The sequence below is a fragment of the Nelumbo nucifera genome, chromosome 6 (genome assembly GCF_055504915.1).
Source record: "Nelumbo nucifera cultivar China Antique chromosome 6, China Antique-T2T, whole genome shotgun sequence".
Classification (NCBI taxonomy): Eukaryota; Viridiplantae; Streptophyta; class Magnoliopsida; order Proteales; family Nelumbonaceae; genus Nelumbo; species Nelumbo nucifera.
The window spans coordinates 22,590,299-22,651,246 of NC_142654.1; the positions used below are offsets into that span (position 1 = coordinate 22,590,299).

Consider the following 60,948-nt stretch of genomic DNA (forward strand, 5'->3'; position numbering starts at 1 on the left):
AGTTGGAGTCATCAGAATGCCAATTCAAACGTGACCCCAACTTTCTTAAATGGAAAAGGCAAGGATCTGGGACTATTAATTTTTTGCCGATGTTTAGATGGTTAATAAAGAAAATTAAACAAGTCTTGAAGAGTATTTGTGTCTTTTTCAAATGCCACTTAACGACTAGTCAACGGTAACGATAGGTATTGGATTGTCACGTTTTAAAAATTTTGGATACTAAATTATCACATTTTGAAGTTCGGAAACTAAAGTAGCACTAGACCCAAAGTACAAATTACTAATTGGGAATTTTCCCTTTTATTTATCCCAATGAATATGTTTAGTCGAGAAAGTGTTTTTAGGTAAAACTTATTTAGATAAGTGAGATTCTAGTGTTTTTGTATATTGTAAGTTATTCGGATAAGTGAGATTCTAGTGTTTTTGTATATTGTAAGTTATTCGGATAAAAAGAGTGGTGGGAGAGAAATTATTTATCGGTAGTGAATAAATTGTTTAATCACCTTGTAGATCAGTTACCGGATAACCTATTCTCTTCGGTATATTTACCCTGTTAAATACCAATAAATGAATGGAGCCTAAGTAGCATTGGCTTTAAGAAAGGATCACGTCAGTCTTCCCCCTACAGAAATCCATTACTAATTACGAAACGTTTGAAGTGTTTGTTTGCCCTTTGGATGAAATGTCTGGTCTGTAATTCTGCAATTTATGTGGAGTTCAACATAAGATTCGGAGAAAAACAATCTCACTGAAAATGTAATTTTTATGTGTTTCTCTGAAAACAAATCCAACTCCCTGAAAAAATGGCAACATTCAACGTAGCTAACAAGTCAAATTCGGAGGAGATCAACTCATTAGAAATAACCAGAGATATGTAAGGAGAAACTGGTTATTAATAGGTTCACCAAACACCCACACATGCAGTTATTGATCATCCCACCCCAACTGCCAACTGAAACATTTGCTTTTTAACAAGGTTTTCAAACCGTTGTTGACCTGGATGTCTGGACTGTTTGGCCCAAAAGTCATTCAGGCAATCAGTTTCGTTTCACTTCTGAATTGCTCTTTTGCCAGAAAACTGTAAACTTGGTTAGCAATCCATTAACTCAAGTGGTCGAATTGTCAAGTTGTTTGACCCAAACAACAGTTTTGGCTATTTTTTGTTTTAATTTTTTTAAAGGGAAAATTCCCGATTAGTATCCTATACTTTGGGCCTAGTGCCACTTTAGTTTTCGAACTTTAAAATGCGATAATTCAGTACCCAAACTTTTAAAACGTGACAATCTAGTACCTGCCGTTAACTAGTTGTTAACCAGCCGTTAAGTGGCATTTGAAAAAAACACAAATACCCTTCAAGTGTTATTTAATTTTCTTTATCAACCATCTAAATGTTGGCAAAAAATTAACAATCCCAAACCTTTGCCTTTTCCATTCGAGAAAGTTGGGGTCACCTTTGAGTGGGCATTCTAGTGACCCCAACTTTCTTGAATGGAAAAAGCAAAGATTTGGGACTGCTAATTTTTTTGTCAATGTTTAGGTGGTTGATAAAGAAAATTAGATGACATTCGAAAGGGAATTTATGTCTTTTTTAAATGTCACTTAACGGCTGGTTAACAACTAATTAATAGCACATATTGGATTGCCATGTTTTAAAAGTTCAGATACTGAATTATCATATTTTAAAGTTCAAGGACCAAAATTGCACTAGACCCAAAGTACAGGATATTAATTGAGAATTTTCCCATTTTTAAATTACAATGGACTATGTGTTCAGACAGGACAGTGTATTGGTCATAGTGGTTTGAGTTCCGGATAAGATTTTAAAACATTGGATTTTAACGTAATTTGAGTTGGAATTTGGAAATAGATTTTTCATTTGTTGAATTTATGCCTTCTTTAATCTCAACATCTTTATTTAGGCCTTCTTCTATTATTTTGGTTTGTTTTCAAGTCTGATGTCTTAAAATCAAATTTTTTCGACTTCAGACCGTTCTTTTAATATCTAGGCCGTGTTTGGTTGCATTGTAAATCTATTTGAACTGATGCAAAATTATGGTAGTACAAATGATTTGAGTTTAAATTCTGATTTATTCTTGTTTCAAAATTTACCTTATTTTATTTAATTGCAGTACAAATGAAGCTAAATAAAGTAAAATCCAAAATCAAATAAACCAAAATTTATATTCTTTTCAATTACATTTCCATACATTTATACTAGTACAAATAAAACTACACTGTAACCAAACACCACCTTATTTTCAAACTTAGTCATCCAAGTAGTATATGCCCATATTCTTTCATTTTCTTCAAGGATTGATCTACTGTTGCTGTTTTCTTTTTCTTCAATTGGGCAATTCTATAATTGTAAGTTCACTGTTTCTATTTTGGAAGCCAGCCATTTGATTATTGGGTAGGTGAAAGCCATAAAAGTCATTGGTCTATTTATTTATAATTAACAACTGTACTTGCTTCTTATTATGACTATGATTAATGAAATTAACAAATTTATTTAGGGTGTGAAAAGTGACTAGTTTATAATAGAATTCTGACCTTATAAAGCACGTTTGGCAAAAGTGTAAATAAAATACACAAGGTCATGACAATAATAACATTTGTACTTATACTGAATGTATTTGTGTTTTTTTAAAATAGAACTAATATTCAATTTAGAAAGAATATAAATATAAATATGTATAATATAAAAATATACAAAATATAAAATTTTGTACTCTTCAGTTTGAAAGTAATACAAATACATATATGTAAAATGCAAAACCTTATAATTTCTATTATTTTATATGTATTTGTACTGTACATATACTCTTTCCAAACTGAGCCTATAAAATTCAATCTGAAAAGAGTGCAAATGCAAATATATACGGTGCAAATACAAGAGTTAGAAATATGTATACAAGATTTTGCATCCAAATTATTTGTATAACCCTAAATTTGCATTAATGCAAATAAATAATTTGCCACTGCAATCAAACAAAGCCGGGTGTATGCAACTGGCCCCTCCCAAATAAAGCGCCAATCAGCGAATGACCTTTTGTCCTCATCCTTTCTTGATCATGACTGAGTCTGAGTGCGTTGCTGACGGTCCCAGTTGGGCCACTGAATTGATGTCCAGAAGAATAATTGGGTGTCAATAAAAGAATGTCACGTCTGGCAGGACTACGTGGGCCTTGTGGGCTTCTAGTTGGCTGACATATTTCAGCCCCAGAGCCCTCACAACGTGGCCGAACCGAACTGAGTCCTTTTCTGGGCCATTTTCAATGGTGGAAGGTTGATCAAGAAGCTTTTAATAGCAGCTAAGGTATGTGGATATCAGAAGTTCGATACCAGTTTGACTGAAATGCAGAAGCAGAAGACTGTTATTTGTTAGTTCCATCGTCCACGGTCTGCTCTGCTGGGCTCTCTGGACTGGGTCGACTGGCCGCTTCATCGTGTCTTAACGCGGCAGAGATAGGAGGCTATTACCTACTAGCCTACTAGGCTAAATATCCGGCAATGGACTGTTGCATTAGTCGGGGGCGAGCAGACACATCATGCCCAACCCCAGGGCCCAGGGACCAGGCCCTACTGAAAAGGATAGCTGATGCTCCTGACCTGATGGCATTTGGACGGTCCCTAGGACGATGTCCACCGTTGGATGCTGAGATGTTTACAGTTTAGTTTACAGAGTCCAACGAGGAGGACCACTTGGCACTTTGACATAATGTAGGCAGCGACGTTGCCACATGGCTATCCAACACATGGTGGCCCACTGGTTTGTTGATGATTGGAATCATTCGGAAATTCGGAATTCCATTAGTTGATGCATGTTGCGTACATACACAAGAGGACTAACTGCAATAAATCCTCATTATGTAGTGAGGTGGGTCCCATGGGAGGTATGGGACATTGTGGAAAGGTCCTAGCGACGTGGGTCCCTCCCTCCCAGCTTCTTTATTTTATTATTTATTCTTGATTCGATGTGGGGTACATGAAAAAGGGCTCATACAAAGGGAAGCAAATCCGACGACGGGGATTCTAGAATTCCCAGAATGGCAGAATCTGAGCGCACCGACAACCGGGGCGGCCGTCGGGATTAAATTCATTAGAGTTTGAAAGCTTTTGCAGTTCTGCTCCGGCTTCCTGAGTCCTGAGTCCTGACCTGAGTCTGACTGACTCGTAACTCGTTTGGTATACCAGGTTGGAGTTGGAGGAAGGGGAGGCCCGGCGGGGGGGGGGGCCTGAAAGCGACAACACCGAGTTTTAGCGAAAGTGTGGGGACCACGCCCACCTGTCTAATACGACAAACGTACAGCTGACAAAGTGTCCCCACCACTCCCGATGCAACCCTCCCCCTTCTCTTTTCTTTTCTTCGATACATCATCGTCCCCACACGATCCGGCTGTCCCGCTAGGCTCAGTACGGCTTAGCTGGGTTAGCTTGGCTCGTACCATCACCGCTCTACGGAAGAAACACGTGGCCTGTCTGGATCCGAACTCAGAGCCGAGCGGGTGGGACTGTCTGAATGTAATCCACTCGGTAAGAAGATTTTTTTGACTAAAATAATGATAGGACGGAGTTTCAGAGATCAAATCAGTCCCCACAAGATTGCCCTCGACAACGTCTCACAGCACATCCCTCTCGTATATTGGGAACATCACCCGATGATGATTTTATCATTTTTAATATTATCATCGGGGAGATGTTCTCTATACACGGCGAGAATGTGCTGTGGAACATTGTTGAGGCAATCTTATGAGGAGCTGATTTGAACTCGAAGTTTTATGGGAGGAACAGATCACCTGTATCAGATTTAGAGAAAAAACAATAAAAATAAAAAAGTTACTGAAGTTTGGTGTGCAACTTGGGCAGCCCAACCCAAAGCCCATCGACCCGGGCAGCAATTTTATACGGGTTGGAATGGGATTTTAGGGCTCGGGTTAGGCCTGGGTTAAAAAAATTAGGTTTTATTATTATTTTTTAGATAAGGCCCAACCTGGGTTCAAGTTCAACCTGAATGTATCAAATTTCAGTTCGGATTGGGCTTGGGCTGGACAGTTTGGGCTTGATATCGGGATCAGGCCAGGGCTTGGCCTTATGCCCAATTCCTAGGGTTAGACATAAATCCGGCCTAATCTGTTTGACTACACCCGTAATGTAACATAGGTGGAGGTTTGGAACAATATATCTAAAAAGCTGATAAAAATTTGTGAGGGAGAGTAAATTATAAATTAATCAATAAAAAACATTTAGCATATATTTGATTTGAAAAAAAAAGTAAAAAAAAAACGAAAGAAAAAAGTAGAGAAACCTGTACAAGATTAGTTTCACAATGAAAAATGTAAAAAACCCTAAGTTTGACTATAATATAAGGAAAACTTGTAACAAATCAACTGGTATCATGAAAGTGATAACCAATCAGTTGGTATTTAGCTTCAATTGGATTGGTCAGAGATATTCCATTATCATACATTTTTTGGCATTATAAGTTTACTCTAAGTAGATAAGGTAAATTTGACCAAGTCAACATTTACAAAGACCAAGGAAAAAAAAAGACTGTTTAGTCTATTATTTCTTGATTCTGATGGTACTATTGTTTGATGTGGTGGAAGTCTTATAGTCTTAACAACATTGGCTGAATAAGATTTGATGAGGACGGATTTGGCCCTCCAATGGCATTGTGACATATGGCATATCAGAACAACTAGGTGACATCCGGAATCATTTAGGCAACAACTTGCCTTAGCCAAGATGATGGTGTCCCAACTGGCGAGTTGGCACAGGCGCTGAATTGGCGGCCTGGCACAGGCTCCGAATTGGCGGCCTGGCATAGGCGCTGACCTGGCAGCCTGGCACAGGCTCCGAATTGGTGGCCTGGCATAGGCGCCGACCTGGTAGCCTGGCACAGGCTCCGAACTGGCGGCCTGGCATAGGTGCCTAACTGGCAGCCTGGCATAGGCGCCGACCTGGCGACCTGGCATAGGCGCCGAACTGGCGACTTGTGAGACGTGCTCGCCGACAAATTCGGCATGCATATCCCAACACTCCAACGATCCTTGAAAGTTGGCCCACGTATCGAACGATCCAGAGGGTGGTCAATGTGCATGGCGGTTGCCTCAGGGAATCTCGGACCACTTAGACGACTTCTCAGAAATCTTGAATAAGGTGCGTGAAGCCCACACCAAACTATGCCAATATAAAGGCACCAACCCAATGGCATGGAGGGGGGCAAGTAAGCATATTCTAGCTCTCATACTTTGTGATTTTTAGCTCGCAATCTACTATGAGAGTACTAACTTAAGCATCAGAGCGACCTTGCCGGGTTATCCACCCCGGGTCCTCTGACATTGATTCCTTGCAGGTCTCTAAATAATTACGAAACTCAACAGTCAATCCAACTCGACAGTCTGGTCAGCTCGGCACCTAATAGGCAGCTCGGCCCTCTGGTCAGCTCGGCACCTAATAGGCAGTTGAACACCTAATAGGCAGCTCGACACCTAATAGGCAACTTGGCCCTCTGGTCAGCTCGGCACCTAATAGGCAGCTCGACACTTTGGTTAGTTCGGCCTCCAGGTCCTCATCCAGCAAATGTTCTCCACTTCGGCCTTTGAGTCATCGACGACTTGGAAGCAGACCAAATGACGAGGTACTTAGCCAAAAATTGATTCATCAATTGGCGCCGTCTGTGGGAAATGCTACAAAAAGCTAAGTTCTCATCTTCTGAAAGGCTAAGTTCTCTTCTTCCAGAAATCAAAGTTCTCTCACCTTTTAGAAACTAAAGCTCTCACTTTCTATTTTCCATTTTTTATGAACTCAAAGACTAAGCAGGAAGTTGATGGCCAATAGACTAAGCAGCTCTACCGACTTTATTTCAACTCGGATAAAGCCTCATCAGTCCTCTTCGCGTGGTACCCTCTACAAGATGAGCTCTTCGTGGCTTCCGTGGGAGTTGATAGCTAATGGACTGCATGGATGCCCTTGCCAGTCGAGCCTTCAAGGGCTCCCGCGCGAGATGGTGACCTAAAGTCAGTAGTGTTGCCCCCGTAGGTGTCGAGCCCCAGTAGCTTTTTGTAGGAGTGGGTGACTGACATCATTAACGAGGCTGATGCAGCGCAACCGTAACTCTAATGTGCCGAGCTGGTAAAAGACCTCGGCACCACATAAGACCCAGTCGCCTCTTTGGCATGGGCAAAATCAAGTGTAAGGAGAGTGGACTGTGAGTCGCTCCCATAGCCCAAGGGCTAAAGTACCGAGCTGATAAAAGATTTCGGCACCACATAAAAGCCAGTCGCCTCTTCGGCATGGGCAAAATCAAGGGTAAGGAGAGTGGAGTGCGAGTCGCTCCCATAGCCCAAGGCTGCAAACACTTGGACTCTTCCGACCTGAGAAGCAAATTGGATCGACGCTTACAAGCTCATCGAATTAGTCAATCCAGGCCAAAAGGAGCAATCTACTCCCTTCGCCGAGTTACTTTCAGCTCGGGAGTGGGGGGCAAATGATGAGGGCGGATTTGGCCCTCAAATGGCATTGCGACACATGGCATCCGAAACCACTTATGCACAACTTGCCTTAGCCAAGATGATGGTGTCCCAGCTGGCGGCCTGGCATAGGCGCCGAACTTGCAGCCTGGCACAGGCATGGAACTGGCGGCCTGGCAGAGGCACGGAACTGGCGGCCTAGCATAGGCGCCGAACTGGCAGCCTGGCACAGGCACCGACCTGGCGACCTGCGAGACATGCTCGCCGACAAATTTGGCATGCATATCCCAACACTCCCACGATCCTTGGGAGTTGGCCCACGTACCGAACGATCTAGAGGGTGGTCAACGTGCATGGCGGTTGCCTCAGGGAATCTCAGACCACTTAGACGACTTCTCGAAAATCTCGGATGCGGTGCATGAAGCCCACGCCAAACTATGCCTATATAAAGGCACCAATCCAATGGCATGGAGGGGGGCAAGTAAGCATATTCTAGCTCTCATACTTTGTGATTTTTAGCTCGCAATCTACTATGAGAGTATTGACTTAAGCATCGGAGCGACTTCGTTGGGTTAGCCACCCCGTTTGACATTGCTTCCTTGCAGGTCTCTAAAGAATTACGAAGCTCAACAATCAATCTAGCTCGGCACCTAACCTGCCCAGCTCGGCCTAGTCAGTTCGGCACCTAACCTGCCCAGCTCGGCCCAGTCAGTTCGGCACCTAACCTGCCTAGCTCGGCACTCTAGTCAGTTCGGCCTCCAGGTCCTCATCCAACAAAAGTTCTCCACTTCGACCTCTGAGTCATCGGCCACTTGGAATCAGATCAAATGACAAGGTACTTAGCCAAAAATTGATTCATCAAGATTCCTTTAGATTATTGAATTGGCTATATACAGTGAAGGATATTGATATTTGGTGTGTGTTGAAGTTAAATTTCATAGAAGCATCTCTTATCATTTACGCTATGTTTGGTTTGAAGGAAAGAGTAGGGAAAGGAAGGGAAATGCTGGGAAACCTATACAAGATTTGTAAAGGTTTTCCTTCCTTTTCATTCCTTTCCCTACTTTTTCCTTTAAACCAAACATAACCTTAGTGACAAGGATTTTTCTGTTATTATACACTTTTGTCTGTATTTTAAAGGAGATTCTCTATGGAAAACGTTTAAACCTATTTCTGGAAAGCAGAGGATGCTTCAGCCCATTTCAAAAAGTAATTTTTTACTGAGAAGCAATGTCAAAAATCTAATGACTACTATACATTGCTGCCATGTTCATCCAGCCGTACATTAAGAATATCAATACCACAACATAATCGAAGTTCCATATATTCGGCTGGGTGAACATGGCCAGATATGTGTTATGATCAGCAGATCCGAATTCGATTATTGTGGGGTTTCAAGAGAATGCTGCAACCACAGTCACAGCAGATGTGATTTCGCCAAACACCCTAGTACAAGGTTATTTAAAAATAGATTTATGGTTCTTACTGTGATATGTAATGCATTTTTATTTTATCAATTCTGTAAGTGAAAAAGTTGTCAAATATTCCACTCTACCACTTTAAATCCTTGAAAGTCGGCCTTTTCTGCCCGCACATAAGAAAGATACCACCACAAGTTAGCCATATCAAAAGGAACACCAACATAATTCCATCCTCTTTCATTGAACTTCACACAATAACAATGACATTACAGATCCATAATTATGATAACAGGATGATCGTGACAATACTTGTGGAGAAGATAATTAAAAATAAAGTAAATTCACTCCTCAACTTATTTAATTTTCCTTTTTTTTTTTCCTTTAAGCTCAGTTTGAAAAGCACTATAAGAAAAATGGCCTGGTTTAGAACCGGCAAAGACTGCCGCCTAGGGGTATCTATTGGACTGGATTTGGTCCAATCCGATCAAGTCCAATGTGAGTCTATTATAGATGGATCAGGTCCAATCCAATCCAATGAATGTTTTGATCAATTTGGACTGATCTAATTCAATGTTTGGACCATCCAATCTATTCAATCTCATTTTAATTTAGATTGATTTCAACCCAAACCCGGTCCATTGACATGTATATTCTTAATTTATATCAATGGATCAGATATTGGCTTAACCCAACCCAATCCAATATAAATTTGTTACGGATGAACCAGGTCCAATCCAAATATGTCTTGTTGGTCCATGCAATCCGTCCAAATTGATTTTGGATTGGACCCATCCAATCCAAAACCGGCCCATTGACACCCTTAACTGCTGGCATATAGAGTATTAAGGTGGTGGTTTCAAAGACACCACCGCCTAGGAAACCAAAACATTTATGGACCCGTATTGGGCGGCAGTCTTTCCATTGTTTGTAACTTTGAACCAGATTTGAACCGATCCATCCCTATTTAATTCAAATGGACATAGCAGCAAAATGCCAAAGAGAGGGAATTCCACATTATTCTGCTCCTTCGAGCCTTGCGTTCAAATACAAAGAGAGGGAATCTAACTTTGATTCCGAAAATCTTTCTTCTCAGTCGCTCTTCACGAAGGAAGGCATTGATTCCGAACAATCATTCTTCTTTGTCGCTCTTTGAGTCACTGGTGGAGAAATGTTTCATCTATGTTGGGCTTACACAAGAGAAGACAGTTGTCCCTTTCAAATCCCATTTCAAGTTGCTTACTGAATTTGTATTTATACTTGTAGGCTCAGGCTCAGTTTGTAAAGAATACAAATACAAAATAATACAAATATATACAAAATAATCCAAAATACAAGATTTTGCATTCTATATATTTATATTTGTACTCTCTTTCCAAACTAAGCATTAAGTATGAGTGATAGCCATCGTCATCATCATCATACAATACTATAGCCAATAATAAAAGCTCAGCTACCTACTTTCCTCTAAAGTCTAAATATATTACTGTTGAAAAAAGTGATTTTGCTTTCATGTTGTATAGCCTGAATATAGTGCCAGCTCAAGCCCTCTCAACATGGCAAGTTAAAGCCAAGGGGAATTATGTCATGTGGCATGAGGAGATGGCTAGATACATTAGCTATTGTAACTTGTTAACCTATTTGATCAGTTTCAATTGACCATTGTTGATAGGGACAAAAGCCAAAAGGCAAAAAGTGCATATACCAGGATATATAGGTAGCTGATGCTAATGTTGTAAATGCTCCACATAGTTAATTTGGAGATATTATTAAACCACCTGTTCCAACAGATGAATATCAGAAAAATTCTTCTTGCCTCCAACAGGCATCCAGAATCACCATATTAGATAGTACAATGCCTCCTTGAGTCTTTTTGGTATAGAAAGAGAATGGTTATAGGACTAATGATGGCACCCCATGCCTATCATAAAGTCCACAATCACCAATATCTCATTTCGCATTTATATTTGATATAGATGATAATAATTGGTCTATGGTAATAACTTATTCAAATTCCAATATTACTTAAATAGTTTAGATTGATTTAGAATAGTTCAGACTATCAGGACAATATATGTGAATTGTAGGGAAAGTATGTAGCCTTCAAGGTTTTGCTATATATGGCTTGAAGCAAGAACCCGGGAACCCGGGTAATGTACGGTGGGATTCCCATGCTTTCATGCTGCGTGTAGAGTTTTTACTTGCAAAGAATCCCGTCTTTTTTTTTAGTTAGGCCTGAGGTATATTTTTGCCCCTTCTGTGGTGTAAAACATCTTCTATGTCATTGAGGCTCAGCTTGGAAGGAGTACAAATACTAATATATAGAGCGTAAAACCTTATATTTTGTATATATTTATATTTGTCCCATTTCAAACTGTCTTAGGCTCTATTTGGAAGGGTTACAAATACAAAAATGTTGAGTGCAAAACCTTATATTTTGCACTCTCGCTCTCTCTGGATTATAAACCAAGTCACAAACACACATGGGGTCCAAGTACAGTCCAAATCACAAACATACACATGGGTTCTAGGTACAGATCAAGTATTGCATCTATCTCTCTCATAGGATGCCTTAGATCTGCTGAGTCATGAGTGAGAGTATAAGAAGGTTGAGGTGAATATCAATGAGTTACTATTGTAAAATTAAATGAGTTGCATATGAAATGAGAAGACAGACCTTGCACAACCAAAACTTGAGATTATTTGTGCTTTGCAACATGTAAAAATAAAACGTAGTCATCAGTAGTGTGGATAATTTTGAGAAACAAAATATGTTTAGATAATTGCATAAGCAAACGCATCTCCCCATTAACAAATGCCTTTCACAAATTCTAATATGAGAAAAATGTTAATGATTCAGATATATATATATATATATATATATATATATATATATATAAATATAACCTCTTTATTAAATGGGAGAATCTATGTTGCCGCAAAGACATGGTATTAAATAGTTAACTCAAGTAAAATAAACTCAACAAAGCCATACCAATTATTTGTGGACTTATAGAAATTTATTTTTTTGCAATAACACTCAATCAAGGGATATATCATTTGCTAGGTTGTGAGTTTTTTCCCCTTTTTACTACTTCAATTAATCCATGCCCTTTCTGGCCTTCTAGCTCAATTTAGACATGGCTTTAAACAAGAAACCTTAATTGTTTATGTTAGACTTATCACTAACAAAAAACCCATATTAATTAATTAACTACATCAAACATTTGTTTTTCCATTTCTCACATATGAATTGCTCATTTAACACCAAGTGGTTATGCACAGAAGAAAAACAACTGAAGGTAAAGTAATTTGTGAGGAAGCAGCTCTGACCAATGGACATGATCCCAAGGCAAGTTAAAATTTAATTCAGATTGGTAGGGATAAGCCAGTTTCTGGAGGAAGGTTTGGGACTAGTTTTGCTCACATAATGGACATAAGGTGGTGAAACCACTGTATATAGACCAAATCTTGGATTCTCTTTTATACAATGAGATTGAAAAAGTTGGTTATGAGGCCTGTAATAGGGGCGGCAATCTTGACCCTGACCCTTCTTACCCACCCAAATCACCCACTTCAAAACCCACCCATACAGTAGTGGGTTATATGGGTCAAATGATCCATTAGGGTTAAGGAAAAGAGGGTTAGGGTGGGTTGGGTCAAGGGTATTCATTGGGTCAAAACGGTTAGGGTCACTTGGGTCAAGGAGAGGGTCGAGAGAGGGTTGAGAGAGAGTAAGAGCAGAGGGTCAAGAGAGAGAGAGAGAGAGAGAGAGAGAGAGAGAGGGTAAGGGGAGAGGGTCGAGAGAGGAGTTGCAGAGTCGGTTGTCGAACAAACATCTTAGGTTTTTCTCAGTTCTCAGTCGAACGAACTTCCACCATCAAAGATCCATTTAAGGTTTTCTTTGTTCTAGTCATCAGATCAAGTGCAAGGTCGAAAGTTGTTAGGGTTTCAAGCCACTCTGTTAGACAGTTTTGTATGCCCTTAGCTCCAATCAGTTTGATGTACTTATGACATTTATTGTAAATGAATAAAGTACATATTTGATTCATGTTCCTGTGGTGTGTTTCTGTGTAATACCCTTAAACTGGACACTTATGAGACTCGTGTTAGTTTAGAACGTTCACAGCCAGTGGGTCGGTCTAGGGAGACCTATCCTGACCAGGCTGACACTGATGTGCCGCCAAGTCGGTTGGGGTGGTCTGTCTCTGCCACCAGGGTGAGACCCGAGGTACATGCAGTGTAGGATTAATTGAATGTTTGAACCGAACTAGATTTCCAGTATTGCCTTGGACCTTGGAGATTGATGGGCAAAACTGGAAAGTTACACCTGACCCCTAGACTCGATTATGATACTGCACTAGGTGTTGGATTGGGCTGTCTTTGATATGCCAATCAGTGAGATCCTTAGCGGGGTCAAAGCCTGGGTATGTTGGGACAGTCTGAGAATTCATCTGAGTGGGTGATCATAGTGACAGGATCAGCCCCTTTGTCGGACAAAGGTAATGATCGGGGATGCACTCTCTCTGATGGAAACCAAGACTATCGGCAGCCGATTTCAATCGTTGAGATTTGTTTTGCAAAATATATTTTATATGAGATATAAAAGTATATATATATTATGGTTTCCAAAAGGTTTTAATTCTCGGGATCCATGTAAGTGGAGAGTACAACACTGTTCCTTGCAGCTGAGGGAGATGTCCTCTCTTGTCGGGCAGTGTTTGATCATTATGGGCTGAGAGGTTAAGTGTAAGACCATTGAGGGTAATACCTAATGGGCTAATCTTGCATTTGCCCACAGTCCTGGGTGTTACAAGGTGGCTTGGCCCAGGGACCACTTATAGTAAGTGTTGGGCCCAAAGAGCCCATGTGATGGGTTTCAGGGGGTGCACTGTCCATAACTAGACCTGTTCATGGGCCGGGCCGGGCTCGGGCCGAGCTTTTACTGTGTATTAACAAATTTTTTTAAGGCCTGAGCCTAAACCTGGCCCGACCATCGGGCCTACAATTTGGGCCTGAGCCCGACCCTCATAAAAAGCCCGAAGCCCGAGCCTGGGCCCAGGCCCAAAATTTAGCCTATATTATTATTGTTATTAATGTTGAAGCAGCTGAATAAAGAGAGAGATAGATTGAAATTATAAAGAAAAGAATAAAAAAAAATATATATATATATATATTAAATTATAAATATATATTTTAATAAATATTATATTATTTATATATTTTATCTAATATATAAAATACATATTATATATTTTATAAAATATATAATACTGAGTCGGGCCGGGCCGGGCTCGGGCCGGGCTTTTTTGACAAATCCCGAGCCCGACTCGAAACACAGTCGGGCTTACTGTGTTAAGCCCGAGGTCAGGCCCGCGGGCCTAATTATATGACCAAGCCCGGCCGGGGTGCGGGCCGGGCCGTGGGGCTACTCGGCCCATGAACAGGTCTATCCATAACAGTGTATTCGGCCAGGCCTTGTAACAAAGGCTGGGCTGAACTCTTGTGGCTGATGTGTAGATCAATGTTTGGGTCCCACACCATACAAGGAAGCCCAACTGTGCAGCAGTTTGGAAGGCTAAGTGAGCACATAACCTTATTGGGCCTAAAGCCCATTTCGAACTGGGCTGATTTGATCAGTTAAATAAGGGGCGAATTCTGAGATTGGATCAGCAGATAGGATTGGGTCTTAACCCTATCCACTTAGAGAGTTCATATCTAAATGTGATTCAGATTTGGAAACCTCCTAATAAGATTAGGAGGAGGCTGATCTAATCTACAGAAAAGATAAGGGTTTACCCATATCACTTAGAGGGAATTCTGATCCAAATATGATTTGCATCAGCAACTCCTAATGGGATTAGGAGTTGATCCCTTTAAGGTTATAAAAGGAGGAGGGGGCAACAACCTTTAGTAGAGACACATTCACATCCTCTTCAGAGCTGAAATCACAAAAGAAAGAATCTAGCAACCCTGCGAAATTCTTTCTTTTCGACTCCTTCCTGCCGCCGCCTCACCTGTTAGTTCAATCTCCAGTTAAGTGGGAGAAATCAAGATTGGATCTTGATATCAGTTTCTTGTGAAGGAACTGATAGGAAGCTGTGCTCACGTGCCGTCCTGCTGATTCTTGTGAAGGATCAGGTTCTTGGGAAGAACACTGTTGATTCTGCTCCATCCTGCACTGCGCCATCTTCTGTGGGAGCAGTCTTTGGTTCCTTCCTTAGGCGTGAACACCCCCATTGGGAGATACTATTTATTCGTATTAGGTATATTCCTCTCCTACTGCTTTTGTTCAGATCTGGTTCGGTTCTTGGTTCAAGATTGATCATTGAAAAATACGATTTTTCTAAAATAAGAGAATACGATTCCCAGTAGGATTGAGATAAATTTTTGAAATTCGCCCATTCTATTCCGCAAGATTCGGGCGTCCATACGATGGATATCTCATCCCTTCACACCTGCCATCCAAATCTTTCGCAATTCTAAGGGGAGCACAAGTCTCAATTAGATCCGCCATTGAAGCAGCCAAGAGATCTTGGATAGGTAAATCTCTGTTAGTTCCGCCATCAATTTTTTCGCAGTTCTAAGGAGAGCACAAGTCTCTACTAGTTCTGCCATTGAAGCAACCAAGAGATTTTGGATAGGTAAATCTCAGTTAGTTCCACCATCAGTTTTTTCGCAGTTCTTTAAAGCTTTGCTAGTCTTGACATTGAAGCATGTTAGTTCCGCCATTGAAGCAAGACATGTGAACTCATATGCTTCCACTAGTGAAGCTTAAAAAAAGCTAAGACAAAGAATATATCATTGTCTTATATGCTCTAGAAAAACAAGACATGTGAAATGTGTATGCAAATAGGAAATCTTTTTCTCCCCCTTTTCCATTTTATTCCTTTCCCCTGAAAATAAGAATATCTTCGTTTTAGTCAAAATACTCCATATTTTAGTCAAAATTAAGAAGATCAGCTTCATGGACAAGTACAACCAAAACATACACCCTCACCAACTTCACAATAAAAACATCATTGTTGATAGGAGTTTATGCTTCGATAAAATAAGTAGATGGATGTATTGCCAATATGTACACCAATGCAGAGCACAACTGTTTGATCCTGACCACACTATATTTCTGCATTTTCCTTGGACCTAACTTACAAGTACAAAAAGAATATGGTCTTGCCATGGGCATTGAAATCCATTTGTAGGGGCTACCTAAATATGCATTATTTTAACCATTATCGAGGAGAAGTTCAATTGAGTGTTATCAAGTGAGAAGAAAAAGGGTTTTTTTTTTTTTGATATTGTGAGAAGAAAAACGGTTTAGCATTTAGAAAAGGCACTTTCAGCATTCTAGATTTTCTCTGAAGTGCTTTACCTATTAGACAGTAGTTCTCTTACTGGTTTGTACAACAGCACTTAATATATAACCTTGCAATCATAGTTCACAGTTTTTTTCTGAAATACAGTGAAATTTATCTCTGACAAGCATGAGAACACTGGGACCAACATTGAATAATCGAAAATTTTCTATTTCTGCAAGGGGTGGAACAAAAGTATATTGTCTGCAAGGGGACCAACATTGGAATATCTTCGTTTGTGAAACAGGCTTTCCCCTTTCAATCTCATTTAAAGTATATTGTCTGAAAAGAGCTAGTGTAGTACTTCAACATTGAAGACTGTTTAGTGAGGTGCATTTTTCTTTCTTGGTAAATGGATTTAAACAGTTCAAAGCATCTGGGTGTTGTTCTTCCTGATCCACTTGTATCTTCCAACTTAGAAAAATTTGAAGTTTCTTTTCTGGTATTCCTGAACTGCTTGATACTATTTGCCTACCAAAATTCCGACTGATACCAACAAGAGTTTGAAGTGACAGGCTGAACTTTAGGAGAAGACTAGAAGCCAAATAACTAAATGCCGTGTTTAGGCATATCTTAGTCAGTGAACAACTTTTTTGGTTAAATATATGTTTCTCTCTTATTTGTATCAAATTAAGCACGGCATTAAATATATGTTTCTGCTAGCTGAAATTGAAATTGATGTTCATTTTTGTTTTTGTAAATTTGTTTTCGAGGTTAATGTTTCTATGTTGAGCTAAGAAATCAGCGAAATCCATTTATCAGAACAAAGTATATTGCGAATAGAACCCTAGAAGATAATGTGTAACAACCGTTAAGTATACAATTTTCTGATATTTTCTGCAATTTTCTGTAATTTTCTGCATTTTTTTTGCAATTTTCTGGTATTTTTCTGCATTTTTGATATTTTTTGCTACTTTTTGATATTTTTTGTAATTTTCTGCTATTTCTGAAAATTTGCGCATTTTCTGGTATTTTCTGCAACTTCCTAGTATTTTCTTCTATTTTCTGCAATTTCTTGTATTTCCTGCATTTTTGCAATTTACTAGTATTTTCTGAAATTTCTGCTATTTTTTTTGCAAATTTCTTATAGTTTTTGCATTTTCTTCATTTTCTGTAATTTTTACAATTTTATGTTATTTGTGGAAATTTTCTGCTTTTTTTTTCTGAAATTTTTGCAATGTTTTGATATTTTCTGCAATTTTCTGTTATTTCCTGATATTTTCTATAATTTTCTGTTGTTTTTCTACAAATTTCTGCTATTTTCCTGCATTTTTTACAATTTTTTTTTGTAATTTTCTATTATTTTTTGCTATTGTTTTGCAATTTTCTGGTATTTTTCTGCATTTTCTTGTTTTTTTTGCAATTTCTGCATTTTTGTGGATTTTCTGCAATTTTCTGATTAATTTCTGTATATTCTAGTATTTTATGTTATTTTGGGTATATGGGTCAACCTGACCCATTTATACCACACGGCAATCTCGGGAGAGTTGTTTCTCTCAAAAAGTTGTTATTTTTTGGGTATATGGGCTGACACGACCCATTTTTGCCATGTGGCATCATTGAGAGGTGTTTCATAAAAAATGTTATTTTTGGGTACATGGGTCGATCCATCCCGTGTATACCACTTGACAGTCTCGGGAGAGTTGAATCTCTCAAAAATTGTTGTTTAGGGTAAACAGGTCGGGTCAACCCGTTTATGTATTTATATATGATGGTAGGTGGGTTAGTATGGGTGAGGGTGGGCAAGGGTCATATGAATGTGTCAAGTGGGTCAATATGGGTGGGTCAGAGTTAGGGTGGGTTGTGACTCTTCGACAAGCATTGATGATGGATCATGGTGGGTTGGTGGGTCAAAATGGGTGGGTTGGTATTCGACCCTTACCCAACCCAACCCAATCCACCCATTTGCCACCCCTACCTGTAAACAAGCAACATTCTCATTATTACTATGCTTTTGTAAAAGGAGTTGAGTGGGAGCAGATAAGTTCTAGATAAGACCAATGGTATTATAGTACTCCCATGGGAAGGAGAAAAGAGGAGAAAGAAGAAAGAATAAAAGAAAAGTTTAACTCTACTAATGCTAGTCAAAGCCAAGTGCCTCATTTCTTGTTCTTTTCTCTTTGTGGGCTTTTAACATTTCTTGGATTTAACAAATTATAAATTTCCCAAGTGTAAAAAGATGTATGGCTCTCTAGAACTTACACCAATGGTTCTCTCATCTGATGCGGCTTTGGCCCCCATATACATGGGGTGCTATATGCCAGACCTAGCTAGTTAGTAGGACTAGTGGAGCCTAGATCTGTTTGTAGGAAAAGCGTATTAACACGGTTTTAACACGCCCATTAAAAAGAAAGAAAGAAAGAAAATAACATAAATTAAAAACATCTCTACATGAATGATAAGGAAGATGTTTTTCGATGTGTGGATGGTGTGTTAGCACAATTTTGTTAGCAGCAAATCCCGACTCGGATTAGTGGGTTAATGATAGTAGGGATGCACACATAAGCCCACTGACATTTACATCACAGAGAACCTTCCTTTTTGTGGGTTTAACCCCATGCCTCTTCAAATGGAGGGATACTTAGTGACCAATTGAACTACTGGGTTGAGTTTTTATTTTATTTTTTTGGTCCATTTGAATTTTAGAATAAATAGATAATGTAGGAAGTAGCTAGATTCCCCCTTTTCTTATCCATAGCCTTCTAAAGTGAAAGGCATTGTCATTGTTCCAAAACTATCTATAAATTGTTGCCATGGAGGGAATCTAATCAAATTTGTTGAAAGCTAGAGTTCCGTTCTGTTGTTACCAGCTTTATTTGTGGGCATCTTCCCTTAAGACTTATAAAAATTCATCACATATACATAGGCACATGGGAGGTATCAACAAAGGAATTCTTCTCCCAAGTAAGCTAAGTCCCATGTGAAGAGCCTCAATAAGAGGATTTGTACTTTGAAGAGATTCCTCAAATAAAAGGTCATTTTCTTTAGCAAAATCCTTTCACCTAAGACTATTGTAAAGCATTTTATTTTATTCTTTTCCTTTGATATGTGGGGATGTGGGTCTACCAACACTGTGGCAAAGATCAGCTCATCAAAGTGTGGGCTCAGGAAAGGATCGATGAGAGAAAAAGTTTATATGGTCATAACCCCCTCTAACAATATTAATTACTGTATTTAACTTCATATATAGAGGTGAAAAAAAACTTCTCTTACATTTGAAATCTGATTTTTCCTGTTCTACTGTTAAAAAGAGGTGGCTAAAAAAAAAACTCATTTAGGTTGCATTTGGCATTCCTTATTTTAAGGACTTATCACCTTTTTACAGTTAAAAAATTCAGTGTTATGAGCATTTTAACAGCAAAAAGGAGGTAAGTCCTTAAAATAAGGAATACAGATGGTTTTTGGACATTGTGAATGGTTTTCTTTTCTAAAACACTAACAGCTGCTACAACAGCAAATATATATTGTTTTTGTTGACATGGCAGGTTTTTTATTTAAAAAATAAAATCATTCATATTGTGGAAAATTGTGGAAAACCCCCTTGATTATTAAAGCCATTGTTTTAGGGACTATTCCACAATATTATTTTTAATGATGTGGCAGTTGTTTTTGTTTTCAAAAAATAAAATCAATCATGTTGTCAAACACCCCCTTATTTGGAATAATGCAATGCAATTAATGGAGGCCTCAGTCTTGATTCTTGATACAATATGTAGAGGTGGCAAGTTATGAGGGCTCTACATCTTTAATGGGGTCATGTGTCCCCAGATTCGAGATGCTGCCATATGAAAATACAAATACTTTTGAATTTAACATTTATTTTATTAGTTTATTATATATTACATTTCTTGCTAAAAGAATGTATAACACATGGAATTTAATTTGAGTATTGATGGATGAAATACATTTGATCGACCTGGCTTTTATCTGATCAAAATGCATATCTATCTATATTTGATCGATCCAATTATAATCATTTGGCAAAACTAATCTGATCAATATTTGAAATTTATATGTTTGACTGAAACCAATCCATTGACAACCCTATCAGTGATGAACGGATAAGAAGCTTTTCCCCATGACAGAGCCCAAGGGCCTATCACAAAAATTCAAAATTTTCAGTGGAAAAGAAAAAAAGTATAAACCTTATGAACCCATGAGTGGTAAACATGAGAGGGGCTCTCATTCTGACAACATCTCCATGAATCTTCACTCAATTTATAGTCACCATGTCGATGAGGCACCATTAGACATTAGACCTATTCATGTGTCGGGTCGGGTTTAAGTTTGTATATGTATCAATAAAATACATTCAGGTCTGAGTTCGAACCCGAGCTTGAGCCCGACCCTCGTATAAAACCCAAAGACTGGGCCTGAGCCCAACCAAAAATTTGAAAATAGATTTTTTTTATTCAATAAAAAAATGTTTTATTTATATTAAAAATCTCTAAAACTCAAAAATAATAAACATCTTACTATTACTTGGAAAGAAAAGAGAAGAAGAATAAAGAAAATATTGTATATATATTTTTTATTAAATAAAATATATTATTATTATTTAATATATAGTATCAAGTTGGGCTAGGGCTTAGACCGGGCTGTTTTATAAGGCCCAAGCCCGGCCCAAAAAATTGTTGAGCCCGGTGCTTTAAGCCTGAGCCCGATCCCATGGACCTAAAATTATGACCAAGCCCGATTTAATAATGGGCCAGTCCATCGGGCTACCCGGACCATGATCAGGTCTAAGCACCATAACTTGTCTTATATCTAGCTTGAATACAAACCATTAATTAACATTTGATACAAGCCATCAATTCCGAGTCCAGATTTACTCCTCACGTCATGTATCAGTTGCACATCAAGAACATTTCCTGCACTTTTATATTTTTATTTATGAAAGATGTTCCCAATACACAATAGGACGTGCCTATAAAATCGTTGTGAGGAACACGAATAGATCCCAATTCATCAATTCCTTACTAAAAACATCCTCTACCAAACAATATCATTTGATTGTTTAATTTCTAATTATTGATTTTTAGAAGGTTTTTGTAGTTATAACAGGTTTTGGGTTAGGGGCGAGGTGGGCTACATCTTTCTTTTGATACTGGTTAATAGAATTTCAAATTGTCTATCCTTACACCTACACTTGGAGTAAAGTTTAATTGGGTTAAAAATAAAATAAATTCTATCTATTTTGAAGGATCGGTCTTGATCCTCTATTGAATTTATTAATATTTTTTTTGATAATCAAATTTATTACTTTTTTAACTCGATCATTGCCTCATTCCATTCAATGAATGATGCAAGCTTCCTGCTGAGCACTTACGAACACATAATCAAAGTTGTACGTTAGCCCAAAAAATCCCAACTTTAGTACAACGTTCGGTACGTGTCGTCCATCAATAGATCAGTGCTAAGAGGGATGCAAGTTTCCTTCATTGAAAGAGTGAAAGTTTTTTCTACGGTACTCATTTTACCTTGAATTTCTTTTTGCAATATTACTAAAAAAGTAGCATTCATTACCTGATACACCTAAAAAATGTAAAAACAAGGAAAACTTGCCACATGGCTATATTTAGCGAATCTAGTCCCACTTTTAGTAGGTCTCAAATTCTGATCAGGTAATTAATTGAGTGGAAAGTCGGCTTTAATCAAGTGGAGCTTTTTCCTATTAATTAATTTCGAGCAAAGATAGAAAAACTCTATTAGAACCAAAACTAATAAAATAAGATTTAATTTGGGAAGAATACAAGCAAATACAAGGTTTAAAAATACTTGTACAAATATGTATATTGCGAATGGGGATGGTTAACAGCAATGAAAAGTTTGATCGTAAAGTAGGCCACAAGTGTTGGTTAGGAGTGGATTCGAGTAAAGTCGAGTTGAATAGTACGAGGTTCGAGAGCTCAGTTCACCAATGTATTATAAGGCTTGAGTTTGAGTTCAAACTCGATTTGAAAAAAAAAATTATAAAAATAAAAAATATATATATATATAAATATTTTTATTTAATACTTTAAAAAATAAGAATTATAAAAATTAAAATTATAATATTTTTATTATATATTTTATTTTCTATATTTATATATATATTGAAAATATATAAAAAATAAATTGAATGAACTAAAATTAAGCAGCTCGAAACTCAGTTAAAACCAAACCAAGCCGAACTTTTCACGAGATGAACTCAAATAAATTGTGAAAGACTCGACTTGTGGCCACCCCTAGTGTTAGTCCTGGACTCCTGATTTTCTAAAGGGTTGCTGTGGTGTTATTTGCATTGCATGAACTATAATTAAGCTCTGTCATGCAAAATAATAAAAAAAAAAGGTTTCCTGAAAATTGCTGTCATATGTAAATGGTCACAGGAAACATATGTTTCAAGAAGGTGAGTGGAGATATAAAAGATGCCATGGATAAGTATAATGAATGTGGGGTATAATAAATAGATTCCAATTTGATGTCAGAAACATACCACTTTCAATGGAGTAGCTAAGGCTAAATTTCTTAAGGGGTTGATGGTTAAGAAATTTTACAATTATGGGAGGGTTATGATCCAATGATACGGTGGATCAGCGTCTTCAGTACACAACCTTCTTATCTATTTGGTGAGATTCTGGATTGAACCCTTTTATGTTGGGGTTTCATGTGTCACCCGCACAAAAATATTTATTTGTAAATATTCCCTTGCTTTCAACGCAACATTTCCACGTTTATACCACAGGAATTGAAAAAAAAAAATCATTAATTTGCAATAAGAAATTGTGACATTGGTAGACCCCAAGGATGGTGTACCAAATTATGTATCAGAGTGAGCGCACGCAGGTCTGAAGTACGGGTGCAAATCGGGTTGAGCCCATTTAACATATTTAACACTGTTAAATTTTTGATGGTAAGTACAACTTGTGAATATGAATGAATGAAAAATAAGTAGACCATATGATATCTTTAATATGATTAATTGAAATATTGATTTACCTAGCAACAAAAAATCATAAATACATTGTAGTTGGACTCCTCAATAACCATTTTAAGGCGCATAAATCATTCTCAAAGCGCTGATGAACTAATTCTTAAAGTGTTCTCAAGATAAATTTTGTTTAAAGAAAAGGGAGAGAAACATGTGAGAATATGAGGCCATTTGATAACAACACAAATAGTTAAAATGAAAAGCTCATTTCTTTCTCTTTTAGTGAATAAGATTTTAAGGAGATTGTTGGATCCTTAATGACTGAGGCTAGGGGTGGATACAAACTGAGATGAGCTGAATATTAGACTATTCAAAGCTTGGCTCGACAAAAAAGCGCAAGGCTTAAACTCGATTCGAACTAGAAATATTACCTCGAATTCGACTCTATTGAAAAGCTCATATGTTCAACTTGGGCGTAGCTTGAGTTCAATAGTGAGTGAAGCCTAGTTGTGCTCGAATTTAGTATTTGTCTTGCTTGTTTAGCATTTAAATACTACTAGAAAAAACACATCAAAATTGCCTACTCTCATCAAGTTAGATCTTAAATTTTTAGCCAATAAGAGAAATTAAACCTTAAATTTTTATTGTTTTATTTTTTTTCTTATATATACATATAAACGAATAAATAATATACAAACTTGATTAGACTTACAAGCTATATGAACAAAACTTCATACTATATATTTGAGCTTGGATCGATTAAAGAGCCTATATATTGGATTTGAGCTCAACTAAAAGTTCAATTTAGACTGAATTGAATTGAGTTTTCGTAAGCCGAACCCAAATGACTTTCAAATAAGATGTTTTTGACCCACACATTGTTAAGTCTAAAGTTGGATAGAATACTATACTCCTGAATATTTTATTATTGAATTATTTTATCCACTAAAATACAAAACAGCAAATCATTTCCATTTAACAATCTCAGCTTTTATGAAACAACCCCTAAGAATTTTAGAAGAATTAACCAAACAAGGACAGAATGGTCTCATACATAGAATAACGTAAGAATGATTTGGAGTTTTAGAAATGTTTAGGGGAATATTCCATGAAATCACCTGAAAAAAAAAAAAAAAAAATCTCGGGGGCAAATCGTTGGAATCCAAAAAGTCAGGGGGCTAAATGTCACTACCCCTGAGGTGAAAATGATTTACCTTTCTTTTTTAATATGAAAATGAAGGATCAAACGGTTAGGATCATCCATGTATGATGACGACTCACGAGTGGGACCAAATCCCAACCAACTGATACAGGCAGGGTATATAGGAGTTGGTGGTTAGTCATTTAATTGGGTTATTATAGCAGCGAGCGCCAGCTATTCAGCCAAGGAGAGGTTGCAGCTCACTTCAGCCGACTCTCATTCTCACAGTTAATAGGGAAAAAATCAACCAAAGGCAGAGAGAGAGAGGAAACCCACCTCCTGGATAGACTTACGAAGCCTAATCGAATGCGCATATATAGAGCTTAGGTGGGGTTATGGTTAAAGAAAGGCAGCAACAGATCAGATCCTCCTAAAAAAAGAAAAACTGAAAAAGAAAGAAAGAGAAATAGGAAAAGCAATGGAAATGTCAGGGCTGGGCACTGGGGACAGCCTTGTCTGCTATTTCTTCGCTTGACTTATCTTCTCTCTTCCTTCCCAGTAATAATGATGATTCAACTTTGATTAGTTTTTCTCTGTACATCTCTCTGGATTCTCTTCTCAATTCTCAGCATATATTGTCCTTCCTGAGCTGAGCTCCTCCTTTGATCCTGTCTCTCTCTCCTTGACCCTGTCAGTCAGGGGGGTTGATCATCTCTGTGCTTACAGTCAAAACAAAAACAATCAAAAGTTTTGAGAACCCATTAAAGCTCTCTCGCTCCACTGCGTATGTGCCCAGACTACAGAGGTTGTACAGAAAGTCTCGTGTCTCGGATCCCAATATACGGTCTCTGGTGAACGCCAATAACGAGAAAACTGCCTGCCTGCTTTTTCTCCACTCACGCTCAAGTATAAAGGGTTGTGGTCCTCCAAACCCCACCTTTCCTTTTAGCTTTCGCAATTCGCAATAATATTTTCTCGCTCTCTCTCTCTATTCCCCTTTTTCCTTCCTTCCTCTCTTTTTGTTTATTTTTTTTTTTCAGCTGTTGCATTCCCCGCCTCTTTACAGCTTCCATTCACCTTTCGTACAGAAGAGATTGCTTTGAGGCTTTGAGCTTGAGCTCCTGCTAATGCAAGAACCGGGTTTAGGAATGTTGGGTCATGGTATTGGCGGTGGAGGCATTGGTGGACTACACAACGACGTTTCCCTGTCGGTATCGGTAGCTGTTTCGGCCGAGCAACAACGGCAGCTCAAGGCCGAGATCGCTACTCATCCTCTCTATGAGCAGCTATTGACAGCTCATGTTGGGTGCCTCCGCGTTGCTACACCAATTGATCAGTTACCTCTCATCGACGCTCAGCTCGCGCAGTCTCACCATATCTTTCGATCCTATGCTTCCCTACATCAAAACCGACACCAAGTGCTCTCTCCCCATGAGAGACAGGACCTTGACAACTTCTTGGTACATATATTCTCGACGACCTTTTTTCCTTTTCTTCTCTCTTCATCTGTTATTTCTTTCTCCCCTTAATATGTTCTCGTGATCTGGTGTTATTTACAGGCTCAATATTTGTTAGTCTTGTGTTCCTTCAAAGAGCAGCTTCAAAACCATGTTCGGGTCCATGCCGTCGAGGCTGTTATGGCTTGCCGTGAAATTGAGCAGTCCTTCCAAGCTCTTACCGGTTTGCTCTCTCTCTCTCTCTCTCTCTCTCTCTCTCTGATATCACTATACGTTTGATTTTGGAGATGATAAAAGATGCGTGATGGGCTTTTGTTTTAGATGTTCATTTTTTTAATTAATCTGTTTGTTTTTATTGTTGGATGCATTTGGTGGGTGGAAAGCTATACGGGTTCCTTGTAAATCTGTGCTTTCCGTAAGAGAGGTGGGTGGAGCGGGACCACAAGGAAATAGTTTATAGTTAGCAAAGGTTCTGTTAGTTGGGTGATGGAGGGAACAAAGAACTATAAAGGGCTGATGTTTCATTCAGATGTTTAGCTTTACGGGGAGTACTTGTATTCTGATTGTTTTTCTTTCATAATCCATGAACCTTCTCCAATTCCTTACATTCTTCTTTGAACGTAACTCTGATGTGTTGGGATTGGTGTCTTTGGACCTGTACTAGAGTTTGAGGAGCAACCAAAGTTGGTGAATCAACACAAATTTGAAATATGATTTATTTAATTTAACTCCTTATATTATACTGTTAAAAAAGTATGAGATAGTCAGCTGCCCAAGCATGAAGATGAAGGTTCACATAGACAGAAATGAGTGTTCAAATATTCCATGACAATCTTGTACTATTGTTTCCTAATAACATGAATAAAGACTCTGCATTTTAGTACCCAACTGTCCATCATTTGGGATCTGGGTATGGGAAATGTGTTACGTGGAATGCAGGTCACCGCTTCTTAGACCGGTTGGTTTAAGTGTGTGACTGGACTTCAGTGCAATTCCTTCCAGTAGTCACATGCCAACACCCAAAAAAGTTCTGGGAATAAAATGTTGAAATGAGTATTTCAAACATAGCCTGAATCTGGATGGTGGCAGGTAAAACTTAAAAGGCTTTGAATTCTATAACCCAAATGCTAGGCCCTCTTAGCTTCCATGACAGTACTTGATTAAAATTAATTACTTACAGGTAAAGAAATTTCACATATAAACCTGAGAGCCTTTTATTTTTCCTTTTTAATTCTCTAGTATTTTGGTTTGAGGCGCATCTTCGTAGAGATAGAGATTCGAGTTGTCTGTCAGCGTAGCAATACTCGGCATCTCCTTTTTGACAGCATAATTTCAAGATAAGAAGATAGTAGATGATCTACTTGAATTGAAGATGGAATATAAAGTCGAAGTGCTGAAATTCTTGGTTCAACTTACTCATATATAATCGATGAGAGAGGTTCCTAGATCTTACTACTGGTGCACCTCAAGGAAATAGGTTCATGTATTACCCTTAGAAATCATACATGCATGCAAGCACTACTCATCAGATTCTTTGAATGTACAATCTCAAATTGAGACAAACCATTTCTTTGCACCAATTTCCATTTTTTGACATTTAATAGTTTCCTTACCAGATACATTCTACCATTAACAAACCGGGTTGGTTGCTTTAACAGTTTCCTTACACACCAGAAACTATTGCTCCCTTTAATCCTATGAAAAAAGCATGAAAGCTATATTCTAATACTATGGCAGAGAATTTTGATGGTTAAAATGCATCTGATTATACCATTTTTATATGGAATAGATTTGTATCCGTTAGATGGAAATAGGACATTTCGATAGCAACATATCATTACCTTCCGTAGGATTATAAAACAAAACCTTTGACTATTGTTTATCCAAGGGAAACTTCAGATTAAAATTCACTGTCGGTCCTTATGTATATACCTACCAAGTAAGTCCTTTTAGAAAACAAGCTACATGTTTCGTTTCAGAGTAGGGGATGAAAACAGGAAACCAAACTGTTGATAGAGAATTCATTTCTTATTGTCATTAGATACAGAAGGTGTTGTTACTAATACGCAGGTTGGTCTCTATCTTTATCAAATCACCAAACTGTGCTTAACTGAAGTCATAGCATGCTAACTTCTCCATTAATTCATGAATTTCTCCAAGCTTAAGTCCCATTTATATGTAGCTGAAATAGAAACTTACATTGTAATGTTGCTATTTAATAATAAAAACTAAAAATGCAGCTAACATTAAAAATCAAAGAATGAAGTAACTCCTTGATGTGAGGATAGCTTTTAGGAACAGGTCCCATTCAGGCAGCTAGAGGAAGTTGTCAACCCGGGCGTCCATTCCTAGTTAATCCAGTAAAGCCCTATATATGGAAACCTTTTAGATTTTCTTCCACACAAAACTAGTAGTTTTATGAATACTTTTCGTTCTCCTATAAATCTCTTTCTTGTTTTTTGTGGATGATAAAGGATTTAGAGTAGTTTATATATATTTTAAATTATAGCATAATAACGCTCTTAATTATAGTTGATATATTTTAAATTCTATGCATTGGAAAATGGTGATTTTTGTCCAATAAATTGTTCATGGTCACCAATTTACCATGTAGAGACATGTAAAAGGAAAAAAGACACTCTCCAAGTCATTTTCATCTCCTTCTTACTATTGGTGGTTCTCTTAGAATTACTGTTGAGTTCTGGTACTTGGCACAGACCCTCATTCGAGAAAGATAAACTCAACTAACTGAACTAAACCTCATCCCAACCATTTGGGTCAGCTAGGCTACAAGTATCCTGTTTTGCATACATGTATATATGTAAGTAAGTATGTATGTATGTATGTAAGCACAAATTTGTCTTAAGAATTTCTTTCTGATGCTGTATAACATACAGAAAATGTATGACGTTCTTCGAATGGAAAAAGTTAGTCTGATAATTGATGGTAAAATATTCCTATTGACATATGAGTTATAGATTATAAATAGGGCATTAGTGATGTTGCAAAAAGAAACAAAAAAGGCTCTGAAATGTGAATTAGCTGACCCAATTTAAACAATAACTTAAATCTAACATCGTTATAGGTTTTTAATTAAGAATCACAACAAGAGGAAGCACCACAATATTGTACTTTTGCGAGTTTGTCTAAAATGTTGGAAACAATAGATTATAAGCTACACAGGCAAGCTAATGATAAAAAATGGCTATATGAGGAAAGGCATGATAATTCCTACTATTTTCATAAAGGTTTTCAAAGTTAATAAGCATGACTAGAAATTGACATATATATACCCAAAATATTAAGAATTGCAGCCTTGCAGGTTAGAAGTAGGTGAAAGAGTTCATGTTTATTTTATCATCTTCTTCTCATGTAGCTTTTGATCCCATAGCCTCTTGATAAGTAATAAACACTCTTATCCTAAATTTTTCTATTCATAAAAGTCATAACTTCAAAATGGAGAGGACAATTATCAGGGAGACAATCAAAGGCCTATGGAAATCTTATGCAATCAATCAAGATCTATACAGAGACTGGACCTCTCATTCCATTAGTTCCAAGATCTATCAATTTTTTTATCCATTGATAGCTTGGTAACAGGAGTCTCATGGACTGGGTTTTATTGGCTAGTTCATTTTTGAGGTGAGGATTATTCTTGTTATGGATCATCCATGGGCCTTGAGTAGCTCTAAAATTGACCATTGTTTTGCCATGTCTTTTGGTTTTGCACTTACCCATTTAATTATTTTTAATTAAAAAAAGTTATAACTTCAATGACATGCATTACTGAAAGAGAAACCCAACCATTTGAACACTATTGAATTTCCCCAGTTGTATTACGTATCCAGATTATGCCGAGGGAACAATGCTCCATGGCACCTTACCCTCTTGTTTAGACCTTTTGACTTTCAGCCTGGAGAGTGGAGATATGAATATAAGACGAACTTTTTGTGAATACTTGATATTTTAGGGTGATATATAACTATTTTATTTTGGCATAAATATACTTTAACTTGAGTTCCAATTATCAAGACACTCCAATTTAACAATTTTTATATAGTAGTATCTCTTTCATTTCTTAATTACAAACCACATGTCTGTAAATAAAAGTTATTGAAAATAAGAGCTAACACAGTTTTTTTTTTTCAAAAATCTTTGTTCTTCTCCATAAAATTACACTTTTCGTAAAAATATATAACTTTTAAGAAATTGAACTATGACTTGTCTAGATATGTAAGCAAGAATATATTAGAGGAGAAATTGTGTAGTATGTAAACTGTAGATGGGAGAACGAAATGTATTCATATCTTTTATAGAAAAAAAATCCTAATGCAACCTATTTGATTAGTTGACTTAAGAAAGGTAGAAATGTAACTAAAACTGTGATGGACTATGTTGAAATTCTATAGAGAAAAATGTAATTTTGGGTTTACATTATGAGAGAATAGAAATTTCCCCTTTATTTTGCTATCTTTTTATTTATAATTTGCACAGATTTGTTGAAGCATCGGTAACTGTAGAACGATTCTAAGGCATTAAAACACCATATTTGATTCTTCTTTTTTTGTTTGAAAGAGATTATTAAAAGAAGAGATAAACAGCTTTCAAGTATAGTTGCAAAGATGGCAATTCAGTACTTTAGCCTCTATTTGTTATTTTGGTCAAGTTTGTCTGCAAATTTCATATGCACTGGTGTAAATGCATGGGAATGCAAAAAGACCGAGTGTATATTATGGTTTACTTCTGCTTAGGTGGAGGGTTATCTGTTTGGGAATGAGGTATAGTGCAAGATGCTGTTGTCCCCACTTTATATGAGAGAATAGAGGTAGGAGGAAGGTGGTGCAATTTTGCATTGGTTTTGGGGATACACAATACAAAATTTTGTATTAGGTAGGATTGCAAATCATAATTACAAGCAAACAGATGCAAAACTGAACTGGGCGAAAAATTTTTATCCATGTCAAATTTCCACTGCAAACAAATAGATTTGTGCTAATAATTAGCTATTTGCCAGTTTTGCTCTGTGACAACTAATGCATCATTAAGACTTTGTTTGTTTATGGTCCGAATTTCTTTTGCACTGGTGTAAATGTATGGAGGTCCAAATGGGTTGAGTGTAGGTTCTGGTTTACGTTTGCTTGATATTTGACTGTCTTATTTGTTTTGACAAGTAAAATGAAGCGGTCCCCATTTTACATGAAAAAGAATGGAGACAAGTGGAGGGCTATTTGTTTGGGAGTGTAATGGGAAGCAAGGTGATATAGTCTCCACTTTATATGAGAGAATTGAGGTAGGAGACACTGCCAATGAATGCAAATGAGTAAAAAATTACAAGTTTTGTATGAGGCAGGAGTGTCAATCATAGTTATAAACAGATGCAAAACTGAACTGGGAGCAAACTTTGTATCCCATTCAGATTTGTGCCATAAACTAAAGAACTTAAGGCTTTGTTTGGGAAGACTGCAAAGACAAATATGTTCAATTCTAATACAAAATATGCTGAACAAAAGTGTTGCATTTTTGTATTTGTAGCCCTCCCAAACTGAGTTTGGAAAGAGTACAAATACAAATATATAAAGAACAAAACCTTGTAGTTTGTATGTATTTGTACTGTACAAATTTGAATTTGTACTCTTCCCAAATTGAATATAAGGCTTAGTTTTGGAAGAGTACAAATACAAATATGTAGAGTGCAAAACCTTGTATTTTGTATGTATTTGCACTGTACATATTTGTAATTGTACTCTTTCCAAACTGATTCAAAATAAAATTCAAGGTTGAGCTTGGCCCTCTCCAAATTTTTATGCAACTATTTAGAACCTTCATTGGGCTCATTCAAGTAGAATGCAACTTGGGCAGTCTGGGCCGGATTTAAGGTCAACCCAGCCCAACTCTAGGTATTGTGCATAGGTCCAAAGGCCAGACTGAACCTGAGGTCAAGCTTGAACTGTCCAACCTAGGCCCAGCCCAAAGTGATATTTAACACACTTGGGTTGGGCTCAGTTTTAGGACGGGTTCAGGGTAATCAGTTTGGCTCAAACGGGCTTCTTAGGCCTAATGTATCTATCCTAAACCTATTTATCATCAAAAGTTTAGACCATTAAATAGGAATCTTTTATATTTTGTATATATGCTGTGTAATTGGGCTGGGCTTAGGCTGTCCAAGGGCAAGGCCCAGGTCCAGTCCAAAAAGTAGGCAAGCTGGGGTTTCGGGGCCTAGCCCAGCCCGAGGGCCAAAAATCCAAGCCCATACGGTGTAAAATTGTGGGCTGGTTGGTCTGGGCTCGGGCTGGGGCCACCCAACGCCAGATTGTTAGGAATCAGTTTACAGAACTATTTTCATGTTTATGTATCAAATATTAGAATCTATCCAAGTGGAGGGGTGATTGAAATGGTTGAGAATCATTTTACAGAACAATTTTCTTGTTTGTCACATAATTATTCCTTTGTAAGAAGGATGCGTGTATCCGATCCGATGCTGTAATTGGTTTTTATCAGAAAGGATATGCTTTTTCTTAATTTCTGAGTACAAAGAAACTGAGAATCAAGATCGTTTTATTTATTTATTTCGTCCAAGTTGGAAGTAAAATTGATGTGTAATCAAGTTTCTGATGCCTTTTCCTTGTGTAAAACGAATTTGATGAATTGGAGCACTTCAAATGATAGTTATGTTTCTGTTTATTGAATAGAGATGAGATGCATCTATGCTCAACCTAGTTGCAGCCCAGCAGATAATCACGCCTTCCTCAATCTCTGTCTTTGCGTTAACTTTTAGCCTAATCCAACTTTTGGCAGGTGGATAGAAACAATGTTTTCAAAACTGAACTGGACCGGACGGTCGGACAGGAAAAACCAGGAACCAGTCACCTGACCAGATCCGTTTCACTCCAGAACCATCTTTTGGCCAAAAACCAATGATTTGGTCAGCAAACCGCTGATCCAGGCGGTTGAACCGTTCGAACCATCGACCTGGGCAACTGTTTTGGTTGTTTTTTATTGTTAATTTGTTAATTTTTTTTATTTTTTGTCAGAACGGGCTGTCAGTTTGGTTCGAACGGTCAGACTGTTCAACCACCCCTGAACGGTTTGTTGTTGAGTTTGGTTTTAAAAACCTTGGATAGAAAAGATTTTTTGTTGTGTCTGTAAGCAAACAATTGAAATATCAAAGGGTATTATTTAAAGGAGAATGTGGAATATGGTATTTAAGAAGAAAGAAAGAAGAGAAAGAAAAACACAAGACATCTGGGGGATAGACTTCAATGAGTTGGTTTGAACATATTAGATGTAAAGGGTTGCGGACTTGGGTACCCGAGTGGAAGAACTTCTCAATCAAAAAAAAGAAAAAAAAAAAAGTGGAAGACTTTCAGTTTCAGCTTTTGGCTTTTGGGCCTAGTTCTCGGGCTGGGATACTAAACCCAGGTTACTATTTCTTTTTTCTCCCGGTAAGAAAACCCAGGCTAACGTAGGGGTAACCGAACTGTGGGCATAAATTTCAAACTAAACTGGTTTTTGACCAATTTGGTTCTTCATTTTTTCGATTTTTTATATTTATGATATATAATAGTTTGTACTATATATTCGGATAGGTTTGGTTTTTTTGGTTATTTTTGAGCACCCCTAACTCAAGGTTCATATCTAAAGACCAAAAATTCAGGTTTAAATAAACTCAGATCCAGACATGTAATTGGTTTTAACATCAAAGTGAAGATTAAATGTCCCATCCAACTCTTGTACTTGTGACCTTCAACTAAAATACCTTGGTTAAAAAAACAACTATTTGATTCTGTGCTTGCTTTTCTCCGGGCATTAAAAAAAAAGGTATTTGGCAAAACAAGATATATATGTACTTTCTATTATGAGATGAGTTGGATCAAGGTGAATTCAATAGTACAGATGAAAAAAAAAAAGGATCCATATTTCTCAGAAGAACCTATATCTGCTCCTAAATTTGCTATGTCTGGACAAAATTCATATCCATATGACCCATTTAAAGCTTTCATGTAAATTCTTATTAGGCCATGTACCACGAGCTTTTAAGATTTTGGTAATGTGAAAAAGAAAACAAATGGATAAATATGTAAAATGTAATGAAGTGGTTCCAAATTTCTTGTCTGATCTAATTCAAGCCCTAAGATGTTGTTCTTTTATTTCCTTTTTCTATCATTTATTTTTAATATAATAGATTTTTTGTGTGCTGGGGCAGAGCATTTTCTGAGTTTTTTATTGGTCTGGCTAGGGCACGCCTGGATTACATTTTCTTTGGTACCATAGACGGTCTGGTGTGTTGTGTTACAGCCCAAGGAGGAATATATTGGGCTTAAGTCACCATGCTGATTCTCTAAATCGTCTCATAACAGAATAGCATGGAATAGGTTTACTTGGATAACAATATCGCATATGGGCCCACTCAGACCATAACCTGGTCCACCTCTTAGATGGTTAACCGCATTTTGTTGTACCGTCTCTCCATTTGGCTAAAACCTAAAAGTTGACTTTGATGCTTGGTGTTGGAACTATTTTTGATGTATGTGCAATATTTGAGAACTATCAACTATTTATGTGCAATGTTTGGAATCTTCCCACATTTGACCTCAATCCATGCATTTTATTGGAAAAGCCTTTTGAGAAACCTGTTTGAACTGTTACTAGTACAAAGCCCCTTCTTGTTATTAGCAAAAAGAAAATCACCTTCTTACACCTTCATCTTGATTGATTAATGAGAATGAGAAAACCTGTTTGAATAAAGCACTGAAGATAACCCAACTTTATACATACATGGAGTTATTACAGCTATTCTATTTAAAATGAGTTTTTCTGAAGGCCCTGCTTTTCAGTTATAGATTTTGGAGGCAGTTTTGTTTCTGCTATTCTGCCTAGACTTGATCAGAGTAACTGGAGCTAGTAGAGAAAAAAATAAGAAAATGCAGATTTCCTTTGCTTTCTTTTATCTTTCTATTTTTTGCACAAAAGTTATTTCAATAAGAGAGATGGATCAGGAATGAATACAATGCTATAACAATTTATCAGCTCTGGTTGCACACAAATTACAATTGCAGCTTAGTGTATGTAATATCTAATTATGATCAAGGCCTTATATGCACATTACTTGACAACCATGCCTGCTATCTTCTTTCAGGAGTAACTCTAGGGGAAGGAACTGGTGCAACGATGTCAGATGATGAAGACGAACTGCAGATGGATTCTGCATTAGATCAGGCAGGTGCAGATGGGCATGACATGATGTCATTTGGTCCATTGCTTCCAACCGAATCTGAAAGATCTTTGATGGAGAGAGTTAGGCAGGAATTGAAGATAGAGCTGAAGCAGGTGAAATTCTTCATGATCGTCAGAAATCTCCCAATGTTTCTTTTGTTTGCACGAGGGCACCAGTCTACTCCCTCGATATGGAAAATCTGTACAGCAAGGATCTAAATATCAATACACCCGATAACAAAAATTGGGTATCAGTGTGTATCGATAAGACCGATACTCTTGTTTATTTATTTTATTTATATTTTATTTTTATCAGCCTGAGTGGGATGCCTTCTATCATCCCAAACTTTCAGAACCCTCCAACCCTGTGTGTATTTGTGTATCCATGAGTCACCATGACCTTGGATATGGATATGATACACATATCATATCAATATTTTGATCCTTGCTGTACGGCAGTAACTGTAGTAGACATTATTAACTAATTAGAAAGCTGAACTATTGTCTTCCTCGGATGTAGGGCTTTAGGTCAAGAATTGAAGATGTAAGAGAGGAAATCTTAAGAAAAAGAAGGGCAGGAAAGTTGCCTGGTGATACAACTACTGTCTTGAAGAATTGGTGGCAACAACACTCAAAGTGGCCATACCCTACGGTAAACAACCACATCTATGTTTTATATTCTCAGCTCAGATGTGATTTTTTTAGGAATAATAAATATATTTCATATTATTAACATAACCATAATGTAATTAAAAACAAATCAGCTAGTGGCTTTATATTTCTTTTTACCTTGAATGTGTAATAGGCCAAAAGTGTTAAAAGTTTTCTCAAATTCCTTAGTTTCCATTCACATCAAATAAGATTGTTGAGAATTTACTTATTAGAGAAATAAAATACAGTGTGCAAAAAACAGAACAAGATAACTGAAATTTTCTAAAATATTATTTATCAAATGCATAACCAAATATACTCTGGAAGTGGAAAATGAATCATCTTCCTGGACTTTTCTGTGTGATTTCACTCAAGCCTATTGAAATGGACTTAATATAATCCAAGTTTGTCCACTTCCATTAAAATCCTCTTTCACATGCTTCTTACCATATGCCTTGTTCAATGTGGAAAATTAAGCGTAATCCACATTGGTCTACCTCTATTCGAATCCTCTTTCCCATGTTTCTTACCAAAAGTCTCATACAAGGTAGAAAATGAAATATTCTACTGGATAGACCCAACAATCTAGAACCAACAACAAAACATGTTAATGTACTCCTATCGGAATAACAAGTCATGAATACCTTAGGACTTAAAGTCCACTTATCCTGAACATTGATCTAGAAACTCCTAAAAAGAAAAAATAAGTTAGAAACTTTACCATGCAACAGAACTAATTTTCTTTTCTTTATTGAGTTTTGGAATGTAAAGTTATGTTTCTTTTTGATAATTAGGAAAGGATAAGTTGAAAACTTTCTGATCTTTTGTGAGGGGCATAACTTATCAGCATCTGTACAGCTTTAGATAGTGTTTGACTGTTTAGTTACAAAATACGTTTTTTTTTATTGATAACTGGATCAAATAGAATTATTAAAAAAAAAAAAAAAGATTGCAGTTTTAAGATTACCTAAACAAAAAGGGAAAAAAGAGAGAACATGGTAATTTTAAATTGCAACTGAATTTACCCCTCTTTTGGAAAGTTTATTATGTTTTTGGAAGGTCAATGCATTCAAATTGGTTTCTTTTCTTTTCTGAGATCTACAATGTAAAGCTGGGCTCTTTTTCTGATAACCTGATGGAAGAATTTGAAAACCTCCTGATCTTTATCATGTGCATAAATTGTCAGCATCATGTAATTTTGTACATAGCACTTACTAACAATTGTACAAGTATTTAATCGAAAAAAATGAAAAGAATTTTAATGTTAATACATGACATGGAGATCACAAATAAATCTCCAGGAAGGCTCTCCCCCATCCCCACCCCCCATGTGTGTAGGGGTATTATGTCTCTGTTCCTCCTTTTCCTTTAATTGGAAATGAAACTTTATTGAAAAATAAAGAGGAAAGATCTATAAGGATGACTATCCTTGCTAGCAATAAGTACCCTTGATAGAAAGAACCACATAATAACATTGCAATATCAATCACACCAAGAAGTCCAAACTCCAAATTTCTTCTGGCCAACACTATTATTGACAAGAAAATCACCCAAATCTATTGTTTGCTAACTTTGGGATCCAAGAGAGTTAGTTATATTCAATTGAATGACCCACATTTGATCCTATGTAATAAGATGGGATGGCCTCCAAGGATGAAGGACCAGCTGTTTAAGTTCTTAACCAGCCAGTAAAAAACTCAGAGACTCAAGCACTGCCTTGTAAAAAACGCTATAACTGTGTCAAACAATTCTAAAAGCATATACTCTTAATAGGTTCTCAATTATAATGAAATCTTCCGCCACATTGCTGGAGAAACATGAAATATGGCTCATATTATCCCTGAACACACCAGTGAAAAGTTGTTGGAATTCCCATAAGACAATTATGAAAGCTAAGCTTTAATCCAGTACCTGCAGTGACTACTGTCACTTCACCTCATTCTGATAGGAGTAACTCATGAATCACTCCCAGTCTAGACAACCCACGGCCATCAGGGATTGGGGGAGTTTTCAGAGATGCCCAGGGACAGATTATTTCTTTATTGTCTGGCCCTATAGGAGTGGCAGATTCAGTTAGTGCGGAATTCCACTACATGGGGCAGAGATTGCTAAAGAATTGAACATTGAACATTTATTAATTGAAGGTAACTCCAAACTAGTAATAGGGTGGTTGAAAGAACCAGAGACAGTGGCCTGGTCTTTTAGGGGAACCTTGAGGGGATTTAAATGGCTAACCTCAAACGTCTCTGTCAGTCCTCAATGGGAAAGAAGATTGGCAAATGGGATGGCAGATTGCCTAGCTAAGCAAGGGGTGCACAGGAACCAGCTTTTTTGGGCTATTTTGTAATTTTTGGGGTTATCTTGAGGCAGCATCTCGCCTCTTCAAGGGATGCAACATCTGTGTACTTCTTTACTGATCTTTGTTAATTAACCAAACTCTATTACTTGTAAAAAAAAAAATCATGGACCGCTTCCATCCCTATTGTTGTGATCTTGTAAGTTTTTTTTTTTTTTTTGGATCAGTAAAGAGAATTTCATTAATATAATAAGATGTGATCTTGAGGCAGCATCTCGCCCCTTCAAGGGATGCAACATCTGTGTACTTCTTTACTGATCTTTGTTAATTAACAAAACTCTATTACTTATCAAAAAAAAATCATGGACCGCTTCCATCCCTATTGTTGTGATCCTGTAAGTTTTTTTTTTGTTTTTTGGATCAGTAAAGAGAATTTCATTAATATAATAAGATGTGAATTACAGATTATGAGTAGCCTCGGCTACCCAACTAAAATTAAACTGCCACCTATCACTTATGATTTCTCATTCTTACATCTGAGCCCAAAAATACTGATTCCTGTTTGCCCCTTGTTTTGCTAGCTGGTCTGCAAATCCGTTTTCTGCCCTTGGAGTCCACTGAAATGATAACTGCAAGTCCTTGGAGAGGTTTTTAATCTTCTAGATATCATTTCTATGCAGCCAGGGTATTTCTTCAGTTTGCTTTAGCCAGTTTATTACTACTGGGGAGTTGCCTTCCACAACAAGCTTTCGCATCCCCATCTCCTTAGCTTTTTGGATCCAAAATACCATTGTATTTGGTTCATCTGTAGTGGAATCACCCCTACTAATAGGGCCTGAGAACAGCCCCACTACATTTTCTTTGTCATCTCTAAATACCCCTCCAATTCCAGATCTTCCCAGGTTGCCAAGGCTGCTTCCATCAAAGTTCAGTTTGAGTAATCCTGATTCAGGGGGGTCCAATTCCTTTTAATACCTTCTTAAGAGTTGAAGATGAAGCAATTTCCCTCCAGTTCCTAATTATGTCATTCATTGTAAAGTCTGAAAACAAGTTTAGTGACTGTACCCATGATGTTACCTTTACCACAATTCTTTCCATTATTTCTTGCATCTTTTCTTTTCTTCAAAAATTTTCAAGTTTCTTTCCTCCCACAATACTCAAATTACTGCTGCTCTTGTGCATCTCCATAGTGCTCTCCCTCTTCTTTTTTGGCGATCTAAAAGTAGAGGGGTCAAAAAGCCTTTCCAATTTTATCGGAGTATCCTACCTGCATTCAAAAAGATGAAAGAACCAATCCTAAATACCACAGGGTACAAGGATATGATAAGCAGTCTCACCATTCGTCTCACATAAGCAGCACCAATTAGGCGATAGACACCAGCCAGGCCTCTTCCTTTGCATCAGATCACAGGTGTTGATGGCACCATGATAGACCTCCCAACAAAAAGCACTCACTTTATGGGGAATAGGGCAACACCATACTTCTTTTACAGGGAAAGGTACCCCAGGTTGAACAGGATAGGACAAGGATTTGAAGAAGGAAGCACAGCTAAAGACTCCAGAGGGGTGGGGGCGCCCAAACCCTAGTGTCTTGTTCAGAAATGTCTAGAAACACCCCATCAATCAGCTGCAACAAAGAAGACAAAGAATCCATCTCGGAATCCCTCACCTCTCTATGAAGACCCAGATTCCAAGCAAAACCAAACAGGGAGGGGGAGGGGAAGATGAAATCAGAAACCGGCTTGCATTTGAGGGAGGAGAGGGCAAAGATTAAAGGGAACAATGTTTTTAAGGATTGCTTGCCCATCCACACATCTTCCCAATAACTGATTTTATTACCTGAATTGAGATAAAATTTGACGAGGTTGAGAAACGATGGGAGAACTTTGTTAATTGCTTTCCAAGGTGAGGAACTAGAAGCCCTACGAGAAACTCCAGCATCCCAGCCATTCTTAGAGAGCCCATGTACACTAGTTACCACTTTTTGCCAAAGCCTATCTGTCTCGTGCGGGAATCTCCAATAATCACTTCCCTAATAAGGCCTCATTCCTTTCCTTCAACTTCCCTAGTCCTAAGCCTCCGAGCTCCTTTCTTCTGGTCACCACTTCTCACCTGATTATCTTCTCTAACTTTTTTCCAATAGCTTGAGGCATGCTAAACACTGAGATAATATACTGGGAGATTTGCTAGAGTGGATCTAATAAGAGTTATCCTACCCGCCAAAGAGATGTAATTCCTTTTCCATGCAGCTAATTTCTTTTCAAAATTTTCAACTACCGGATTCCAGAACCCAAGACTTTTAGGATTGGCACCAAGGTGGAGTCCTAGATACTTCATTGGCATACTTTGTAAACAACCTAATTCCCCCGCCCATAAGTTGACCTCTTCTTGGTCTAGGTTGACCCCAGCCACCACACTCTTATTGAGGTACACCTTCAGATTTGTCACTTTTTCAAAGAGGTTGATCCTGTAAGACTTCCCCAATATATATCATCAGAATGCGCAAGTCTTGATGATACCAGTGATGGATTCAATAGATTGGATGATGTTTTCAAACATTACTAACTTTTTATTACCATAAATCCCAAATAATGAATAGAAGTGAGTATCTGTATAAAAATCTACTCCATTAGGGGGAGAAATATTCTATCTTCTCATAACATCTGTCATATCTTAGGGGAACACCAACTGAATAGGCAATTGAATAATGAATGCAACGTATTTCCTCAACATCATCTGGCATAAATTCCATCCTTTCTTGTTGAAGCATGTTAGAAATGTATTTTTTTTTTTGATAAATGTGTTAGAAATGTATTTTTTTTTCAACAGGTATATCAGTCATGTTAATTTTCTTACAAGAAACTTCCTAACCAAAGTCTATTTTTTTTTTTGATTTGGAACGGTAACTTCATTAATATAACTTAATAATAACTTTCCAGATTTAAGTACAGCTGTCAACCCCTAAGTAGGTTGTTGAAGTTTGACCTGCCATAGAATTCTGTCTTGTTCGTTGACTGTAGAGTAAAGTAGACAGCAAGAAGTAGGAGAGGAAAGAAGAAAAGAGAGAAGAGAGAAAAGAGAGAAAGGCTGGTTCGAATTAGGGAAAAAAGTTAATCCCTTGATTCGGCCAGACCTATTATTATATTATTGACTTATTGAAAAAGACTTGAGTGCCCTTCTTTAAGTAAGAGGCACTCGAACTAACATAACAGTACACATCAGCATTCTCAACAAGTACAAAGACTGAAATACCCCTTCACTAACACCACTAACACTCCCCCTCAAGCTGGTGAGTATATATCATATAATCCCAGCTTGTTACATATGTAGTCCACTCTCCCCCGACTCAAGCCTTTTGTAAACAAGTCTGCCCACTGGTTTCCCGTACTAACATATGCAGTTTCTATCACCCCATTCAGCACCTTCTCTCTCACAAAATGACAGTCAACTTCGATGTGCTTGGTTCTTTCATGAAACACTGGATTGGAAGAGATATGAACCGCTGCCTGATTGTCACAGTAGAGCTTCATTGGAGTACTGATGTCATATCCTATCTCCTGTAGAAGGTTCCTCAGCCACACTAGTTCACAAGCAGTATGTGCCATGGCCCTATATTCCGCTTCTGCACTGCTTCTTGCCACAACTGTTTGCTTCTTACTTTTCCATGTTACCAGGTTACCCCCCAGAAAGGTGCAATAGCCTGTGGTAGATCGTCTATCAGACATAGAACCTGCCCAATCAGCATCGGTGTATCCTTCTACTACCAGTTTTCCACCACTTCTGTACAGCAAACCACGACCAGGAGCTCCTTTCAGATACCTCACAATCCTTAGCACTGCATTCCAATGTGGGACCAAAGGTTTCTGCATGAACTGACTCACCACACTAACCGCAAATGAAATATCTGGCCGAGTAATGGTTAGATAGTTTAGTTTGCCTACAAGTCGTCGGTATCTGCCAGGCTCTTCAAACACTTCACCTATATCACTGCTCAGCCTCGTATTTGTTTCCATAGGTGTCTCAGCCGGTTTAGTACCCAACAATCCTGTTTCTTCCAGTAAATCAAGCACATATTTCCTCTGGCACAAATTAATGCCATGCTTAGATCTTGCTACCTCTATGCCCAAAAAGTATTTCAACTTGCCAAGGTCCTTTGTCTGAAAGTGTTCCTGTAGGAATGCCTTCAATCTGTCAATGCCCATTTTATCATTCCCAGTCACAACGATATCATCCACATACACCACCAATATTATTTTACCTGCCGAAGAGTCAAGACTGAAGACAGAGTGATCAACTTGGCACTGTTTCAGACCAAACTTCTTGACCACCTCACTGAACCTACCAAACCATGCTCGAGGGGACTGTTTAAGTCCATAAATAGCCTTCTTAAGTCTACATACCTTACCATCCTCCCCCTGAGCAACAAACCCAGGTGGTTGCTCCATGTAGACCTCCTCGAGCAAATCCCCATGCAAAAAGGCATTTTTGATATCGAGCTGATGGAGAGGCCAACCAGACATAGCTGCAAGGGAGATGACGACACGAACTGATCCTATCTTAGCAACCGGGGAGAACGTCTCCGTGTAGTCAATGCCATAGGTTTGGGAGTACCCTTTGGCAACCAGCCGCGCCTTCAGGCGCTCAACACGACCATCTGGCAAGTACTTAACACTATACACCCACTTACAACCGACAGCCTGCTTCCCAGGAGGAAGAGCGGTGAGATCCCAAGTGTGATTATGATGCAAAGCAGAGAGCTCTTCTTCCATAGCACGGCACCACTCTGGAGAGGTAAGGGCTTCCTGGACATCCTTAGGAACAACCACGGAGGATAACAAAGATATGAACTGGCGATGGGAAGCGGAGAGGTGGGTAAGTGAAACAAAATTGGAAATAGGGTGAAGGGTGCAAGTACGCTTACCTTTCCGTAAGGCAATAGGAAGATCTAGGTCGGAGGCTGGTGTCGAAGCTGGAGCTGGATCTGTCGACGGTGATGAAGCTGGAGGAGCTGCAGCCGGTACACGTGGGCGATGTGTATACACGTGACGGATGGGTGGACGGTCAACCAATGGTGGCACCGGAGGCAAGGACGTAGGCATGACTGGAACCAAAGGAGGTGGATCAGCCACAGGAAGAGGAAGAGGAGGTGGTGATGTGGGGGAAGCAGCAGCACCGGACCCCACGAAGAACGGAGTAGACTCAAAGAATGTAACATCAGCACATACCAAGGAACGACGAGAACTAGGATGATAACACTTGTACCCTTTCTGAGTTCGGGAATAACCAAGGAAGATACACTTCAGGGAACGTGCATCTAACTTGTCAGTCCCGGGACTCAGATTATGAACGAAGCAGACACACCCAAATACCCGAGGAGAAAGCGGAAACGGAGACATGTTGGGGAATAAGACACTAAAAGGAGAACGACCATCAAGGATAGACGTGGGCATCCGATTAATTAAGAAACAAGAGGTGAGCATTGCATCGCTCCAAAAAGTTTTGGGAACATTCATGTGGTGCATGAGGGAGCGTGCCGTTTCTACAAGATGGCGGTTCTTTCTCTCAGCAACCCCATTTTGTTGCGGAGTATAGGTACATGAAGTTTGGTGTATAATCCCATGGTGGTCCAAGTATTCTCGAAAAGATGAGGACAAGTATTCACGACCATTATCAGAACGGAAAATTTTGATGTGAACACCAAATTGATTGCGGATCTCAGCATAAAATTTCTGGAAGATGGAAAATAATTCACTTCTTTCTTTCATTAAATAGAGCCACGTCATTCTTGAACAGTCATCAACAAAAATAACAAAATATCGGTATCCATTATATGACATCACTTTATAAGGACCCCAAACATCTGAATGAATTAAAGAAAAAAGACTCGACACACGGTTATCGACCCTAGAACGAAAGGGAACACGATGGTGTTTCCCAAATTGACAAGACTCACAATCTAAAACAGAAAGTTGACTCAATGAAGGGACTAAGGACTGCAACACTTTCAGCGAAGGATGACCAAATCTACAGTGCCACTGGAGAGGAGAAATGGATGACTGAAGAGCCGTTGACGTTCGTCCACCACCATCAAGATAATACAGTCCACCGGCTTCATGCCCTCCACCAATCTTCATCCCCGTCTTGAGATCCTGAAAAACACACATAGAAGGGTAAAAAGTGATGGAGCACTTAAGTGACTTGGTCAGCTTACTAACAGACATAAGATTAAATGGAAGCTTAGGTACATATAAAACAGAGGATAGGGATACAGGGTCTAGGTCAACATTACCAACACCACAGATAGATGACGTGGAGCCATTAGCAAGGGTAACAGATTGTGATGTTGAGCAATGAGTGAGAGATGAAAACACACCTGGAGTTCCCGTCATGTGATCGGAGGCTCCAGAGTCAATAATCCAGGGGTTGGGTGTGGATGCCAAACAAGCCATACCTGAGTGTGCAAAGGAAGCTGTGTTCTGCTGCGACTTGGATTGAACAAACCTCTCATACTCATCACGAGGAACACTCACCATCTCCTTGCCTGGACCATCTGAGGGAGTAGAAGGCATCGGGTCAGCTGACCGTTTCTCCTGTGTAGGGCTGAAACTGGTGTCACTAGTCATGGCATGGTTGGCCCACGTCGAGGGAGGACCATGTAAGTCATAGCAGTAGTTAATGGTATGTCCATCCAAACCACAGTGAGTACACTTCCGTGGACCCGAGCCACGTCCTCTACCACGAGCTCCCCCTGAATCTCTGCCTCCAGTACGACCACCACCACGGATGTGTGTAGATCCACCACTACCACTCCTGCCAGGCTGGGTTCCTCGAGTCCCACTTCTGCCACCTCGGCCTCTTGACACTGCAAATGCTGATTTATCGGAGACATTAGAGTCCATAGATCCAATGGAAGCCCTCCGAAGACGAGCAAACACCTCCTCTAAAGATGGAAGAGCAGATCCCCCTAGTATCTGGGCTCGTACTGGTTCATACTCAGACTTCAGCCCCACCAGAAACCGTGTTACATCAAGCTGCTCTCGCTGTTGCTGTTGAACTTTGACATCTGAAGTGAGAGGATGATAGACATTTAACTCATTACGGATATTCCTCACATTGGCATAGTACTCCTCAAGGCTCTGATTTCCCTGTTGCAGATTGAAGTATTCCTGATACAGTTGATATACCCTAGTGGTATTATCCTGACCTGAATACAGTTTCTTGGCATGATCCCACACCTCTTTGGCTGTGTCAAGAAACATGAAGTTCACACTGATTTTGGGTTCCATACTGTTCCACAACCATGTAATGATCTGTGCATCTTCCTGTTCCCAGTCTTCATACTCCTGAGAATTAGCGGGGGGTTTCTCCTCTCTTATATGCTTCACTTTCTTCTTCGCCTTCAGAAAAACCTCTACAGACTTGGCCCAAGGGACATAATTCTCTCCATTCAGTTTAATGGAGGTCATTTGGACATTCAGGTAGTCAGTAGATATCATGACACTAGGTTTACTATCACTGTTATCTGCCATTGCCGAACTCCCTTAATTCTGAGCACTGAATTAGGAGCACTACACACTGCACACTACACACAGACACTTCATCGAAATCTGCACACTGATTTCAACAGCTGAGAACTGCAACACCACAAACCCTACTCACCGAAGTCTGTACACTGATTTCAGCAGTATTAAATGTTGAAAACTACAACACCACAACCCCTACTCACCGAGGTCTACACACTGATTTCAGCGATATCAAAAGCTGAAAACCACACTTGTAACACCACCAACATTAATCCACAACTATAGGAAGCTTCACCATTAAGTAGACACTATTGCCATTCGAATCACACACAAACCAGAATAAACCCTAGCATAAACCCTAGCATACTGCAATCTGAGAACCCATCATGCGAACTGTACTACACCTCTCATGTATTCCATAACAAAAAAAAATATATAAAAAAAACTTTACCTCATCGCCTGAAGGCCAACCATACGAAGGGCTGAGACACCACTGCACCACACGTACCAGCCCTAACTAGGGCTTAGAAACCACAGCAACCAATCACCAACGACACAATCGGAGGCATAGAGACCTCCTAGGGAAGAGGGCGATCACTCCTTTTCAGCCCTTTTCCCAGTCTCCAACTCACAACTGAGAACCCCAAGTGAAACCCTAATTCGAATGCGCAGAAGGCAGAATTCTAGCAAGTCTGATTTGGTGAACCTAGCTCTGATACCATGTTGAAGTTTGACCTGCCATAGAATTCTGTCTTGTTCGTTGACTGTAGAGTAAAGTAGACAGCAAGAAGTAGGAGAGGAAAGAAGAAAAGAGAGAAGAGAGAAAAGAGAGAAAGGCTGGTTCGAATTAGGGAAAAAAGTTAATCCCTTGATTCGGCCAGACCTATTATTATATTATTGACTTATTGAAAAAGACTTGAGTGCCCTTCTTTAAGTAAGAGGCACTCGAACTAACATAACAGTACACATCAGCATTCTCAACAAGTACAAAGACTGAAATACCCCTTCACTAACACCACTAACATAGGTGTTGAGCCCCCTGTAATCTTTCTTACAAAACTGCCCAGAACATTCTCTCCCTCACAGTTCCTTGTTTAGCCAACGTGTCAGCTAAACCATTAGCTGATCTCCTTTTAACCAAAGTCTCTAATTCAGTGAACTCCTTTTAACCAAAAGCGATCTTTTTGTATTAAACCAATAAAAAAAGATTTTGCAGTAAACAGGATGTTTGACTAAAGAGACCAAATTCTGCCATCTAGCTCATTGGGGGAAAGAGCAAATCATTCGAGGAAATAAGGAACAAAATTGGGTATGGTGTTTCACTTTGAGATCCCATAACTGTGGGTAAGTAGACTGAAGTGTTCTCACCTAACTATATATCCTCCAGAATCTAGTCCTATTACCAGATCCAACATCATATCTGATATAACAAAAGGTAAAGGAAATAAAGATTTAATTTATGGATTTCCAAGAATAAATAATTATGACTTTAAAAGCAAATTTGCAAATACCATGCATGCCATTCTAAGGATAATTTAAGTCTGTAGGTTTTCAAGACTGCTATTCAGTCTTGATCACTAAGAGATTTTAGGTTCGATGAGAAGAGAAAGTGAAGAAGATGTAGAAGAAAGAGTGATGGAAGAGCAATAGAACACAGATTTTGAGGAGAAGAACAGAATGTCAATATTCTGCCGCCACCACTTTAAGTTAATATATATAGGTTATGCTAGTTACATGAAAGGACATATCTGCCCTTGGTGTTTACATCATAACTGCTAACAAATAACAACCAATATAAAACTGAAACTAGAAATAACAGAACAACAAAATAACCACAGCTGTGACTAGATACATTCTACCCTACGGACAGAGTGGTACCACAGCTGTGGGGCCCACATCAATGTTCTCTACACTCCCCCTCAAGTTGGGAGTATATGTTCATCATTCCCAACTTGGATAGATCCGCCTCTAGCTTCTTTCTTGATACGGCTTTAGTAAGAATGTCGGCTAGTTGCATACTAGATGTGATGTAGGGGAGGCATACTTCTTGAGATGAGACCCTCTCTCGCACAAAATGGCGGTCAACTTCAATGTGTTTGGTTCTGTCATGCTGTACTGGATTATGTGCTATATTAATGGCGGCTTGATTATCACAGTACAGCATCAGGGGCTTCTCATATTCAATACCCAACTCCTCAAGTAGAGATCTTAGCCATAGGATTTCAGCCACTCCATTGGCCATGGACCTGTATTCTGCTTTAGCACTTGACCGGGAGACCACACTTTGTTTCTTACTTCTCCAGGAGACAAGGTTTCCTCCCACAAGGGCACAATATCCCGAGGTAGACCTTCTGTCATCAACACTCCCAGCCCAATCTGCATCAGTATAAACCTCCACCTTCATGTGATTGTTGTTCTTGAAAAGTATACCCCTACCTGGGCATCTCTTCAAGTAGGCTAAGATCCTTTCTGCCGCAAGAAGATGTGTGGTTCTAGGAGAATGCATGTATTGGCTGACAACACTAACAGCATAAGTAATATCTGGCCGAGTGAGGCAGAGATATAGGAGCTTTCCTACCAGTTGCTGGAACATAACTTTGTCTTCAAGAATCTCCCCACTCTCGGCACTAATCCTGTGATTCTGTTCAATTGGTGTATCTGCAGGCTTGACACCTAACTTTCCAGTTTCTGCCAACAGGTCTAGGACATATTTCCTCTGAGATATAAAGATCCCCTGTTTGGATCTAGCAACCTCAATACCCAAAAAATACCGGAGTACACCAAGGTCATTCACCTCAAATTCTTGGTGAAGAAGCTGTTTAAGAGACTCAATCTCATGGCTATCATTCCCTGTGACCACAATATCATCAACATATACTGCCAACAGTGTCAAAGAGGACTCCACCCTCTTGATGAATAGGGTATGATCTGACTGGGCTTGTACATATCCAAACTTCACAAGTGCTAGTCTGAATCTATCGAACCAAGCCCTAGGTGACTGTTTCAAACCATACAAAGCCTTGTTGAGCCGGCAGACCTTCTTACCTACTTCTGCATCATAGAAGCCAGGAGGCAAACGCATGTAAACTTCTTCCTGCAGATCTCCATTCAGAAAGGCATTTTTCACGTCCATTTGGTATAAAGGCCAAGTGTGACTTGCTGCAAGGGACAATAGAACTCGAATAGTAGTCATCTTGGCTACCGGTGCAAATGTCTCCAAGTAATCTATGCCATAAGTCTGTGTAAACCCTCTTGCAACTCACCGAGCTTTATACCTCTCAATAGATCCATTTGCATTATGCTTCACCGTAAATACCCATCTGCATCCAACTGGTTTCTTTCCTTTTGGCAAATCAACTACCTCCCAGGTGTTGTTCTTCAACAGAGCATCCATCTCAACTTGCATTGCATCTTTCCATTCAGGGACGGATAGGGCTTCTTGCACTGTTCTTGGAATAGGGACATTGGAAATGGAGCTAAGGTAGGACCTGTAGGTAGGAGATAGGCGATCATAGGATAAAAAATGGGAAATACAGTGGGCTGTGGATGTGGTACAATGTCGTTTCCCTTTACGGACTGCAATTGGAAGGTCAAGATCATCTGTAGGGGAAGTCTCTGTGGGCTCTGGGACTAAAGTATCTGGACCTGGAGCTGCAGATGAGATTGGAGCTGGTCTGAACTGCTGATGATCAGGATCAACCTGCTTGCACCGCCTGTGATAAACCCTCAACTCCTGATCCCTCTGACCACCCTCACCATTGCAGCTTTCCCTAAACTCCTGATCCCTTTGACCACCCTCACCATTGCAGTTCTCATCACCCAATGGAATAGGTAAAGGAACTGCCCCACTCTCACTGCTCTCCCCCTGAAGACAAGAACTCAAACCCCCACTCTCACTACTCTCCCCCTGAGGGGCAACCCGAGGATAATAGGGTGTCCCCTCAAAGAAAGTGACATCCATGGAGACAAACTTCCTCCCGGAGACAGGATCATAACAGCAATAACCCTTTTGAGTTTGTGCATAACCAAGGAAAATGCATTTGGAGGCTTTGGGTTCGAACTTGGAGGGATGGGGTCCGAGAAGCTGAACAAAGCAAGTGCAACCAAATGTGTTAAGGGGAATAGAAAACAAGTCCTCACGTGGGTGTAGAAGTGAAAAAGGAGGTCGCATATCAAGGACCCTGGAAGGGACCCGATTAATAAGGTATACCGCCGTGAGGATAGCGTCCCCCCAGAAGCGAATAGGGACATTGGAAGTAAACATGAGGCTTCTAGCCACTTCCAAAATGTGCCTATTCTTCCTCTCGGCAACTCCATTCTGCTGAGGTGTATGAGGGCAAGAGCTCTGGTGGATAACCCCATGATGAATAAGATAAGATGTCAATGATTTAGCAAAGTATTCCTTTGCGTTATCAGATCGGAGAACTTTGATCTTGGCATCAAACTGGGTTATGATCATTTGGTGAAAATTTTGGGTCAGGGAAGGTACCTCATCTCGTGAATGCATGAGATAAACCCAAGAAAAGCGGGTATGGTCATCAACAAATAACAAAAAATATCTGTACCCACCCATGGAAGGGATATGATAAGGCCCCCAAACGTCAGTATGCACAATATCAAAAGAATTATCACTCCTTTTATTACTCAATAAATAAGGCTTTCTACAATGCTTAGCAAACTCACAACTTTCACACTGTAGCTGAGACAAATCAATAGACTCAAATAAAGTAGGAAACAAACTCTGTAAAGATCGAAAATACAAATGACCTAATCGGTTATGCCAAAGCATAACCGGACTCACACTCTTAGAAACAAAAGACAACTTCTCTACTGACTCTCCCTGACGGAACCGCTCCCCGAGCAGATAGATCCCATTCGTCTCACGGCCAGTCCCAATCACCTTCTGCGTCTCCAAGTCCTGAAAAACACATCGGTCAAGGAAGAAGGTTACTGAGCAGTTCATATGCTTGGTAATACTACTGACTGAAAGAAGGTTAGTATCAAGCTTAGGCACATGCAAAACAGATGATAGGGAGATAGTCTCTGAAAGCTTGATGTCACCCTTCCCAGAAATAGGAACCAGGGAGCCATCAGCAATAGATACCTTATCCCTACCAGAAGACAAACGGTAAGTAGTAAACAGTGAAGGCAAGCTAGTCATGTGATCAGATGCACCTGAGTCTATTACCCAACAAGGTTCAGTAGTACCTGGAGCTGAGGCATGATAGGCTGAAGCTCGAGTACCTGAATGGGCGAAGGCAGATGTGACAGGGGCTGATGGAAGCTGCGGCGGCTGAGCTGAATTTTCAACCTCCTTTTCTAGCTGTATTAGGGCAGCCCGAACTGCAGCTAAGGTCTCCAAAGATGTTCCTTTTGTGCCAGATGAGGATGCTAAATCAGTGTTCATGGCTACAAGAGCAGTGCCCTTCTTGTTTCTTAACTTCGCAGGAACCAAGTGGGGATGCAGTTTCCAACATGTCTCTTTTGTATGTTTGGGTTTCTTACAATGTTCACATACTACATCCTTCTTGTCTTCCTTCCTCCTGTCCTTCTCTGAATCACCCCCTGATTTGGGTGTAGCCACTACAAAGGCTGATATGGGTTGCATCATAACCTTCCTTCTAGTTTCTTCACTGTGTACAAATGAGTAAGCCTGAGAGAGAGTCACACTGTCTCTAGTCAAAATCTGCTGCCTCACAATATCATATTCTGAGTTCAGTCCCGCCAGGAACTCAAACACTCTGTTTGTCTCGATGTGCTTTCTATGGGTTTGAGCATCTTTGGGACTCTCCCACTCAAGAGTCTCTAAGTGATCAATCTCATGACACAGAGACTTCAAGGTAGAGAAGTAGACCGATACCGGTTTCTCTCCTTGTTTAAGGGTGTTCACTTCACATTTCAATTCATATGTTTTGGCAACATTAAGAGGTTGGGAGTAAGTTTCTTTCATAACATCCCATATCTCCTTAGCTGTCTTTGCCCACAAATAATTCCGGCTAATATAAGGCTGCATAGAATTACACAGCCATGTCATAACCAAGTAGTTTTCTTGCATCCACTTGGTATATGTCGGGTCTCCCTTGGAAGGTTCTTTCATATCTCCCAGGAGGTACCCTAATTTACTTCTTCCACCAATAGCCATCATGGCTGATTGGGCCCATTCCAAATAGTTTGATCCATCAAACTTTATGGTCGTAATCTGACCACCCATCTCAGAAATACCACCATAACTGATGTTCTCAAGACTACCTTCTGCCTGAATTTTAGACTCCATTTCTGTCAAGTCTCAAAACAGTACTTGAATCACCAATCACAATCAAAACAGTATAGGCCCGATCTGTATTCTCAGTGTATGTGCACAAAACCGAAGTAATTCTGATCTGAAACCAACTAGCCAACACAGCAGTAGCTGTCCGTAGATCTCTAACCCCCTTAGAACTCTGAGAACAGCTTTAAAATAAAACTGATATGCTAGGGAAAGTTAGGGTTTTAATCAGTCCTGAAAGGAAGCAGTTCAAGCACACAGTCCAAACTATATAGATGAGCTTTCAGTAGGGTTTTAATCAGTCCTGAAAGGAAGCAATTCAGTCGCACAGTCCAAACTGTGTAGATGAATTTGCAGTAGGGTTAATAAGAAACCCTAGAATCTAATCGGACCTACCAATCAACTTAAGAGTAGCTCTAGGTAGATCACAGAATTCAGTCAACCACTAGGGCTTGCCGCAGATCACTTTCAAACCCTAGAGTAGAGAGAAACACAGTTCGGTCCAGGGTTTGATGTAAAACCCTAGGAAATCGAAGAGAGAAAGAGCTAGAATGGTTCGGCCTTCCCCTCCAGATAGGTCCAACCTATCTTCTCTGAAAGAACTTCTTTTAAAAAGTAACAACTTACAAGGAAAAAATAGTTCGCTGCCTTCTAGGGTTACCTGAACCCTAGTCTTCTCTGATCCTTCCTGACCACCAACACTCTGCAACCCTAGCAAGTTTCCAACAGCTGCTAGTACCTCTGGCGATCTCCAAGAATCAGTTTGCGAACCCCTCCTTTTCAGCTTTCAGTCCTAGGAGATTCTCATGTGGTCGGCTGGTATTAGACTCACATGAAAAACCCTAACTTGGCTCTGATACCATGTAGGTTTTCAAGACTGCTATTCAGTCTTGATCACTAAGAGATTTTAGGTTCGATGAGAAGAGAAAGTGAAGAAGATGTAGAAGAAAGAGTGATGGAAGAGCAATAGAACACAGATTTTGAGGAGAACAGAATGTCAATATTCTGCCGCCGCCACTTTAAGTTAATATATATAGGTTATGCTAGTTACATGAAAGGACATATCTGCCCTTGGTGTTTACATCATAACTGCTAACAAATAACAACCAATATAAAACTGAAACTAGAAATAACAGAACAACAAAATAACCACAGCTGTGACTAGATACATTCTACCCTACGGACAGAGTGGTACCACAGATGTGGGGCCCACATCAATGTTCTCTACAAAGTCCAAATGCAATGATTGAAAGAACACATGTAACTCCAGGAATCTCATAATGATGTTTATCAGCCAGGATTTAGGAACTATTTTCCTTCTCCTAAGGCACAGAAAGTGCATTTTCATACTTTTACACTATAAAAATAGAATTCTATTTTCTTATCAAATCTGCAGTTTAAACTTGTATGCATTTTATCACTTGTTGACACTTGACAGAACGGGTTGCTTTTGTCAATTAGTGGTATTTGGGTTTATGATTCTATTTTTTATGTAACTTAAAGTCTGGCTTAAGCTGAAGTTATGGCATATTGTTCATTTATAACATGTACTTCATTTATCTTTACAGGAAGATGACAAGGCAAAACTAGTGGAGGAGACAGGCTTACAGCTAAAACAAATTAACAATTGGTTCATCAACCAAAGGAAGCGGAATTGGCACAGTAATTCTCAATCAATGACAGCTTTAAAGTCCAAACGCAAAAGGTAGACAGATTGATTTTGTTTGTCCGAAGAGAAACCATAATGAGAAACATACCTTTTGGAGATGATCTGTTATGTAAGTTAAGCAAGAGTTGGTTCTAGTCAAACATATCTTACAAAAGAGAAAGAAATGTTAGCAGCTAGACAAGTTTCAGGTACAGAATGAAATATAAGCAGTTAATGTGCCATTAATATAGTTGCAGATTTCTCTCTCACCATCGCATTTTTTGATCAAGATCTTTTTCAGCAGATTCGTTTAACTGCTTGATGGTCATAAATGATAACGCCTGAGAACTCCAGTTTGCACTTTATAGGAAAAATAGAGTTTCTGATTTATGCTCACTAGACTGTACAAGTTTGAAGTTATATAAATTGCCAAAGATGAGAGGAAAAAAAACCCAACTGATAAATGAAATTTACAAAAACATGTTAAAAACTAGAAAAATTAAAAAAGAATGAATTAGCCAAAGAAATAGTAAATTGTTTGTTTTCAAGATTCCAGATGAATGACATGAGATCATGCACCTCTTAAGGTACAAACATTTCAAAACCTTGTATGCATGAAGAATCAAACATCCATGTATCCTTTTTTTTTGACATGTACATAATTTGGAATCATTTTCACCTCTAATAACTGACCACCTAATAAACATGCGCCTTTGACTCAAATGGCTATAAATGTCATAATCATTGGCCTAATTAAACCTGAATGCAACCTGACCATAGTTTATTTCTTTTACTATGTGAAATGTCTTCTAAATAGTTCACTTCATGTAAGTCCACAATGTAAATTGAATACACTTTGAAATATCAGACAAAAATATTAGAAACAACAGTTAACAAATGATACATAATGATCAGATAAAAAGAATGGAAAAACCATGAGTTACTGCAGACCCAAAGCTATGGCCAAGCCATGATAGGGCACATCCTTTATACAGAGACTAATGGTAGGGCTCTTGGAAGATGGTTCTAAGTGGATGAAAATGATGCCTGAAAATCTGTACTGCCAGGCTAATATTTTGTGCAAGATGAAACATCAATTTAAGGAAACTTTATACATATATCTTGGAGCTGGACATTTGCATAATAAATATCTATTCATCAATTTAATCTGATCTACCAAATTGTCATTTCAGCTAAAAGAACTGAAATAACACAACCAAAATGAACTGCATAAAAAAAAAAAAAGAAAAAAAACTTCAGATGTAGTTTCATCAACCAATGAGAAATAGATTCAAACAAGATAAGAGCAGGCAAGCATATACTACCAAAAGGGGATTGAGGTTTTCTGGTATTATCCATTCATTGTAGTTATAAATCAAAATGGTTTATAATCGGACTTCCTATCTAGTTCAGATGGCAAGTTTGCAAAAGCTGAGCATCATCCATATAAAAACCTTAAGATGTAGTCCCATCAACCAATGAGAAACAGATTCAAACAAGATAAGAGGAAGCAAGAAACATATATCACCAAAAGGGGATTGAGGTTTACCGGTATCATCCTTTGGTTTTAGTTATAAATAAAAAAATATAATCTGACTTCCTATCTTGTTCAGGTCACAAGTTTACCACAGCTAAGCATCATCTGTTTAAATTCCTCTCTCTTGTCTGGCTCCACATCTCTTCTGCTTATTCCATCAGTAGAGAAGCATAACAATCATGGAGTTGCTCCATTTCTGACCCTCTTAGTTCTTATGCATATGAGCATGTCAAATATCAGAATCATTATAAGATTCCTTCTTGCTTTAATTTTCAAATGTCATTGGACCCACAATGTGAGAAATTGAAGCAAATAAGAGGCACAGAAAAAAGGACCATTACTGAATGATGGTCCTGGCTATCCAGGATATTGGAAGAGATAGGATGGATACAGACATAATCTTTTGCTTTTTATTTATTTATTTTCTTTTGTTTTTTGTTTTTTGTTTTTTTTTTTTTGGGGGGGGGGGGAGCACAAAGTTGGCCACCCTGAGACTTAAACCTGTGATCTGCTTGTCAGTCTGACTGCCTAAGACTTCACCAATGCACCAAGCAATGGCCCCCTGACAGGTTGATACAAAGTCACAGAAACATGAACTTGTATAACATTGATACTGCTCCACGGTTTATAATTTCTATGATGTGTGATGGTCCTAAGACTTTATCCATTCAATACTGCTTGGCTTTTTATAATTTCTAAGATTCACATATAATATGCATAACTCGCATGGTAAAAATAGAAGCACCACTAAGCAATCTGATTCTGATCAAATTATGCATTTTCATTGTACTGAGATGACTCAAATTGTTATTCTTTTAAAGATGGGCTTCATTCACCCATTGCATTTATTCACTCCCACTCCACTACCCAGAGGAGCGAGGATGTACTGGAGCCATAAGTGCCAGCCCAGAACCAATCTGTACTTTACACCACTAACATGCTCCGTACAACTCTGATTCGAGAATTCTTCACATAATGGGCTTCATTGTTCTGCATTCATTTCATCATTCTTAAAGAATGTAAATCAAATGTTTAACATTGCTCCATCAGTATTCATTAAAACATCAACAGGGAATGAAAAAGGTGCATTTACTATATAAGGTAGGGCAAGACATGCTTGCACTAATGGTAGCCAAGTCAAAGCTGAGAACCATACGAAGCAAGTATGGTGGTTCTGAAAAAAAAATAATAATAATAAAAGCGAACTTGTTTCCTAATTCTTTGGTAAATTGTCTAATCTGTATATTTGAAAAATCATCTAATGAGACAACACCCCAAATATCAATAATCAATACTACATTGTCAAACAGTTACTTAAAACAAGACCACTGAAGCACTGTAAGATAAACAAGATGTTTCTGAAACTGCCCATATTTGTGCATCACACCACCAAAGGGTCATCGTATACTGTCATTTTACCATCGATAGTGGCTATATATAGTATGATCTAGACAGTGACTATATAGCAGTATAGCATTACTATTTGACCCGAACGATGCCAATGAATCGCAATTTCCTCTGTAATTGCTCCTGCACCATTATTCACACTGACAGCTGAGGAAACTAAGCAGGGATACATCTGTTAATGTATACAAAGAAGATTGAATGAATGTACCTGTCTAGCCCTTAAACGAAATTAGAAGGAAATGCTGGTTTATTTGCTTGACATCGTTGGAAGAGGAAGATGAACAGTTCTCATCCGTACCCTGGAGATGATTGGCCCCAATTAAACGTGAAAAAAAAAATAAAAACCTGGCCCGACAGGAAAACTTTTGCATAGAGAACCGGAACCCACCACTGTTCACTTGTTTGGGAGGGTTGAAGTACAACAGCCAACAGCTTTTCACTTCCTAAGACGTGCTCCACACGGACAACCCATATAAGTTATGTGCCCACTTGTAAGGAGCGCTGGCTTCTGGCATATAAGTTATGTGCCAACAGCTTTTCACCCAACAGCTTTTCGCGTGGCTTCTGGCTGGGTGAGGAGCAGATCTCAATTCGTATATAGATGGTCTTTAATTTATCTTTGATTAATATTAGGAGAGCCCAAATCACTTGTCAGCAATCATTATTTGGACTCCACTTTAGCCTCTTTTAGTTACATTAGCACCTCAAAGCAGCTGAATCGCTAAGCTAAATCTGTGCCCACACCCTTTTAACAGCCTTTCTCAACCTTGCATTTGGAATATCACCTCATGAAATAAAGCATATAAGTACTAAGATATTCTCAATGTAAAACAATAAAGGTTGTTTGAATAGACTATGCCCTGACTGAAGCCGAATTCATTTCGAGATTGGCTTCTATCAGGGCAAACCTATGTCCACACCGTTTTAACAGCCTTTCTCAACCTTGCATTGGGAATATGACCCCATGAAATAAAACACATAAGTATTAAGATATTCTCAATGTAAGGCAATAAAGGCTTCTTGAACTAACTATGCCCTGATTGAAGCCGAATTCCTTTAGAGATCGGCTTCCATCAAGGCAAACCTGTACCTACACCGTTTTAATAGCCTTTCTCAACCTTGCATTGGGACTATCACCCCATGAAATAAAGCACACAAGTGCTAAGATATTCTCAATGTAAGGCAATAAAGGCTGTTTGCTGAGCTCTTGAAAATAAACATGTGCATTCATCCATTAGTATTCCGTCAGTTAAACATTACATAATCTCAAACATGCTATTCTCGTGAATTTTTTAGATCATTTTATGAAGTAAAATCATCACCAAAGAATGTTGTCGTCGAAAATTTTGAATTTGTTATTTGCTATTTATGGGAAAATGACATTGTGGGGAGACGTTCGACTACTTGAGAATGATCTTAGAAATACATAAGAAGGGTATTTTTAAAATTATGTAATGTTTAACTGATATAATATTAGTGCATGGGCCCATGTGTTTATTGTTAAAAGTTAAGGTTACTCAAATGTTGCAATTGAAAGTTAAAGTGCCTATCTGTCACTACCCTCAAAGTATATGGTACATATCTGTAATTTACCCTAGCTTTTTCCAAACACTTCAAAGGGAGCTAAACCAATTAATTAAATCTTCATCATCTCAGCCCTCCCATAATGGGCCCTAGGTCTAAATTCAACATAAATGATCATACAATTTTTTCCAAGGCTTGCTGTTGCATCTGACAACCACCCATACATTGGTTTTATTACGGAGACCCATTAGAATTCAGACAATTAAAAAATATTATGAAACTCTCTGTGGGCTGGAAGTGTTTCATTGTTGATGTGGTTGGTGTTGTTGGGGGCTTCATGTTATTTTGGCAGAAGCATGTAAATCTGGAGATTGTGAATAGTAGTAGACGTGGTATTCTAACTAAAATTGAGGACAAAAATGATATGAAATGGTCTTGCTTTTGGGTGTACATTGAACTGATTACTCTAGAAGAATCAACTTCTTAGCTTTATAGTTATTTTAGCAACTAGTTGAATGTTTCACTTCTGCACTTGGGGGATTGGGATTGTTTAGGCTCAGTTTGGAAAGAGTACACAAGCAAATATATACAGTACAAATATATGTAAAATAATACAAAATACAAGATTTTGCACTCCATATATTTGTATTTGTACTCCTTCCAAATTGAGCATTATACGAAATTAGTCAATTTAAATCCATCAGTCTGTCTAACATTATTACCTACAAAATCATTGCTAAGGTCTAAATAGGTTGAAAGGGGTGTTGGGTGATCTAATTAGTCCTTAGCAGAGTGTTTCCATTGTTGTAAAGGTATTCAGTGGAATATTTCTTTTTCTACTTTTGTAGACATCTAAATATAGGGGAGTTTTCAGTAATCTGAATGTTGGGATGTTTGAACATCGTGCAATTTACAAATTCACCCCTCAAGTTTAACAGTATTTATTATAAATAATGTATTTATTTTAATAATTACAGTAATTAATTTGTTTTTCAATAAATACATTTCTTTTAATTACATTTATGTAATTACTTTAATGAATACAGCATTTTATAAATTAACCATATTTTAAATAATTTTACTGTTAATTAACATCAATATAGTTAGCAGAAATTTAAATAATTAACAGTATTTATTGGAAAACATAAATAAATTAACAGTAAATATTTTTAAACTGTAATTAACAGTAATTATAGCTCAATTAACTGTATTGTCTAATAGTTACAAATACAGTAATTTAACACAAATTATAATTTAATAGTTACAAATACAGTAATTTAACACTAATTATAAATTAATAGTTACAAATACAGTAATTTAACAGTAGTTACGGTATTTTTAAATAATTAACAGTATTTATTAAAAAAATAATTATAATTTAATTACATTTATCAATAATTGCATTTATTTTAAATAATTACTGTATTTTTAAATAATTAACAGAATTTATTAAATACCGTTAATTAACAGTAATTATAATTCAACTATCAAATATAGTATTTATAAAAAACAGTATTAAAACTAATGTATTTAATAATTAACAATATTTTAATAAATAACAATAATTATAATTTAATTAATTAGAGAATTTAATAATTTCAGTAAATACAGTATTTTAAATACATTATTTTAATTAATAGTAGTTTAATTAACAGTATTAATTAAAAATAATGTATTTGTTTTAATAATTGCAGTATTTTAAATAATTAATGTATTTTAATAATTACAGTATTTTAAATAATTAATGTATTTTAATAAATACAGTAATTATAATTCGTTTTTCAATAAATACATTTAGTTTATTACCTTAATGAATACAACATTTTATTAATTAACCGTATTTTAAATAATTTTACTGTTAATTAACTGTAACATAAATAATTACAGTAAATACAGTATATTTAAATAATTAACAGTATTTATTAGAAAATAGAAATAAATGAACAGTAAATATTTTTAAACTGTAATTAACAGTAATTATAGTTTAATTAACCGTATTTTTGAAGAGTTACAAATACAGTAGTTTACTGCTAATTATAATTTAATAGTTACAAATACAGTAATTATGGTATTTTTAAATAATTAACAGTATTTATTAAAAAAGTAATTACAGTAATTATAATTTAATTATATTTAACAGTAATTACATTTATTTGAAATAATTACGTTATTTTTAAATAATTAACAGTATGTAATTATAATTCAATTGATAAATACTGTATTTATTAAAAACTGTATTAAAAATAGTGTGTTTAATAATTAACTGTATATTAATAAATAACAGTAGTCTAGTAAATATAGTATTTATAAAAACAGTACTAATAATTACAGTATTTTAATAGTTAACAGTAATTTATTAATTTACACTATTATAACTATTACAGTATTTTAATAAATATAGTATTAATTAAAGAAAAATATTAATAATTACAGTATTTTAATAACATTATTAATTAACTGTATCTAATCAATTAAAATTATTTTCAATAAATACTGTATTTTATTAACAGTATTATTAATGAACTGTATTTTAATAATTAAAAATATTTTTCATAAATACATTATTTATTAACTAAAAACATTATTAGTTATAGTATTATTAATTAATTAACAGTATTTATTAAAATGTTTCCTTTATTTATGTCATTTACGTGATTGATGTGTTTCCAATTTGTTGTTGCAATATTGTTATCATTTGGTGTAGATTCTTTTTGTTTTTGATGTTTCCATCTATTTGAAAATTTTTGGATGCTTTATGTTATTTACGTGTTTTATGTTATTTTCTTTCGCTGTTGTTGCAATTTTATTTGCATAAAAATAAAATAATACTAATAATTAAGAGTATTTAATAGTTGCATTTATTTTAAATAATTACAGTATTTTTAAATAATTAACAGCATTTAATTAGCAGTAATAATAATTAACAGTACTTATTTTTAAACTGTAATTAACAGTAATTATAATTCAATTAATAAATACAGTATTTATTAAAAATAATGTATTTAATAATTAACAGTATTTTAATAAATAAAAGTAGTTTAATAAATATAGTATTTATAAAAAATAAAGTATTTATTTTGATAAATAAATAATTTATTGATAAATAAAGTATAATTATAGAATTTTAA

General features: G+C 37.7%; 1 protein-coding gene across 2 annotated transcripts; it reads left to right on the top strand.

Moving 5' to 3' along the window:
- Nucleotides 1–24,716: 24,716 nt before the first annotated feature.
- Nucleotides 24,717–53,621, top strand: LOC104608340 (homeobox protein HD1-like). 2 transcript variants are annotated; one of them, XM_010274294.3, is made up of 6 exons: nucleotides 24,717–25,214; nucleotides 25,388–25,759; nucleotides 25,859–25,979; nucleotides 34,893–35,083; nucleotides 35,490–35,621; nucleotides 53,273–53,621. In XM_010274294.3, the coding sequence occupies exons 2-6, from the start codon at nucleotides 25,427–25,429 to the stop codon at nucleotides 53,411–53,413; spliced, it is 918 nt and encodes a 305-aa protein (XP_010272596.1). In that variant the 5' UTR covers nucleotides 24,717–25,214; nucleotides 25,388–25,426; the 3' UTR covers nucleotides 53,414–53,621. The 2 variants fall into 2 exon arrangements, with proteins under 2 accessions (XP_010272596.1, XP_088746227.1); XM_088890101.1 differs by having other exon boundaries at nucleotides 24,718–25,205.
- Nucleotides 53,622–60,948: the final 7,327 nt, after the last annotated feature.

Excerpts from the sequence above, each read along its gene's own strand:
- LOC104608340 (XM_010274294.3), top strand. The coding sequence starts at position 25,427 with ATGCAAGAACCGGGTTTAGGAATGTTGGGTCATGGTATTGGCGGTGGA. Across the intron at positions 25,760-25,858 it reads AGGACCTTGACAACTTCTTG|GCTCAATATTTGTTAGTCTT; the intron begins GTACATATATTC and ends TGTTATTTACAG. Across the intron at positions 35,084-35,489 it reads TGAAGATAGAGCTGAAGCAG|GGCTTTAGGTCAAGAATTGA; the intron begins GTGAAATTCTTC and ends CCTCGGATGTAG.